Genomic DNA, 72,089 nt, shown 5'->3' with positions numbered 1-72,089 from the left:
CTAGAAAACTCAAATTTATTGTCCCAAACATCATTGTAACCTTAAATCGAACCTTTAGGAATTAGGAACTTTTTTTCTAGTAAAAACCCAAATAATTAAGGATTCCAGAACTCTATAACCACCGTCGAAGTCTACGGCGGTAGATGAAGAGGGTTGCACCAACTCTATAATGGTGATGGGCGACGGTATGAGGCAAATTATGCGAGCACCCAACCACTTAGACGCCGAACTAGGGCTCTGACAACAGGGATGACCGGCTATTCGTTGGTCTCATTGGTTGAGAATCAGGCATATCCCTGACATGCAGAAGGTTTTCGGCGACGGTGGTGGTGGTGGATGTTAGTGGTGGACAGGTGGGGGTGATAGTGGTGTTTGGCTGGTTAGGGCGAAAAGTGTTGAGCTTTCCGGAAAAAAACGTTATTTTTCCGGCGACAAGAGACTAACGGACTTAAACTTTAGTTTGTCGAGGCTCTTTGGGAACAACTATGTTAAAAAATGGGACCGTTAGCAGTCAACCCGTTAGTTAAGACTGTTATTTGCCAACGGTTCATAGTAGGGAATGTTTAAATCCAATTTTCCATAATAAAAAAAATTAAGACAAGAAACAAAATTAATAATGAACCGATGATTTGGCACAAGATGACACTGCCACGTGGCTTAATGGGAGATCTGTGTTGCCACCGATAGTGTTTTTTAACATATCGTAAGGTAACAAAACACGACGCGTTGCGAGGTCATAATTTCGCGAATTCGATCGGTATCATTTAAGTTCATAAGACAACGACACTAAATCCATAAAGATAAATATTTGCCGGCAAAACATTATTCACACATACAACTATGATCAAAAGCGACACAAATTTGATTGGTATTGATTAGCTTCGTTACGGTGCGGGCACTAACCTAAAAAATTAAATTAGTAAAAGCTCAGAATAACTGTATAGTTTATGATACAAAACATTAACACATTAAAATGACGTTTACTCAGTCAGTAAAACCCAGACATTATGATGACGAATCGACACAAATTCGGTCGGTTTCGGTTAGTTATTAAAGTTTTTGGTTTCAAAATCTATAAAAGTCTTTATTATTAAAAAAATTTAAAAAATAAAATAAAAGGAAAGAAAATTGGGCATGTTAGATGTGATCTCTAGATTTTTAAAGGCCTAGAGCCTTAAAATTTTATATACAAGCTTAATGGTTTCTTTATTTGTTTTTTCTAACATGTAGGCAAAAATTGTATTACACTACTATAGCATAAAATTAACAACATTTTCTTTTAACTTTGTCCCAACAATGCATTTTTATCCAATGTAAAACTTGGTTTCTTGGCTATAAGTCGTGCCCTACTACTTTCTTTCGTGCGCTCAAATGTGATATAATCTTTTTATTTACCGAATTATATTAACAAGGACATATGTCCAAACAAGGTTGAGTTCGTAAGCTTTGGTTCAACCATACGTCTCGAACCTTGTAAATGGAAATGACATTGCTGATTTGGTTTGGACAGTAAAGTTGCCAAATCCAGACCAGAATCCCGAGCGAATTTATGCTACGATGCAAATAAGATACAAGGGTGGATTTATGTCAAATGTTCCAGACAGCAGGGTCAATAGCGGTCACTAACAACATTTTGAATGTGTAAACACATTTATAACTAACATATTTTAAGCATATATAGCTTTTAAAGTCATATGGTCTTGGTCTTATTATAATGCAATATGTGGTCTTGGTCTTAATGCTATAATTATATTAGTTATAGTTAATGAATCATTTTCTTAGCAAGTAGAGATTTAGTTACTCTTCAAAAACACCAACAAAGTTGATTTCAATATCAGTAACCAAAATATGAGAACCAAACACACCTTGATTCCTCTGCAAACGATATGCCGATGGAGGTTTCGGTACATTGCAAGAAGAAATCTTACTCAAGATTCAGGTCCGGATTTGGCAGCTGTGCTAGAACAAAAGCTGAATGCTGAGGCTCCAACACAAACCATCAATGCTGCTTCCATCTTCAGAGTTCCAGACCATTTACGCTCAGTCGAACCCAAGGCGTACGAACCCAATATTGTGTCAATCGGTCCTTACCATCATGGAGCTGCTCATTTACAAGCCATGGAGAACACAAAATGGACCTTCTTTCATGGTCTCTTCAATCCGAACAAGCGTAATCGTCCTGACCTGAACGTAATACTTGGTGAACTGACACAGATGGAACCACAGGCTCGTGGTTGTTACTCTGAAGATTTGAAGATTAGCAGCAATCAGTTTATCAACATGGTGCTTATTGATAGCTCGTTCATCATACAGCTTCTACGAGAAACCAGTAAGAAGTCGGTGCACTTACAGAGATGGATGTTACCCGTTCTTCAACGTGATCTCATCATGCTTGAAAATCAGCTCCCGATGTTCGTTTTAAACAAAGTATACGACTTGAAAAGAACCCACGGAAAACTTAGGCTTGAAAGAGCTTGCGCGCCAATACTTTGAACCTATGATATACAAAGATTTAGATACACCCGAGAAAGGTGCTTCGGGTGTAGAAGGAAGCCACTTTCTAGAACTCTTTCGGGCCAGCATTTGCCCGACTGAAGTAGTGCATAATAAGTTCCTGGTTAAGGAGCCACACATGTTTCGTTCAGTAAAAGATTTGAAAGAGTCCGGTGTCAAAATTAAGAAAGCGGAGAAATGTCAACCGTTAGATGTAAGCTTTAAAAAGGGAGTTCTGAAGATTGCTCCGGTGAGCATGGATGACTACAGATTCACATTGTTTAGAAACATGATGGCCTTTGAGCAATGCTACACTGCCTGCGAACCACATGTAACCGCTTATGTGTTCTTTCTTGATAGGCTCATAAACTCTGCTGAGGATATAGAACTGCTTCACTATTCAGGTGTTATGCAACATGCTCTCGGTGGTAACAAACACACAGCAAGACTGGTGAACAAGCTCTGTAAAGAGGTGGCTGGGGCAGTCGATGAGTCATACTTACGTGACGTTCTGTGGAAGATTAATTGCTACTGCAATGAAGGACGGAATCAAAAGAGGGCGAAACTGAAGCATGAATACTTTTACAATGTTTGGGTATCGATCGCGACTGTGGCTGCAATTCTAGTCATTTACCTTACCGTACTTCAAGCAGTTTGGGGGCTCGGAGATGAAAATGCACGAAAGTACATGTCTGGCAATGGTTTCTGGCTTTCCGTTGCAGACGCTTTCGCAATACCATTTGTTGGTATTAAGCCATCTAAGAACACACCTGCAGATAAAGCTCGGATCTTTGAGCGTTCTTCAGTGACAAAGAACTTGACGACACGTTGTTCGACTTGAGTTGTTAGTGATTATATGTTTTGGACAATATGCAGGAAGACCATTTTCAAATTTGTTTTCAGTTTCTATTTCTTGTATGTTATTGCAACTTTGCAAGCAAAATAATAATAATCTCATATCTAGTACCAAAAAAGCAGTTACTAAACCAAAGATCAGTCTAAGCAGGGATCATTTAGAGTTCCAAACACAACAATTTATTAGGTTATAAGCAACAAATGTAAGTGTATAAGAATAAGACACAATAATCTGATGTTTTCGTTGTAATTGCACAAATGAATTGCTAACTAAACATGATGATAATCATTTTGTAAATCATCTTAGATGAGTAATATGCAGACTTTAATCCTCGCCCAATGCATAGTGTCCAGCGTTTCTATCCTGCAACCAAAAATATTTATACAAAATTACAACATTTTTATAATTAAAACAAAGCAAAGTAGGGAGATTATACACACAGCCTATACCTGAGACATCATTCGCTGCTTGTTCAGAAACTGCGTCCTTGCCTTGTTAAGGATCGAGTTAGGAGATCTATACATCCTCTGTAATAAAAATATATTTGGTTAACAAGTATTTTTAAATCTTTTATTATATAATACTCACTGAATGTACATCAATAACATGCGTTAAAAGGGTGAACAAACCTTGTCGGTCACTGTAACACGATCCGCACCAGTTAGAAGCTTTTTCTTCGGTGTGAAGCTAAACACTTCATGAAGAAATCCATTTTCCTGTTCAATTTAAAGAAAAATATTAATATCAAATGATAAAAATAAAAATAATAAAAAGTGACAAAAGGCTAGACAATCGAACCTGCATGTGCTTGACAAATCCTCCACTGAGAAACCGCTTTATAAAGTTCAACTGTCAAAAACATTCAACTTAGAAAACAATAAAAAATGTAAATAACACCAACCCAAAAAAAGCCACAAAACCAAACCTGAATTAGCTGGGACCAAGTTGTAGTGGTAAGCGATTCTCCACCGATCTTCACAGAGGTTTCAGGGGCGTAACCGTCCTAGATATCAAAAATTATAACAATAAGACATCATTAAACATGTATACTAATGATTATAAAGAGCCAATTAAAAGTACCTCAAGAAATTCCAAAATATCTCGGAAAGTGTTACGCTGATTATTAAGATCCTTTTTGGCAGAACCCTTCCCGCCTGCCTCAGCAGAAAGGTCCCGCACTTGATTCAACACTTTGGCTCTCATACCATGTATATAATTAACATCCCGGGAACTGTCACCATTAACGGAACCATCACTAACAACTTTAGAAGACCCACAAAACTTTTCCAAACTCCCCATCTCATATATCAGAGCAAGCGCTTCACCAGCTGCAATTCTCACCGATCTGTCATCCTTTTCTAAAAGAGTCGAAAAATACGAAACCGACCTGAATACATTAAAAAAAAGGTTAACAGTTTGTGTAACAAATAAAAGAACACAAACCAAAGGAGTAAAACTGGAATTCACTTACTCTTGCCAACTTTTAGGATCAAGCGACCACCCGTCCATTGTTGTAAGAAGAAACGACCAAGCGGATACAACAGCTGTTATTATTCCGGGTGATGGCTTAGTGGCAACCACCTAAATCATAACGATTTTTCGAAAGTTAGTTAAACAACGTTTACATTAATATAATTAAATAAAAAAAGGCATACATTTGGGCCGAGTTTCGGGTGGACCACTTGCCACATTATTTGCATACATCTTTCGGTTTCTTCAGGTTCTTTTCCACCAACAAAAGCTATCACAGCCAATCCCTCCGGTAACTACGATATCAATTTTACGAAAAAATAACTATTAAGTAATGATTAAATTAAAGCCTTATAACTTATAAGTTACACCGGTAAATGTATAAATGAATATAAACATATACCGATGCTGTCTTCGATGCTTCAGAACGGGATCTAAGAGATTCCGAAAAAGGAGAAACCGATTCTTCCAATATTTCTTGTGCTTTTTCACCCGGTCCAGCGGTTAGAGCTAGTAATCCTATACAGATTAAACACTTTTTAGAGACCGTATAACGAATTATGTATTTATGTTAATTTAAAAAAACGAAAAACAAATTTACATACCGATGGCACGAGACGCTAACGCTATCTCTTTTGCAGACCCCTTCTTTACGGAATTCAAGCATTGATGCAACAATGTTGCAAATCTATAATAATAAAACACAACAAACCTTCAATCCACTATAACAAAATAAACTTAAGAACTTATTTAAACACTTTAATCACAAATAATTCGTACTTTTTTTCAACAAACTCGTGCGGTAAGCTGCTACTAAACGCCTCGATAATATCCGCCAACGCCTTCTCCCTCGTGGACCCTCTTTATAAAAACATAACAACAACAATATATTCAATATCGATAATTAATAAACAATCAATTCAAGTAATCAATTAACTAACTACCTTTTCTCATACAAAGCATCTAAGCTTTGATCCAACACACTTTCTTCAAGCTGCACATCCTCCACAGCCGAAGTCAAAACATAATCGGACCGAATCGTAGACGATGAACTACTCATGCTATCGGTGTCATCGCTATCAAGCATTGCAGCATTCTTACGCTGTGAACTACCTGTTAAACCCCAATTCAACACCAATTACTTTAATAGTTTAATATCATACACCCAATTTCAAAACACTATCAAAACCCCCAAATTGAATACACATGCAATTAAACCAAACCCTAGAATCAATTAAACATAAAGAATTAAACCAAACAAAATTAAATTGAATATACACATGTAATTAAGAATAACGACTTACGTTGTTTACCCATTAGTGACAGCTCCGATTGAAATTGTTATTGTAAAGGCTAGAAGGAACTACAAGGTTGACTATGAAGACGACAAGTTATAGAAAACAAGTGAGGAAAGAAGTGAATAGTCGAATAATAAGAATTAGCGAGAGAGAAACAATAACAGGAGGAGTTGTTTTGTTTTTATTTATTTGAGGTTGTGTGGAGGAAGTTAATAATAATAATAATAATAATAATAATAATAATATTCGAGATGAATGGTCCGGAATATTCGCAAGGCGTGTGGGAAACAACAGGACCCGAAGGCTGTGGAGAGATCCTGGCCGTTGGATTTGGGAGATCACGTGTTTATTTGATTTGAGGTTGAGTATGGATTACCCTAAATTTAGCCGCAAACTTACGACCACCGGTTTTTTTTTATTTGTTGGGAGATTTGTTTGAATCTATTTTTTTTTTAATAATTGATTTATGTGAATCTGTAAAAGAAAATAAATATTGGAATATTTTTCTTTTTGTTTAATATGTTCTAAGTAAATAAATTGTTTGGTTGGTTGATAGAAGGAATGTTTTAATACATAAAGAGGATCTGGTGCACCTAGGGTTGTTTACGAGTCGAGCCGATCTGAACGAAGTCTTGCTCGTTGCTTGGCTCGTTTACAACCGAATCAAATCGAACGACTGAAATTTGAACTGAGCGGAAATCGAAACGAACCAAAATTGAATCGAGCATTTTTTGACCTAACATCGAACGATTTTCGAGCATTATTTGTTTCTTTTTAACACTAAAAAATTTTAATAAGAAAACAAGTTAGAATGGTTGTAAATAATATATTTTGTAAACAAATTAGTAGTTTTTAAATAAACGTGTAATAGGTTGTAAATTTTTATGAGAAATAAGTTTGAACTGAGATTGAACATGTTTGTTGCTATTTCTTTCTAATCTTTATATTTATTTAAATCTTGGAAAAGTTTATCTAAATACTATAAATTCACATATATCTTTTATTTTAGTTTTAGTAATCAAATATATCATTACAATGTATATTTAAAAATCTTATAAATTTGTTCGGGTGTTACTTTGTACGTTAAAAATTGTAAGGTTTGTTATGACTGAAAAATTGGTTGTGACGGGATATTTAGGTTGAAAAGTGTTAGAATGTTAGTGATTTTAGTGTAATTAAGGATTAACTAGTTGATCAAGTTAATTGTAATACGAATCTAAATAAATCGGGTGCGGAGTGCATACTTATTTGATCTTATTATAATTTATAATCCTATTGGTACTTAGGGGCGGGGTTCCAAGGGGGCAACGCCCCTTGGCGAGGGTCTGGAGGCAGCGCCCCTGGTAGCGGGGTGCGAGGGGCGGCAGCCCCTGACAGGGTCCAAGGGGCAGCGCCCCTGGCTAGGGTCGAGCTGCCAGGTCAACTTGGAAATTTTTTATTTCAGACATTTGTTGTTTCATTAAAAACGTATCAGAAATTTAATTATATTAAATTTCGTAACTAATATTATTATTAATTAATAAAACAACAGGAGCGTCATCTGATGTTTTTTGAATTTCAAACATGATTATGTTATAACTGCTAAGCAGTTATAACTGACCCAACCCTAATATATTATTGATCTTGATCATACGTAACTTCTCTGGTTCATCATAACATACATAAATCCATACTTGATTCTTGCTCATATTTCTGAGTTTCATCCGGTCAAAATATTTGGGAACCACAAATAATTTTGATCTGATAGTGTTTTCACGACTCTCAGATGTCCAAAGATAATCGTTTACAGAAATTCCCAAACATAGAACATCCATGAATAGCTATGGTTGTTTTTGTTCATTTCAACCGGTTGTTTTGCTATACAACTTGTTCTAGCATAAACTTATGTTTTTATATATTTTAATATATATATATATAAAAGTTGTTTAATATGAAAATACACATTGGTGGCTAGAAAACTTATTCATTGCGTAAGAACTAAGGTACACGACAATTTAGTTGAAAATGTGGATTTGTAAACATAGACGTATAGGTTTTGACTTGTAAATATTTTAAGGAGGTGTTTTGATGGTTGGTTAAGTTCCTTAAAATGGTAACTAAAGTTTGGTACATGTTGATATTGAAGTTGTACAAGAAAGGATAATAGAGTGCATGTGCTATATTAATCCTAACACTTTATGTTGTCTATTTGTTGTTGATTTCTCCTCTCCCTAATTTCGAGTATTGAATGAATTAAGATGATAACATTAATTTTCTTCTTTAGTGTGGCAACATATTTTAGAAAAATGAAATTATGTTGGAATAAATTGTATATCACAAAGGGTAATTAATTCCTACTTGTAAAGTGTTGCTGATAATAATGTCTGGTAATCTTCTCTATCAAGACCATTTGTCATCTTTTACGACGAGACTTTGGTCATATTTTCTAGAGAAATCATTTTCTCATATCTAACCCATGAAGTTCGTGCATGTGCTTCTAGTTTTTGTTTTTTTGTTTTTTTTCATATAAAGCTTTTAAAATAGCAATAAATAAATAAGATGACTACAAGTTGTAACCTCAATTAGGTATGTTAACTGATAATAAAACCAAGGTTTGTTACGTTAAGATGTCAAATTTATTCGATTTTCATGTAAAGAGGAGGAGGAAGGAGTAATCATGAGTGTTCTCATTCATAAAAAGAGTGGTCAAAATGTGAAACAATTATTGAGTCATTGACATACTCAATGCTTTAAAAGAACATGATATCTAAGATTGGTAGATACAAAGGAACGATGAATTATGAAAAACCATAGTTGTCCATTTGAGTTGTAGGTCAATGAAACTCGAAACCAAAAAAGATTAACTTTATCAGCTAGTATTCTTTATAATCGTGCCACATATTAATTTCTCACATGAATGGTCCATACTTTCAAGTTTAAAACTAGCCATCACATCACGGTTACACACTATAAGATAAGAACTAACCAACTGACTAGAGGCTGTAACGGTTAAGACAAGTGATTGATCTAAAAACACTATTTTTAATAAATTGTATATTGTATAAAAAAATGCAAGTTTTAGACTTCGTAAGAGTCTGAATCTCTCTCTAACTCGTGTTTGGCAAATTTTCAGCCTTCAAATATTTTGACGGTATTCTGAAAACTTCAATCGGATAATTTAAATAGAAATATTAAACGAATATGCAAGTTCTATGATGAAAACCTTGTACCAAAGTTGGGAAAAGTAATTTCGGAGAATCATTACACATGTTTGTTAAAATGTTGCAACTCTTCAGTAAAACTGCTCAGCAAAAACTCCATATTGTTTGTAGTTACAACTTGTTGGTCCAAGTTACCACTAAACACAATAACAATAAACTACTACGAGTCCCCCTTGCCACTGATTGACCAAATTGTTAATCTCAGTTCCCGTTGATGTTTATACGAGGATGTAGCTAACACCAAACTCGTATCAATATTTTTAAGATTCTTTTTCATTGGTCTTTTACAAATCCGGTTTGACCAAAATGACTTGCTAAAATCTCCAACATAGAGTTATCGATATAGAAAAGATAAACCAATTTTTGTAACACAAAACTATTAGCATGCTAAGAGCATTTGAATATATTCTAAACTTTTAACTCGGTTGACCCCATTCTAGGTCAAACAGTCATAAGCCATCAAAACTTTTAAAATGTAATTTCAACCATGTGAGATCAAAATATGTCAAACTAAGTACTAAATCTGCAATTGACAAAATAGTTTGATGGCAAAAGCTTACACAATATAATAAAAACCACGTTTAAATTGTGTCTATAGCCTCCTAATTTGACCTTCTATCTTGACCCAACAGGAATCATCTTGACAGCAGCAGCAATAGGCATCCCTAGAAACCCAATCATGACACTTGCAAACCACTGGGCCAGAGTCAGAGGACTTGTGTTTGCAAAAGTGCCCAAAAATTCAATTATTATAATCTGGAAGATGACTGTGCATGTCAATACAGCCAGAAACACATAGTTCTTTAGCATCCCTTTAAACACATCTATTTTCTCCATGTCCCTTGAGCTTACCTCATTGAACACCTTCATTTCATAACCAACATAAATATATAATACACGTAAACTTATTTATTTAACATTTTTGGAAAACAGATTAATATTTAACTAACCTGACAAAACACGAACGAGTTGAAGATGAGTGTGTTGAGAACCAAATCTGAATCTGAGCTGTCAAGGTGAAAGGCGGATTTTCCTTTGGTCTGTAGGTACCATATGACTACAAATTGATATAATGATTGTCCCATAATGTTTCTCCACATAACATTTGTTATAAAGTTTCCTTTTCTTCCGACTGGTTGTCGCTCCATTAATTCATCAGTAGGAGGTTCAGTAGCTAATGCAAGTGCTCCCAGCGTATCCATTATCATGTTTACCCATAGCAGCTGAACAGCAGTCAAAGGAGCACTTCCTGAACACATAAAGGTGAATTTAAAAAAAGTAACTTAAAAAAAATTAACTTGCGTGATTACCTGTCAGACAGGCAGACGAAAAGTTGACAATTAAGGCGACAACATTCACAGTCAGCTGAAACTGAACAAACTTCTGTATGTTCACATAAACTGAGCGACCCCACTTTGCCACGGTCACAATTGTAGAGAAATTATCGTCTATAATGATGACATCAGCACTCTCTTTCGCCACCTGGATAATTCAAATGGGTAATAAACTATTAGATTTGAATAATGTTTTCATCCGATATGAGTAGATTAACCAAATTGTTACCTCTGTCCCTGCAATTCCCATTGCAAGTCCAATATCTGCTTCATGAAGTGCTGGAGCATCATTTGTACCATCTCCGGTCACAGCAACTACCTCCTCAAATGTTGTTCTTAACTGTTTCACAAGTGTATGCTTATCCATTGGAGAAGATCGTGCCATCACCTTGATGAATTTTCAAAAATAAGTTAAATTAAATTCACTTAACTAGTTTTGAAAATAAAAGTGACATTAAGGAACACAGAAGCACCTGAATTTTAGGAATAATTTTAAACAATTCTTCCTCGGTCTTTTCACGAAAGTCTGGACCTTCGATGGCTATTCCATCGTCTGTTAATATCCCACATTCTCTAGCAATAGCTTTTGCAGTGTTTATATTATCACCTGTGACCATGCGCACGGTAATACCAGCAGATCTGCATATTGCAACAGATTCCTTCACACCTGGACGAACAGGATCTTTGATACCCACAATCCCAATCAAAGTATACCCCTCAAATGGAATCGGATCTTTGGAATTAAATTCATTTCCCAATTCCTTGTAGCAAAGGCAAAGGGTTCTAAGAGCTTCATTGGCTAATAGTTCAATCATATTCTTCAAATGGTTGTTTAATTCTTTGTCAAGAGTAACAATCTCACCATTTTCGTTCAAGACTTTATCACATGCAGCTAAAATAATTTCAGAAGCACCCTTGCAGTGGGCCCGGAAACTTCCGTCAGCGAGTTCAAGAACGACCGCCATACGTTTCTTTTCAGAGTTAAACGGTTCAACTTTGACCAGCTTTGACTTTTGAACCTCAGTTTGTTTTTCTTTAAGCTTAAGACCAAATTCCAAAAGAGCTGTTTCAGTTGGTGAACCGAGAATTTCGGTGGTGTTTTTATCAGTTTTAACCACTTCTCCACCTGTATTATTAAATATCGATTCAACTAACATTCCAACAACCGAATCAGGAATTGTGGAATAAAACGTTGAAGCTGATTTCACTTCCTTAATTTCTCCACAAATCCATGTTTTCACAAGTGTCATGTGATTTGTAGTTAAAGTTCCAGTTTTGTCACTGCAGATATTAGTAGCAGAACCCATAGTTTCACAAGCTGCCAGGTGGCGAACAAGAGCTCGATCGTTCATCATCTTTTTCATAGCAAATGCAAGACTTAATGTCACCGCTAACGGTAACCCCTCTGGCACTGCAACCACCACAATTGTAACTGCAATGGCAAAGTATTCAAGCATCTCAAGTGCATCATCCCCAGACCAAATCCAGTGGGACCCTTCTTGCATCTTGCGTACAAACAGTCCTTGCACCAAAACCGCAAAAGTTATAACTGCAAAAAACAGTCCAATTTTCCCAATAATCGTTGCAACCCCGTTTAACTTAACTTGTAATGGGGTCTCATCATCTCCACCTTCACTTAAAGTTGCCATTAACTTTCCCCATTGGGTTCTCATTCCAACTGTAGTAATTACCATCTTACACGAACCGTTTTGAACTTTTGTTCCAGATAATAAAAACGGGCTCTCAGCAGTTACAATTCTGGGCTCACTTTCTCCTGTTAAACTAGATTCGTTTATCAATAACGAGAAACCAGAAACGAACAGTCCGTCAGCAGGAACTTGATCACCAACAGCAAGATGGACGATATCACCGACAAGAAGCTCGTATATAGAAATCTTTTGTCTGCAACCGTTTCTAGTAACTTGAATGGTAATTTTCTTTTTCTCCTTATCCAAATCTTTAAACTGTAACGACTGTCGATAATCACTTGTGGCGGTAACGAATACAACGAGTAAAATACTTGCAACAATCCCGAGACCATCATGAGCACCCTTTGGCCAGCCTTCCATTGTAATGCCAACAACCAAAGACACGAATGCACATAAACCTAGTATCATTAATGTTGTGTCTTGAAGAGCTTCCCATACATAAACCAAGAAACCTTTTGATGGGCTTTCAGTGAATTGATTGATTCCATAAATGTTTTTTCTTTTGTTGAGTAAATCCTCTGAAGTAGAGATTCCAGTGGTGGTTGATGCGGCGATCTTTTTGACAATGCCTTCAACACCATCATGAGCTTTTAGCTTCTCTGAACTGCGGCCTTCAACTATTGACCCTAATTCATCAGGACCGATTTGAAATCCTGCAGCTTTGACTTCTTCAGGTACACTGTAGGTTATGCCTGGAAGAAGTAGGGTAGATGTTAACATAAAAACACTAATAAAAAGAGGATTTTGAATATTCAAGATGCATACCATTGAGAAATTGAATTGCTGCATGTGAAACCAGCATCAAGGTTCTTAGACTCTCCTACAAGTTTAAATGCATCATAAGCACAGATTACATCAATCGGAAGCTATAAAAGATGGTAGCCAGAGGATTGTGTTTCTCAGATCTCAAAACTTTATCAGTCTCTATGTTAAATAATATTGTCATAACAAATTAGTGTCAAGTGATCATATAGGAGATGGAGAAATCTTCAGAAAAAAAAAACTATTAAGAGTAGTTAGATGTTCAGCATCTCTGTTTTACCAGGATTATGTATTTATTATTATTTTTAGAAGGCATAACCACCATATCCAACAATATAAAGCTTATGTAGGATGTGGCACATCCATTGACATGTCCTTGGCGATTCATTACGAAGCACAGAAGAGTGGGATTCAAACTGAAGGTCTGTAGGTTACCTTATCAAATCTCAATCACTTGAGTCTCATACTACAATCATTTAAAAATCAAGACTTGTGAGCATGATTGATTTTATATATATGCACGTTTATAAATAGGAAACGTCACATAGTGACGTATACATCTTTGACCTGCCGAGTAAATATCAATTTAAAGCTAGATCCACACAAGCTTTGTGTTAATTAAAATACACAACAAGCTTGTATAGGAAAACCTCATCTCACCAATATCAAGTTCAGAATTCAGAACATGATTAAAAAATAAATGCAAGAAACATCTAATGTTCAACCAACCTAAGGTATCATGTTTAGTCTCTATGTGGCCACTCGTTACTTGCGAGTAATAAATTAGCGGGTCAAAACTGGTCAGAATGAACGTATGTGGGAGGGTGATATGTTAAAACAACTAAATCAAAGAAGAAATTATGAATGGTTTACTTTATAAAAGGCTCATATGTTAAACAGATAAAAGAAGATGCAACTCTAGTTATATATAAAGCTTATCTGGTTGTACAAAGAGCGACACCTCCAAAGCTCGCGCCACAGCTTTCGGGACCTGTACGCCTCCGATAGCCTCGTAAACGCTTTTTAAAACCAAGCTTCCAAATAGCATTTTATTGATTAAACTTCCTTGTATGAGGATTTTGTCAATTTAAGCCGTTTTATAGCTAGATCCATTCCCTAGATGTCCCTACTATAAAGTTGTTGAACTACAACAACACTTATTACTTCAAATGCTACACAGTTTGTAAACCTAGGCCGGAAAACCTACAGCTTATGTCTAAATCTACAAATCACGATCCCAACTTCCAAACGCTACCTTATGAATGATTTACTTGAAAAAAAAGATCCTACGTAACAGAGGCGAAAGAGATGCAACTTCTGGCTGTACACAAAGCTTATTCAATTGTACATATACAACAACGCGTACATGAAGACCGTGCCTCGGTTTTCAAAGCCTAAACGTCTAGAAACGGCTCGCATTTTTTAAAACCAAACTTCCAATTAGATTTTGTCAATTTAAGCCATGTTAAAGCTAGATCCATTCCCTCATCTAACTGATATCTCTACTATGAAGCTGTTGAGTTACAAAAACACTTATTCGTTCAATCGTGATAGTAATCAGAGCCTAAGGAAATCATATACAATGCTTCATAGTTTATAAACCTAGAATATAATTAGTTTAATTTAATCAACTCAATTGATCAATTACACAGCTACATCTCACCAGATTCAGTTTCAACTCATCACAAAAAGGCTAAATAATAATAAAACATATACCAGATTAGATCGCTGAATGGCACGGGCTTCGAACCGCTTCGAGAGATTAGCCGTGAACCGAAACCGCCGCTTCTTATTCTTCACGAGCCAGCACAGCTTCCTCCATCGCTGTAACGCTTCCTCCGATGAGTTCTTCGGCTTCACCTCAAAATTATCATTCAAATAGCTCTCCATACTGCTGCTGCTTCACTAGTTCAAAATCACATGAACATCTGAAAAGAAATACGGCAGCAAGTGAAGATCAGTTGCAGTTAGTGTGTAGTGTACGGATCGGAGTTCAATGAATATGACTTACTATTATTATTATTATTATTAATATTAATATTATTACAGTTAACTTGGAGGATGGTTTGAAAGTGAAGAGTCAAGAGTGGGAGACGCGGTTGACCTTTTGGAAGAAAACAGACACGCAGCTTTTAAGTTTTAACCTAATCCACTTCCTGGTTTACCGGCTGATGCTTAATTGGCTAATTGGATTGGAAATTATAAAGACAAGTTGTTTACATTTTCTTGTAATATGACTTACCTTTGTCTTGTAATTTAATTTGAGGAGTAATTTTATATAACAAAAAATAGTGAAGATCAAATATTTATCTGTCTATTAATAAATTTATATATAATAATAATAATAATAATAATAATAATAAAAGCGGGAGGATTGTGCTTCGAAATTTTATTCTTTACTTCTTTAGTTCTATATTCATTTACAGGGTGATCAACACATCTGAAACAAATAGTTTGTTGCCGCAGACGGATTTCACCTACACATTTTCTCACCTCCGCCTGACGAGACGCAAAAATAATGGTGTCTTCATCAGAGTAGATGGAAACTCAAAGGTAACTTCAATTTGCTCTGTTTTTCTTCCGAGTAACTTTATTGATGTTTGTTCAAAATAACATTTGGTTTATGTATATGGCATATGTATGTGCAACTCAAAATGCTATTTTACCTACACATGAATTTATACGTGTGTAAATAAATGGTTATAAACTTTAAAAGAAAAAAAAAAGAATAAACTAGTTTAATTGTTTTATATATTTATGTATAAATGCATTTGTAAGAGATACAAACTTAAAAGAAAATGAATTGTTGGTGAAAAGTTAAAAACGCCTTTTAAGGTTCAAAGACCTCCTTCTTTTTAACGAGTTTGAAACTCAATACCCAAATAAGCAATTATGAAACAGGATGTCAACCGTTCATACTGATTTTGACACTTCAGGTTTGACTCGTTCAGAATACCAGCAAGGAGGAGACCCCCACTTTGGAAAAAAACTTATTGAGTCAGGTTTCGACTCAAGCCATAACGATCACCTCCATACCATTGGACCAAAAGGTTTATTGTAGGTTTATACATCTTAATTAGAATATAGGTTGGATTGTTTTAATAATTCCAGTATTTTAGTAATATTTAATTTGATTTTACTATATTTTTGTTGTGAAACAAGCCTAATAGCCAAACATGTGAGAAAGAGATGTAGGGAGAAAGATGGAGATTTCATTAATATGGTGTGTATTACAAAGAGGTATAAAGAGATTATATATAGGATAGGAAAACTTGGAGAAGAAGCTAGTCTATATTAGGATTTGATAACCATAATATTAATATACTTATAACACTCCCCCTTGGTTATCAACTTAATACGCTTGGAGATGTTGCCTCATTAAAAACCTTGCTAGAAAAACCCAATGGGACAAAACCATAGCTAAGGGAAAAAGAGTGCAACGCGTATTGTCTCCCCCTGATTTATATATCTATTAAAATGGTAAATATCGATATTCTGTGAAAGTTGCTTAAAACTTTTGTAGTCAATAATTTGTGTCTTCGTCCCTTGACATTTGAATCCTTAAGTTGAATAATGTTGTATTATCTTCACGTGAAAACTTCTATTACTTCATATGGTAAGCACTATGATCCTGTTGCGTTTCTCTGCATCAACAAGACTAACCAAACTTGTTTTGATGGGTTAGTAAAATATAAACACATATCTTTCATACCTGAAATATATGTTTTAACCCATTCTGATATATCCTAGCAGGACACATGCTGATAAATATAAATAAAAAAATAATAATAATCATATACAGCTAACAGTACGACGTAATGCACATATGCATTTAATTATGGTATTTTTGAACCAATAATATTTCATATTCAGGTAGGAAATGATATAGAGACATTGTTAGACATCCCTTAATGTGCTAAAAGGATTAAATTTGTCCATGGTAAAATGTCTCGGTATTTTCTAGATGCACTTTGATGGATTTATAAACATATAATTACACATGTACTCAAACTATAAGTCGAGCAATAATCACACCGTGTCAAGATCTTTCGAAAAGAATTATCTCTTTAAAAGCTCATAAGTTTCTCTCGATTATGTGTTTATCAACATTGTAAATGTGATTACAATGAACTTTTAAGAATGGAATTTTGATAAAAATATGACTAATCATATCCAACTTATCTCCCTCTTTATCAAAATATATCTCTTGAGTTGTGTCAAGCTCAATCCAAATAATTTATTCCATACGTAATAAGCATAAATCCATGCATTTACCAATCCATCATGTACTTCTTTCAACTTCACAAATTATGCATACGCATTCACTTTTTAAGGATTTTTGTTGCATAAACTTGCTCATTAACACATCATTTTGTATCACATATCAAAAATCCATATTGTACCATATCTTTGTTTATTGAGTTATTGTACTCATAATGTACATTCCCTTTTATGTGTATGCTTATTGATACTCAAGAATTCCATCATAAAGATGTATCAATTAACTTTTCAAGTATTCAACTACCTTAGGAAACTCTTTAGGAGTTCCATTTATGTTCAACAAATTCAATAATTGTAACGTATTCAAATATGACTCTATACACAACAATCATTATGTTCTCGAGAACTTACTTTACATGATTTAATAATTCAAATCATTCATAGATTTTCTTGTAAACTCTCAGTATCAACTGAATACAAATATTTATTGAACGAATATCAATTCTCTCTTTATATTACCAGACTGTTTAGTTGTCGGAAAATCATTTCTTCAACCATTGGAGAATGTGTCTCCTCATAATTAATTATGGGTAGTTGCAAAATCTTTGTGCCACCAATTTTGCCTTATATCATTTAATTGAATTTTCATAACTTATATAAAAAACCCGTTTGTATCTAATACATTTTACAACTTTAGTTGTACGGACTGCTGGTCCATCAAATTTTACGTTATTTAGAGAATTCAATTCTGCCTTGTTTGCGTCTTTCCACTTTGGCCAATCATTTTTTTATAGGCAGATTTAGAATCTTGATCCTCATCATCATTTCAAGCGCTAATTATATATATAAATAAAATTATAATGACGTCGACTTTATTTCGATTCCATATATCTTTGTAGACATGATACAATATAATTTATTGAGGGCTTTTTGTTTTCAGGTACCTAAGGTTGTTCAAGAACCATCATGTCTAATCTCTTTCAAGAGACCTTTTACTGCACCTCGAATTGGCCATCTTTATTACTTGCTCCAATTTTCGAGGAAATTTTAACTTTGGAACCGATCAATCTACCACGCTACAAGCGAGCATTGAAATTATTATCAATTTGCGTTTGTCCTTCCGGGACATTTATTAATTGGAGCATTAGCGGTTCGTATAGGTGTCTTGGTTAGACACTCTCTTTTGGTCAGTGAATCGTCTGGTAATTCATTCGTTGATCTTTATTCATGAATTATCCTTTGAACTTTTAGTTCATATAATTTAGTTTGAGGATCAATGATAATTCATTATAACTAAATTTGTTTTCCAACTGCTTTAAATCTCCCCCTAATGTTGGGAATGTTGATTCACTAAAGTGAAAACTAAATACTAATGAGCCATAAGCAAATATCTCATTAATGGCTCTAAGTATTTAATCATATATAATATTTAATACCGACATATATTCTCAACTTCCTTTGTGTTCTCATCTTTGTGTCTTGTGGTGGATTAATTTCAGTATATAACACATACAAAATATTAGATGAGAAATATTTGGTTACTGACAAAAAACCAATTGCAATGGGGAGGAAGTACTATAACTTGTTGGCTTGATGTGAATTATTTTAAAGACAGTAAAATCATATGTATTCAAATACAAACATGAACCTTTGCTCTCGTGATGATTGCCTTTGCAACGAATTATAGACGTAGAATAATCGTCTTCAACAAAAACAATTCGTGTAACAACATAATCTATATGAAGTTCAACACTTTTCCAATGATCATTAAGTTTATTCTTATTACCAAAAAACAAATATCATAATATGGAATAATGTGATTGCTATCTCATTAGCTAAGCCATAAATCACGCAAACATGTAGTTGCGAACAAGATAACCATTTAGACGATGCATCGATTTTAAACACTAAATGGTATCATATTTAGGATATGCGTATCCTTTCTCATTCCATAACATTTAAGAATTCACACCCTCCTTTAGTTGGTAAATAAATAATTCCACTCGAGAGCAATATTACATGTATAATTATATGAAGAATCATTTGGTTCTTCAATAAATTTCATATCATTGACTCGGTGTGGTCTAACCGATCATGCCATTAGATAATCATGATTCAAACTTCACGTTTATGTCATATATGTACTATGCTTCTTTAATGCAAGACTATAAATATGGGAGAACATTGTATTATCGTTTCAAGCGATTATGTGATTTCACTTTTGTATTTTCACATTTTGTTCTCATATATAATCATTCCCTTTGCCACTTGTGGTGGTCAATCTCATTATTAGCATGACCATCATTATAATTCCGATGGTCGATCTCATTATTAATATAATCATCGTTACAACTTTTTCAATGTCCATGATCGCAATGATCAATACATGGTCGCATTCACTTTAGGGAATGATATAAAACCAAACCATTTTCATGGTTTATTCATAATTTTCTCGGATGTGAATAAAAAAATCACTTCAAACTTTTCATGTGTTTTAATGATTTGCTACTTCAGAAGCATATTTGAGGTTTGACAAATGAAAATTGTCTTACCTAGTCTCTCCTTATAAGTAATCTTGTCTTCATATAATATCAATAGAGAAGTAATTACATGATATTATTATCAACAGAGAAGTAATTACATGACACTTCGAGTGTAAGACTTTATGGTCTTGAATTTTGTGACCTTTAATAAATAATGAGATTAGGGAGTATGACACTTCGAGTGTCATACCAACGAATACTTATAAATAAATCTTAGCATATAGAATAAAATGCATACATCAAGTGATACTAAATTATACATGCTGTCAAAAAGTTATCAAGCTAGTTATATCAAAACTCTATGTATAAAAAAAACTAGGTCTGTAATAATTACTGTATCAATGAAGATTTGTATATTAAGGTCAAAAATCATCTCAAAATTAAACAATGAAAAGATATGAACAAACGGCATATATCAAGAGTCATCTCAAAATACAACATGGTTTGTGTATTTACCAAATACTAAAAGGGATCAGTGACTTTGATTTTATAATTTATTAAAATCTAACATCAATTAATAGATATTTACCATTACTTGCTAAACATCTTACAAACTCTTGTTAAAGCTAATGAATTTAGTTAAATAGCATTGAAACTTATAGAGTTAGAGATACTTTAACTGCAACAAATATGGCTATTTAGGAAGGAATTTAAATACACATGTTATTCACAAAACAATTCAAATTATTACAAAATTAATGTGTCACACAACATTCTTTATAGTATTAATATTAACAATATATGTGTAACACAATATTCTTTATTAATTTCTGTCGGAAAATTAGATTTGGTTAATATTCAGAAATACAGAATTATATTAAAGCATCAAAATCTCCTTTAACTTACTTAAAATAAAATGCACGTAATATATTACTTGGCTAAAGAATTATATGCTAAATATAAAAATTAGTAGACAAAAAATACAAGTGTTTCTTTTGAATACCATAATATCTAGAGATAAGCATAACAATAAAAGAATTTCATGTTGCAATTTTGAAATCATTCTCTCTTGAATTAAAATTATAATAAATAATATTTCTAAGATACATGAACTATAGCAAACCAAAATTTTTCTTAACGTGGATTGATAAAAGAAGCAAAGAAAAAGAAAAAAAACTAAATTGTAAACAAATTTGCGTAAGTAACAATGTTGGTCATATATATTTTCAAAAATTATAATTCTGGTAAATTAAATATCAGTTTATAACGTGATTCAACAAATCATTAGTCACCGACTAGTTTTAATCCATACAAAATATATATCATGATAAACTATACAATATTTATAATATATTATCATTACTATAAAGTGTTGGGTTTCTATGGATAATTTATACCTAGTTAACCATTTAACTAGTCACAATTAAGGCGGAAGCGTGATATTTACAAACTAAACATATCTATCCATATATATATATATATATATATATATTACAAGATTATATGATATGTGTTCATGAACAACCTAGTTTATTCATGTCATAAGATTACCAATAATCTATATATTAGAAACCCGAGGCAAGGATCAAGTAATACGGAAAAACTAAACTATCAAAGCTTGTAAAACTTACATTCTTAAACCTTTAAGAGATGTAGTTGATGGTTGAAGAAGATGATGATGTTGATGCTAGACTTTCAAAGGAAAATCCTCAAACGGAATATACCCCGAGCCTCCAACACATACCGAGCTATGTTAGGGAGCTTGAACACCAAAAACCGAGACCCGAGCCTCTTCCTTTGTCTTGGCCGAAAACAAGAAGAAAGGAAAAGAGTTGTTTGGTTTTTTTTGGTTACTTGAAAGTATTTGATGATCTTTATCTTTATATCATCATTCAATCACATCCAACATGGTGTTAGGTGTTTTGGTCAAGTAACCCATTACCAAACCATACCAAATCCATGACAAGATATTGACCAAAATCATGGGGTGTGTGGCCCACCCAAAACCGGCCCCAAATATATTTATATTTTTTTTTTTTTTTATTTTATACTTTATACTTTATAAAATATATAAACACCCCATCTTTTATAAACCATTTTATAAAAGAACACATAGTTAAATAATCATTCCAATAATAATTATTTGAATAAATAAATTAACCAATTAATTTATTTAACACTTTCAAGTAAGTATTCAGAAACCTGATTTTCTGAATGTATCGTGTTCTGTATTTGTCTCATAGATCTTATCTTAACAAATACATAATTGGTGTGTGTCTAACTCGTTATTGGGTATGACCCGACTTGGATCAAACACAACTAGCCACATTAACCTAATTATGTGTCTCGGGCATATGGTATTCCAACAATCTCCCACTTGCACGTGACTCATAAGAAGTTAATGCTAATGGTGAATACCGCCTAACAACAGGTCACCACCCCTAGTGTGTTTGACTAAGTGCCATTCAATAACATCATCCCCTTCAAGTCCATACTTGATATGATATAGGTAAGTCTTATCATTATATCCCTTTGTTACTAGATGTCCTGTTAAATCGAAGAGACACAGAGTGATCATTCTCTCAATGATTTAACTTAACAGGCCTTAGACATCTAAACTCTCAACACATAAGAGGAACAAATTCCATCTTGACCGCATACATCCTCGTTGACATCTCATATGATATCTGAGCTCTTTCTTACACGTCATCGTGTTACTGAAATAACAAAGAAGAGAGTCAAGATATCAGACTTGATGAAAAACCAGATCCGATATGCATCTCAGGTCAAAGGACACAATGATACTCGCCTTTACTCAAGGATTACTTATGATCAGTTGCACTAACTCCATGCAGTGATCCTTGAGAGCGGATCATGTCCAATATTTGTATCCCACAAATATCTATGAACCTTGGTGGCAAACCTATGCCCTATATTCATCACATGAATATCAACCAATCCGGGTTCATAATAGTCTTACCTTCATACTTGTTCCCACAAGTATGATCGACTACGGACGTTTAGAACAACATAAGTCATTCATGGATTAAACATGCAAATATAGAACATAACTCATTGAATAATTAAAACATAATTAATTTTCATGAGATACCCATTACATTCGTTCTTATACAAACACTAAATACAGATTAAATCCACTCACTAGAATACCGAAGTCCTAATGCACAAACATGACCCTCATGCTTTGGCCTATCGAGGAGCTTCGTGAGTGGGTCCGCAATATTTTGGTCGGTATGAACTTTATGAATACATATCTTTCTCTTTTCAACTTCATCCCTTATGTAGTTGAATCTGCGCTCAATGTGCCTCGTTTTCTGATGAGCACGAGGCTCCTTGATCTGTGCAATAGCACCTTCATTGTCACAGAATATTTCTAGGGGCTCCTGAATGGTAGAGATAATCCCTAGATCCATGATGAACTTTTTCATCCATGCAGCCTCTTGGGCTGCCATTGAAGCGGCGATGTACTCAGATTCTGTAGTGGATAACGCGACAACATCCTGCTTCGAACTCTTCCAAGAGACAGCGCCTCCATTCAAAATGAAGACATATCCCGACTGTGACCGAGAATCATCTCGGTCAGTTTGGAAACTCGCATCCACGTAACCCTTTACGACGAGTTCTTCCTCACCAGACCCATATATTAAAAACATATCCTTAGTCCTTCTAAGGTATTTTAATATATTCTTGACAGCCATCCAATGACTGTCACCTGGGTTGTGCTGGTATCTACTCGTTATGCTTAAAGCATACGAGACGTCCGGTCTAGTGCACATCATTGCATACATAATAGATCCTATTGCCGAAGCATAAGGAACATGCTTCATCCTATCCTGCTCTTCCTTAGAGCTAGGACTTTGGGATGAGCTTAACACGGTTCCTCTAGGAATAGGTACCAAACCTTTCTTAGAGTTTTCCATCCTGAACCTTTTCAGGATTTTATCAATGTATGCACTTTGATTGAGTCCGATCAATTTCCTTTGTCTATCCCTATAGACCTTTATTCCCAAGATATATGTCGCTTCTCCAAGATCCTTAATTGAGAAACGACTACTTAACCACGCTTTAACGTTTTCCATACTTGGTATATCATTTCCAAATAAAAGTATATCATCGACATACAAAATAAGGAACATGACTATACTCCCACTAGCCCATTTATACACACACGCCTCATCACCGTTTTGGACGAAACCAAACGCTTTGATTTCTTCATTAAAACGATGATTCCACATCCGTGATGCTTGTTTCAACCCGTAGATTGATTTCCTTAACTTACATACTTTGTCAGGATTAGATGGATCGACAAAACCTTCAGGCTGAACCATATGGACATTTTCCTCAAGATATCCATTAAGAAAAGCGGTCTTGACATCCATCTGCCATATCTCATAATCAAAATGAGCTGCAATGGCAAATAATATCCTGATCGACTTAAGCATCGCGACCGGCGAGAAGGTTTCATCATAATCAATCCCTTGAGTTTGTGTGAAACCTTTTGCTACAAGTCGTGCTTTGTAAGTATCTAGATTTCCATGCATATCGGTCTTCTTCTTGAAGACCCACTTACATCCAACCAGTTTGGAGTTAAGTGGACGATCAACCAATTCCCAAACTTGGTTATCGTGCATGGATTGCATCTCGGCGCTCATGGCTTCAAGCCACTTGTCACAATCAGGTTGTGACATAGCATCTTTGTAGGAGATCGGTTCATCCGAATCGACCAAGTAGCAATCATCCACGAGAAATCCATATTTCTTGGGAGGTCGACTAATCCTACTAGATCTGCGAGCAACGTGTGTATGATCAACCATTTGATCACCTTCAACATCCTCGTGTTGAAAACTAGTATCGACCAACTGTGTATCATCCAGTGATTCTTGAACCTCTTCAAGTTCCACTCTCTTTTCACTAGGTCCTTCCATAAGGAACTTAGTTTCTAAGAAGTATCCTTTGCGTGAAACAAACACCTTTTGTTCACTAGGATCATAGAATATATATCCTATATTATCCTTTGGGTATCCTATGAAGATACACCTGATGGATCGAGCCTCAAGCTTATTTGGGGTGTCACGTTTAACATAAACTATGCATCCCCATACCCTTAAATATGAAAAGGATGGAACCTTTCCATGCCACACTTCATAGGGTATTCGATCCACCTTTTTGGTCGGGGCCATATTCAAAATACGAGCCGCTGTAAGTAGCGCATATCCCCAAAATGATGGTGGTAGTGAGCTTCTTGCCATCATTGATCGAACCATGTCCAACAGTGTTCGATTCCTCCTCTCGGATACTCCGTTATGTTGAGGAGTACCAGGAGGAGTGAGCTGTGAAATAATTCCACAATCTCTAAGATGACTTTGAAAAGCATCACTTAGGTATTCGCCTCCTCTATCGGAGCGGAGTACCTTGATTGTTCGGTCGAGCTGATTTTGTACTTCATTTTGAAATTCCTTGAACATTTCAAAGGCTTCATGTTTGTGTTTCATTAGATACACATACCCATATCGACTAAAATCGTCGGTAAAGGTAATGAAGTACCTTTCACTATTCCTACTAGTGGGCTTGAGAGGTCCGCATACATCCGTATGTATGATACCTAACAAGTCCTTAGCCCTTTCATTTGTACCTTTAAAAGGTTCTTTGGTCATCTTGCCTTGAATACAAGATTCACACTCATCAAACGAACCTAACTCATTTGTTTTCAAAAGACCATTCTTTTGGAGAGTATTTACACGATTCTTGTTTATGTGTCCAAGACGACAATGCCAAATGTAGGAATCACTCAAATCCTTTTTGAGTCTTTTAGTGGAAGTTTGATATAATGAGCTATTTAAGGTATTGTCATGAACCAATTCATAAATACCGTTGTTTGGTACAGCTTTAAAATAAAAGATACCATTAGATGATACATGCATTTCTGATGTTACAAATTTAAAGTCAAAGTTACATTGTCTAAGAAGGTGCACAGAAATAATGTTCCTAGTCAAACTAGGAGCATACAAAACATTTCTCAAAACAACTTCCAAACCACTTGGAAGCGATAAAGTGAAGTCTCCTCTAGCGACCACGTGCACCCTTGCACCGTTGCCCATGAAAAGACTCACTTCGCCCTTCTTCAAGTCTTCATTCCTTTTGAACCCCTGCAACCAATTGCAAATATGAGTTCCACATCCGGTATCCAATACCCATGTGTTAGAAGAAATAAGATTTAGCTCAATATTAATCATAAAGACATTACCCGAGGCATGCCCCGCATTCCTCTTGTCTCTTAGCTCTTTTAGGTAGACCGGACAATTGCGTTTCCAGTGTCCGGTCTCCCCACAACCAAAACAAGGATCATCCTTATGACCCCTCGGTTCCACAACCTTTTGTTTCTTTGCCATAACCGGTGATTTGCCCTTACCCTTAAGATGCACAGGAGGACCCTTTCTTTTTGCTACCTTAGCCTTAGGATTGGGTTGAGATCGATTCTTGGATCTACCTTCATTGATCGCAAACACGGGTAAAACTCTTTTACCCATGCTCGCCTCGGCTGTTTTAAGCATTGAGTGAAGTTCTCCAATGTTTTTGTCCCACCCGTTCATGTTATAATTTAACACGAAAGTGTCGAACCTTTTCGACAAAGAGTTAAGGATCAAATCCGTTGCTAACTCTTTTGAGATGGGACAATTGAGCTTGGCGAGGCGATCAATGTAACTTTTCATCTTAAGTACATAAGTTGAAACTGGTTGATTATCATCCATTCTACATGCATGCAAGGCTCGAACCGTTTCGAACCTTTCAACTCTTGATTGCTTAAGGAACATTTCCTTAAGTTGAGTAATCATGTCGTACGCATTATGGTTTTCGAAATCCTTTTGGATTTCGGGAACCATAGTCGCCAACATGAGGCATGACACTTGAATGGAATCTTCCGTGTGTTGGACCCAATTCATATATTCGACCTCACTTCCCTCTTCCGGTTCATTGGGGATAGGTGTTTCCAAAACATGATATAATTTTTCTTGTTTTAGAACAATCCTTAAATTTCGGAACCAATCCGAAAAGTTATTGTGGTTAAGACGGTCTTTAGCGAGAATAGATCGGAGAGATACATTTTGGACGTTAGGGATTATGTTGTCGTCGACGTGTGCGGCCATCTGCAGAATTTTAATTAAGTTCATTTTAGTGTTTTACCTTTTTAATTATTAATACCCTTTTATATATACCAAATATAATTAATAATTAAAATCTAGAATCCAACGATAAACCCGACTCCGGTTAGGTGACCTTTTTCCCATTGTCGGTTTATCAAGGTAGTTATTCATAACAATTGCAAACCCTTTTGCAACTTCTAGAGTTTATGGGACCGGTTCGAAATCATATTTCGTGTCGGCATGTTTATCCCATCAACACCTATTAGACCCCATGCTTGGGTGACCCTCTTCACATGGTTCTAATTTAAGTCGTCCTACTTGTATCAACTTGTAATATTAACATACAAACGGTTAGGTGACCTTTTTCCCATTTATATGCCAATATTACCTCAACATATTAATTTACTCTACGCGGTTAGGTGACCTTTTTCCCACTAAGAGCTTACTAATATGTTAAGCGTTAATACAAAAGGATGGTGTTTAACTTGTTATCCTTAATTTTAAAAGGGATTTTTAGTTTTAATAATTCTAGTTATAAAACTTTAAATCATGTTCTAACATGCATTTAGTAACATGATTATTTTGAAACCATTTTCAAAATTCTAATTTATAATAAAACCATTTTATTATGGGCGTGAGACGGCTAGTTAATAAATCCATTTTATTAAACTACGTGTCACGTAATTACCGATAATTATTAGAACCCGTTTTATGCTTTGTTAATTAATTCTATGTGACGAAGTTGATATCCTAATATCTAGCAACCACATAATCAAACAATCAATTAACAAGCATACACAATTATACTAGACACGAGCCACTAAGTTAGACCACACTTGTTAGCCGAAACAAGTGTGTGTCTTAGGTCCGATCCTAAGGGACACATGACACATGGATGTTGTAGCTCCCACTCGATCCCGCATCCAAATGCGTCAAGCATCTTCTTCAACCCCGTTGTGATCCATAGGGCTTGAACTTGGGCCTTAGCTTCCATAAGCTTCCATTTGGGCTTAATTGGTGGGCTTAGGTCCTTTTGGGCTTGAATCCCCTTAATGGGCTTGTGAGACCCATTATCACCATACCCGGCCCAATAAGGCCCAAACTTCCAATTTTGCAATCTTCTTTAAATTTACATAACAAATGTCCTAATACATTTTTCTATAAAATAAAGATATTACAAATAAACTATTTATTACACACCCATATGAATAAATAATTACAAAATTGCCCTTAATTAATTATTACAAACCGAAACTTTGAATAATTAATAACAATCACAACAAACATCCATTTGGTCTACGGCTCGGTCTAGTTTTAACAAACATAACCCGTTATGTCTTAGGAACCCGTTCCAAAACCCCTTGACCTTATCGGGCCTAGCCCAACCCATTTGGGCTTGACCCAATAACTTGATTATGGGCTTCGGCCCACATGTGCAAAACACATGGGCTTCGGCCCAATAAAAGTCTAATGGGCTTCGGCCCATTTAACCAAAATGGGCTTCGGCCCATTTAACTTTCTTCCCTCCTTTATTTTTCTTCTCGGTTAACCCATTAACCTAATGAAGTGGGCTTCGGCCCAATCACATCCGAATTGGGCTTCGGCCCATGAACTCGGTTTTATATATATATATTTTTTTTTTGAACAAAGCCAAAAATAATAACAAGATTAAATACAAAAAAATCATGCATGTTTATTTTTGTATAAAATCTTTCAAAGGGAAAAATATAAAACCGAAAACCCGAAGCTTAGTTTCCCGTATCCCGGCTCTTGATGCCATTTGTTGGGTTTCTATGGATAATTTATACCTAGTTAACCATTTAACTAGTCACAATTAAGGCGGAAGCGTGATATTTACAAACTAAACATATCTATCCATATATATATATATATATATATATATTACAAGATTATATGATATGTGTTCATGAACAACCTAGTTTATTCATGTCATAAGATTACCAATAATCTATATATTAGAAACCCGAGGCAAGGATCAAGTAATACGGAAAAACTAAACTATCAAAGCTTGTAAAACTTACATTCTTAAACCTTTAAGAGATGTAGTTGATGGTTGAAGAAGATGATGATGTTGATGCTAGACTTTCAAAGGAAAATCCTCAAACGGAATATACCCCGAGCCTCCAACACACACCGAGCTATGTTAGGGAGCTTGAACACCAAAAACCGAGACCCGAGCCTCTTCCTTTGTCTTGGCCGAAAACAAGAAGAAAGGAAAAGAGTTGTTTGGTTTTTTTTGGTTACTTGAAAGTATTTGATGATCTTTATCTTTATATCATCATTCAATCACATCCAACATGGTGTTAGGTGTTTTGGTCAAGTAACCCATTACCAAACCATACCAAATCCATGACAAGATATTGACCAAAATCATGGGGTGTGGGGCCCACCCAAAACCGGCCCCAAATATATTTATATATATATTTTTTTTTTTATTTATTTTATACTTTATACTTTATAAAATATATAAACACCCCATCTTTTATAAACCATTTTATAAAAGAACACATAGTTAAATAATCATTCCAATAATAATTATTTGAATAAATAAATTAACCAATTAATTTATTTAACACTTTCAAGTAAGTATTTAGAAACCTGATTTTCTGAATGTATCGTGTTCTGTATTTGTCTCATAGATCTTATCTTAACAAATACATAATTGGTGTGTGTCTAACTCGTTATTGGGTATGACCCGACTTGGATCAAACACAACTAGCCACATTAACCTAATTATGTGTCTCGGGCATATGGTATTCCAACATAAAGATCATATTAATTATAGAAAAAAAACTTGTAATCGACTTTGACTTGAATAAAATATCAGAGACAAAAATAAATTGATTTCAAACAACCTATTGTATTTGATATATCTTTTCATTCCGGAAGTAATTTATTGTAAAAGATTTATGTTATTTGTTTTCTATGTGAATTTATTCTTAAAAAATGAAAATACATTAAACAGTCTAATTTTTAAAACAATACATGATTTTATCGTATTGAAAAAATAAATATATGTCTCGTTCAACCCAAGCCTGTATGAATTTCAAGAGGGATTTTTTTGAGAGATTATAGAAAAGAACAAAACAAATCTCTAATGCAACCTAGGATTGTAAAATTATAATATGGTTTATGTTTTAGAGAATAAACAACAATGATAATACAAGACTGACTTACCTGATGATGATACGATCCAACTCCAAAGCAAGTCGTGCTGATAACGTGTTGTGAAACAAGCCTAATAGCCAAACATGTGAGAAAGAGATGTAGGGAGAAAGATGGAGATTTCATTAATATGGTGTGTATTACAAAGAGGTATAAAGAGATTATATATAGGATAAGAAAACTTGGAAAAGAAGCTAATCTATATTAGAATTTGATAACCATAATATTAATATACTTATAACAATTTACTTTTATTTTGTGATTCAAGTAATAGAACAAGAGGCATAAATTGTAATTGTGTTGTATTTAAGTTTAAATGTATACAATCTCTTAGATCATTTTTTAAAGGAAATAATTTTTTTATCATATAATATTGTAGCTACAACAATTGTGTTTCACGTATTTAATATTAGCATGAACATGTAATTTAAAACAAAAGATTAAGGATCAAATCGTGATCATGTGCTCTTTTGTCTGTGATTTACATAATTACATAATATATATTGTACATTTGTACCTATACTATGATTGTGTTTCACATATTTAATATCAATGTTGTAAAAGTCGTTAGGCGATCCCTAGGCGGTCGACCCCTTTGGAGGGAGTACTCGGAGAGTACTCGGACATGATAAATATAAAGAAAATTAGATTTTGGGTAATATATATAGTTAAATATCATAAGCTTACTAATATTTATAACAAAATAAATGATTATTAATATAAATAAGAGAAATAAATTTTTAAACACTAAATTATTCTAAAAAATGTTAATCATTAATTAAAAATAATGATATTCGTTCTTTAATATTATAGAAATACGAATTATGTTGTATTTTTTAAGTCAAAATAGACCCAAGTTAACTTACTAGATGTGATTCAGACTAATGTTGACCACCTTTGGCCAATTTTTAGTAACTAGGCGGAGTTAAAGAAACTCCCCTCGACACCATACCTTGTAGCGAGTACTCGGCCTTGTAGACCTACTTTTACAACATTGTTTAATATTAGCATGAACATGTAATTTAAAACAAAAGATTAAGGATTAAATCGGGACCATGTGCTCTTTTGTATGTGTTTTACAAAATTACCAATCTTAAATTGATCATGAGTGTATATAAAACCTCTAAGATAGATTATTAAAAGGGTTTAATCGATCGATTTTGAGTAAGACTAATAGTAACAATGTTTCAACATATCACCTACCTTACCGTATTTTATTTAATTTGGTTATCTAGTTTACTTTTATGCAATTATTACTTTGTACAAACATACTTACAAAAAGTAAGCTTTTGAATTTTATTTTATTTAATTTGGTTATCTAGTTTAATTTTATGCAATTATTACTTTGTACAAATATACCTACAAAAGGTAAGCTTTTGAATAACTTTATATTAACTTAAAATAAAATAAAATGTAGAGTTTTATATTTATTTTTTCCTATATAAATTGGTATATTATTCTTGTTACGAACAAAGGTAGCTTCATTAGGTAACTTTACCATGTGCGATTCTTCAGAAAAAGAAATGGTTCCAATTGTAGTTCTTTTCTTACTCGTCTCATTTAGGTTCTCTATCTAATTAAAATAAAAAAATTTTTGTAAGTGATACATAAGTTGATAAAGTAATCAAGATATCAAATCATAGTTAAAATAATTGCTCCGTATAAATATTGATGGTTTGGTATGACTCTTTTCGTAACCAATTTTTATTTTTATTATTCTTTTGGTTAGGACTCAGGATTTATGATTTTACGTTTATAGCTAGAGATGAAATGAGTAGAGTACAGGTAGTGTCAATAGCGATCCCAAGTTTGAACAAAATTAACCAAATATTGAATGTATTTGTTAGGTGTGGGTATTTATATATGGCATCCGCTTTGGTTCTTTTTTCTAATCTATATTGATCGTATGAAATTCATTTGTAACCAAGGGTAAACTAGAAACCCAAAATCACATCAAATTCATTCGTAATCAAGAAACCATAATATTAAAACCAAAACATACAAAATGTTCTAAAGCCCTGTCAATTTTTTATAAAAAAAACAACTAATATGTATGCCGATATCTAATACATGGTACCATACCTAATGCCTAAGAAAAACTCTACATTTTTCAATTGATATGGGATATAACACCTTGTTTATCGGTTCAGTACCGATACATGTAAGATATCAGTATGATACCGGTATCGAGAAAACAAACCGCATCCATATTTATAGTTAATGAATTAAATGAACTGACGCTAAAACCACTTATATATATATTTTTATTTACAAAGAACTTCATATGTCGAAAACTTTTATTATGAATTTTTATGAATAAAAAGTTATCTATCCAGCATTCTTCTATAATAAAAATTAATATAGCTTTATATAAATATATTTTACCTAAATTATACTTGGATTTATTAAATGGAATCAGTTTGAATCCACCAATATAATCAATACCTCGCTCGTGAAATCTAAAAACCGAAATATTGGTTTTATACGTTTTAACCCATAATAAAACCGGTTCATAATCATTTAAATTGATGTTGGAGTTGATGCCAATAATACTAATCTGTTTCATTGTTTTTAATATATGTCGACATGTATATATTCTGTCTTACATTTGTCCTTTTAAGTTTAACAAATATAGTTTTTTCGAAATAGGAACAACTGAACAAGTGTATGTTTTTTACTAATATTTTCAAGATCTATACCCCAATAATGAAGTTGAGTACATGCATTATCTCATGGCACGACCTTCAAGAAAAACAACGTTAAAAGAAAAACAAGGGTAAGATACGGATCCTGGTTATAATTTAATGCATCATATGTTTGGGTGAGTTTTTTGTTATTACTTCGAAAACTTGAAGTTCATAGTTTCTTCATTCTAAGTACCTTCGTTATGGTTTAACTAACAAAAGCTAGTTTAAGTATCATGTTATTATCACATAGACAACGAGCTGTAACTAACCTAACTTATAGCAAAGCACGTGTTATGATTTAACTAGATATTTAAATAACAAAAGAAATGTAATTGGTTGTAATTAGATGAACCACAACTCAAAAGTTTCTCAAAGGTGGTAAGGAGGTGGCGCTTGCGCCCCTTGGTGCCCTTTTACTTTGCCGGCGTGGCGTGCTACTTAAAAACAAGAGTAAGTGACACTTTTAACGCCCACTTGTTAAACCATAACAAATGGTTTAATGATTAGTAAAAACGTCATATCAAATGTAAGATACATAAGAATAAATGGACTTTATTTATTATTTTCTTATAAAATTATGTCTCCCAAAACACTTACAACAGAGTTGAGTTTCTTCTTCCTCTCCTTTTTGATGATCACCACAAATCGCTCTCTCCTTGTTGCCATCGCCATGAATCTTTATCTCCGACTTGTTTTAGGGCACACCTCTAATGCAAACAAGTTGATCTTTGTAGTGAAGGTAATTAGTATTTTGAATATGATCGAGGTATATTGATTGTTAGGGATTTGTATAGGACCCGTTTTGCTTTCATATGTGATGGAAGTATTAAGGAAAAATAATATGAAGACTAAAAATGTGACTCAAAAGATATGGAGTCTAGACCCTACGATGTTGAGACCATAGCTAAGTTTTGAAGATATGCTAAACTTTAATCTTCTTAATACAAGTTTCGACATTTTTGCTTACACGTCGACACAATCTAGAGAAATATTCTCTGGCACATTAATATTGTTATCTTGAGTTTTTTGTAAATAAAATGTTTGTTGAGCGACACTTGGCTTTTAGGTACGACCCAATACCCGTTGTGTTACGAGTATTTGTCGGTAAAAGATTTCATTTTTACTCTATTCTTCTTGTAATTTAATATCTTTGTTTTTCTCTACAAGCTTTTGCTAGATTAGTTTTAATAAAAGTTGTTCAAAAGAATTACTCCCTCCGTCCCATTATAAGTGTGATAGTTTGATTTTTCAAGTCTTTCTTTGGCAACCTTGACCGTAAATATTTTTGTCCGTGTCGTATAATATTTGATGAAAATTATATCAATGTAAAATACATTTAAAACTCAATCCATTCATAATTTTACATCAAGTATTATATAACACACACAAAAATATTGTCGGTTAAAGTTAAACAAGAAAGACTTAAAAATCAAATTAGGACACTTATAATGGGACGGAGGAAGTACCTATCAATTAGCAGGAGACCATATACCCATTAGTTTGTTAAGAAACACTCGTGGGTCTTTTCAGATACAATTTTTTTTCCCACTCTAGTTTTTTTACAATTTTATGTTTAACAACTACAATAAAATTATATTATTAGAATTTACATACATGTCATCATCATAAAATGTTTAAAATTATATAAACTAGTTATTAGACCACGTCGCGTTGCGACGGGGTTGTTAAACCTGCCAAATGTCTTGTTAAAGAAGTAGTTGTTTTTAGTTTATTAATCGTCTAGTAGTTCTAGTAGAATTTAGTTCTAGCTTGGTAAGCTAGTTGTTAATGTTAATGCATATAATTTATGCTTTGTGTTTTGGCTTGAAGTTATTTTGACATGTTAAGAATGTCAACTGTTAATGTCATAATTGGGGTTTTGAATAAGACGACCTTTTTATTTTTCATTTTTTTTTCATATTGAAAAAGTATGAAGTTAAAAAAGTATGAAGAACGGGAGGTGTGAAGTTTTTTATCATCCTGGTGTCGAGCTATTTTTCCGCATGACCTCCCCTACAGTATCGTCACCGTAGTAGAGTTTAACCACCAAGTTCGGGATGGGTTGGTGTGGTTTCTCTACGCCTAGGACACCAGAATATCGAACCATGAATGAAGAAAGGTATGTTCGGTTTGAAGTTTTATAGCATGTTAAGCATGTTGTAAAAATAATGTACAATATAGATAAAGCTCAAGAAAGTGTATAATAAAATAAGCAAACTGTATAATATATAATGCTCAAGAAGTTGTCTTTTAATAAAATTATAAAACTTCGAAGTAAACTATATAGTATAGTAAAATTATAAAACTTGAATAAAAAGAAAAAAAAACAAAAGGTAAACAAAGTAAAACTTAAAAGAAAAAAAAAACAGGATTAAAAGGGTAAACAAAGAATAGAATAGAAAGAAAGAAAGGAGTTATGTGTTACTTTCGGGCATAGAAGAATCGAACCCAAGTTCATTTGTAACCAAAGCAATGTATTTACCATCATACTTCAACTGAAACTATGTTTACTTTTCTTCTTTCATGTATATAACTTACATGTTAAGGCTATTGTACAACAAAATATGCAAAGAGTACAATAGACAAAGCATAAGAAAGTTGTCTTTTAATATATATATATATAATTTCATAACGATAAAAATTTCAACAAATTACTTAGTGATTACTTTCCATCGTGCTTAATTATCTTAAAATTTTCTTCCGCTCAATTTTTCTGAACAACAAATTTCTTTAATTATTGTTATATTTCTTTAATTATTGTTATACGTATGACTTGAACCCAATACCTTCCCATTTCATACCAGACAGTTTAAATGCTTTGTTTGAATTTGTTTTTACACGTATGTAATACGTAAGTGTAAGTAACGTAAAAAAATTATAGTGTTTTTTTATAAACCGACTCGACTTATTACACATGTGTAACTAACATTTAAATGTGTAATCATCCAAAATATTTGATCTCTCTCCTGATTAATTTTTTAATCAAATTTATTCTCAGCCACATATTCCATACTCATTTAATTAAATGTGTTGTCTATATTAAGTTATTAAAGTTCTTACAACTTATCAATGTTCTCAAAATATCCCTCCACATTATAGATATTCATTTTTTGGGTCAACAATTCGAAACAAAGCAAATCGAATATTCTATGTTACAGGTCTATTCTTGATTGATTTTTTACTTTCGGAAACATTTAATTTATTCTTGCTTAAGTAACTCAGAATTTATTCCTGGTTTAAAACTAATGAAAATTCAACTTTAAGTGGCATAAAATCTCTGATTATTCGTTTTGGATTTCTTCTTACTTTCATTTGATCATTGTTCTTAGTGAAACTACTTTTTTTCTCTATAAATTATTCTAAACATTTTTTTAAATGGTAAACAATATGTTATGGAATGCTGATTTAAACTTCGGCTGAACCACAGAACCTGCTTAACCAAAGACAGTTTGCCATTGTAGGACTAGCTTATAAGGTAGAGATGCACGTCTTTTAGGTGGAAGATCTTATGTTCAATCCTAGACAAGAAATAGATAACGGTGTAATTTAAAAAGTTAGTAATATTCCCGTTTAAAAAAAACCAAAGAAAGATAGAAGTAAACCCATATGATATCTTTTTTAAAATGACATGCTTTGAACGTGTGACAACCATCCATCTTGCCATGCTTGTTGTTACGGACCAAATATTTAAAGATCGGATTGCTTGTTTGTGCCTGAACGTTTGGGTTTGCTTGCTAGGAATTAAGCCTAAAATTATATATTCACCAGCGAAAGCTAAATTTATGCATGAGGTTTGAAGCGAAACAAACTCGGGTTAATATATTCTATTACGTTAAATCGGTTAAGCCCGAGTATAGTCAAGCTTGGTCGGACTCTTTTACACCTCATTATATCACTTAGTTTTGTGGCTAAAGTTTCCGTGTGATCGGGTAAGAAGATAATTAGATATGTAAAAACAAAAGTAATAGAAAAGATAGTGGTTTGAATTGTCATATATCTTTTGAATAAAGATACAAGGCTAGAAAAGAAGATAGTAGATTAATTAGGACCATTAGCTTTTGTGCAACGAGATACACTAACTTTTGATAAATAAATATTTGTATTTTAGATAAATTATTTTATAAAAAAATATGTCCATTTACGTGATGTGGATGATATAACTTATAAGATGAGTAGCGATCCAAGCATTAAATATACACTTCGATCTGATATACTTTTTTTTTTTAATTGCAGTAATAATAATGCATCTTGTTTTCGACAATTGTTGCAAAATGCTAAAACGAATTTTAATTATCAATCTTAAATGTAATAATGTGGTCATAAAAAACTAGGTACGTATTTTAGGTTTTGCATATGACATTTTTAGGTTCTTTAGATGGTGATGTAAATTATGTACATGGTGTTCGTGTTTTTTACAATTTTTGTACATGGCCTTTTAGATGTGATGATGGTTTGTTACACTTTCAACGCAAAATTACGACATGGTGATTAGTTTGTCACCGTGTTTTACATATGGGGATATTTAGTATTGTCATGGTACTACGACTCCATGTTGAATCACATGCCCAAGTGTAAAACACCACAATCAAATTAAACACCATGTTGAAATTTGAAGCAAGGTGTAAAACACCATGACCAAGTTCATATGCTAAAACACACGTCAAAAGTCATTTTCCATGAACACGCTTAGGTGCATAGTGGTGTTTGGGGCGTCCACAAAATAGATTTTCTAGAGGGAAAAGGCCCTTAGTGATTTCTGAATAAACATCAATTTTGTAGTCGTGATGATAACTTCTAATCTTGATTTATTGAGGCCCTTAGCTTTTTCTTAAATACTTATAATTGCTCTGATTAGAAGGGAGTGCTCTCCTTTAACTTGCCATGAATGATCACATGATTTAGTTTGTACAACTACGGAAATTTATTAATAAAAATAGTCATGAACATAAACTAATTAATTCATTTAATAACACATGTCATACTTGATTTTTTGTATCGATCTCACATGTTCATTGTGTTGAATGACTTGTATTCCTTTATTATGGGTCAGGCTAAACGTACTCCCCTAGTTGCTTGTCATAACCCCCATCCCCTGGAAAAACCAACTTTAATATTACCCATTGAAATCATATAATTACCAAATTAGCACAAAAATAAGGATTTCATATTTTTTTTACAAGTTGCGTTTTTTTTATGATTTCGAGTTTAGAGTTTCGGGTTTAGGGTTTAGGGTTTAGGTTCGGGTTTAGGGTTTAAGTTTTCGGCATTCCGGTTTAGGTTTCGGGTTCAGGGTTCGGGTTTTCGGGTTTCCGGTTTAGGGTTTCGGGTTTAGGGTTTAGGGTTCGGGTTTAAGGTTTTAGGTTTTCGAGTTTCGGGTTTTTTTTGTAAAAGATAAAGAGGTAAAATGAGGATATTATAAATATATATATACATATAGTATTATAATTAAAATATATATTTAAGTATTTACAATATTAATACTAAAAAAATAAATTAATAGTAATACTTGATAGTTTTTAATTTGATATATGTAGTGAAGATTATTAAGTGAAAAATGTGTTGTAGGGACTAACATATATATAAATAATGTTAAGGGGTAATAGTAATTTATCTAATAAGTTAAGGGGGTGTATATTTAATAAAAGTAATATAAAAGAGAGTACGTTTAGCAACACCCTTTATTATATGTATATCAACACTATGTATTTTTCTCAAGTCTCATGCCTACTACTAAAACACTTTTAAGTGGAAGTGCTAAGTAATTAAATGCTCTAATATTCATATGCATAGCTTTAAATACACGTCTTGTCTATTTATGGTTATAAATCATTTATTTGACAAATGTGGAAATAGATGAAAATTTGTAAGAGCTTGAAAATTTTAGCTTTAGTAAACATGTAATTACCTATATACACTCTTGTGGTACATGTTTTTATTTATGTTAATTACATATATGTTAAAATCATCAAAATATTTGAATATATTTATATGTCAATGATCATCTATCGCCAAAAAAAGTTTTGTAGTATATAATAATCACCTATTTTTCAAATGTGTAGATTTAAAATGGTATTAGACTTTTAATACCGTTTAAAAAAATAAAATAGATACGTAAGATTTGTTCATGAGTTTTCCCTTAGATTGGAATTTCAACAACAAAGAGCACACTAGAAAATTTAACTATTTAAGTACAAAGATAAGCTAAAACACCTTTTTTTTCTAAAAATTACTGATCTATTTATTTAAAAAGATAATTATGTACTTAAAAGTCATTAGATACATCGACGAAACTTATACGAAAACAATACGTATAACAACCTTTGCATGCATGACAAACTAACATCCTTTTGTCAATATATGTATTAAGCTTTTATTATGCGTAGAGTTTTTATATTAGGTAAAAATAACTAAAGGGCAACTAATTCATATGACATGTCACATGAATAACATGTGTGATGTAGCATGCCAACGTCATGTGTAGCTAAGAATTATTAAAAAAACACCCTACTAACCATTAGGCTAAAATACAGAATTAATTAGTTAATTGCTTAATTAAAAGATGTAGTAATGGATGATCATAGACAATCAAACGTTAGTTTGTAAAGAAATAACACCCGTAAATCGATTGAGCAATTAACGCAGGTTTAAGAGGCATGTGATAATCAACACGATTTATAGAAGCTTGATTAAAAGATGCAAATATTTGATTGACGAAGATCTTTGTTATATATCAAGTTATCACTACAGATATAGTCTGCTCAAAACGAATATAGGATAGTACGCAGCGGTCGTAGCCATGATGAATACACAAGTAAATTGTTGGAAAACTTGTATTATAAATTCCAGAAAATTGAACGAAAATAAACAAAACAGTAAACCGGGCTTGTGTTTAACACAATTCCTTAAACAGATTCTCGGTCTGTTCCCAGGGTACTCCGATAGAGAAGTAGAAGAAGAAGTGTGTTTGATTTTGGTATCGTCTCACACGGGCTCGGGTTTTCGGAGTTGCATTCGTGTCTGCGGGACGCACGGGTTCGATGGATTTCTAGTCCAGAAACCCAAATTTGCACATATCCCATGCAAGTTTTAGTGGAAGGTAATGAATAACATAAATCTTAAAATGAGTATATATTTTTTTTGTGATCATCTTACATGTAGATGTAAAGAATTAAATTATACTTTATGTAATGATGAGTGTGTGATTTATTATTTAGTTAGATTGTGTATTGAATGTTCAAATATGTGATATCTTTCAATTAATTAGTTGATTTTTAACCAGACAACTCATTTTTTGTTCATGTAATTTATTTTTGTTTTATTTTAACAACCAAATCAAAGACCAATTTCAAATTGTGTTCATGATCAGTCAAGTGATGCAAAATATTAACCACTAACTCTTTGTAATTTGACACCCTATGTGTCATTATCTTTGATTGGTACTTCGATGCCAATCAAAATCCAATACAAATTACATCTCGTATAGATATATAAAATTTTGAAAACGTACATCTTGTATTTATAAACTTCAAAAATGGAACAATAAGAAACAAAACTTAAATTACATACGATTCGATTCAAGTGTTTTTACAAAGCATAGAAAAGAAACCTTGACCATATACAATTTGATTTCCCATATTTGTAGCAAGTATTCTTTATTTATTTGCTTATTTCTTTTCTTTTTTTAAGTTTGATGTGGTGGCCTTGTGGGTCAGTGGAACATGCATGCTAATCTGACATATACTCGCTGTGTCCGTTGTTGCCGGATCTTGGTCGCCGTAGCAGCTCAATCAGCATCTCCGTCTGTCATCCAAATCATTAACCATTAATACATCAACACCACTACTAATATCATTATTATTATTATTATTATTTTTTCGAACGGTGACTTTCATAGTTAAGCTATCTCACTGCGCGAACACATCGCGCCACGCCACCCCACTCAGGCCAACTATGTTGACATGATCGGGATCCACGCTGGCATCCGAGTTTGGCTTGGCGTTCCCGGTAAAACCCAGTTGGCTCACCCCGTCCGAAGGCACGACATAGTTTAATGCTCTTGTAAAATCCGGTCGGAATCAGGATTCGAACCCGGAACATCCGGGTCATCCATCATGTTCCTGGCTATTGGGACAAACCCACTGGTTTCATTATTATTATTATTAAACTCTTCCCTTTTAATCATTTTATTTAATTTATTAAATTTATTTTTGCCTAACACCACATGATAAATTATTATAAAACACTATTTAATATGACCAACTACTACAAAAACAAAAACAAAAACAAGTATTTCTATTGGTAACCATTATTTAAAGTAGGTTATATCAATTATATAAAATCATTTGTACAACAACAAGGTCAAATGGTAAAATATTATAATACTACCATGATTAAATTAAATAAAACAATAAAAAGTAACAAAAGGTTGAGTAAATTGTTAATTACAATTACCTTTTGTTTAGTACGATTCGTACCAGACTGCAACAACGTGACAAGGGGCGGGATGCCCCTTCCCGCGTCACCATAGTCCGGTACGACACACTCTCCTCACAAACCTGCAACAATATCACAACGGCAATCTTCTTCTGCCGTTGCGACCCCACCTCAATAATCTCCACCAAAACCGAAATCCCTCCTTCTTCAACCAACGCGGCCTTAGCCTCCACGGTCGACACTAATAAACTCATAACAAATGCCGCTTTATCGACCATATTCGACACCAAATCCGCCATTAGTTCCACCAACGGCTTCATAATTCCCGCCTGTACGGCCCGAACTTTATTTTCCTTCACTGAGCATAACGAATACAACGCGGTGGACGCGTCCTTTTTTCCGCGGATACTTCCGGTTTCTAGTAAGTTTACGAGCAACGGAATAGCTCCGGACCGTCCGATCACGGATTTGTTATCGTCTAATTGCGATAACCGTAAAAGCGCACACGCGGCGTTTTCCTTAGCCGTTGATGTACCGGTTTTCAACGCTTTGACTAACGGTCTAATCGCTCCGGATGAAACTAACTCCTCTTTGTTTTCATCGCATAACGATAAGTTCAAAACCGCTGTGACTCCGTGCTCTTGAAGCTGTTGATCTGATGACGTGATTAACGAAATCAACGGTTTAATTCCTCCGGCTTTAGCTATTTTTAATCTGTTCTCCGGTTTGTTCTTAGCGAGTAACCGGAGCTCCATGGCGGATTGTTTTTGATCGTCAATTGAAGTGGATTCGAGGCCGGTGATGAGTTGTTGGATTAGGTCGTCGGAGTTTTCGGTGGCGAGTGAGAGGATTAGCCGTTGGCTTTGGGAGGAGGATGTTGAGAAGGTGGAGAACTCGCCGGACCGGTCGCTGTTGCAGTCGATGAAGGCCGTGGAGTCGTCGTTGGTGGCGGTGAAGGTTCTTCCCATGTATGAGTAATTATTATTATTATTATTGGATTGGATTTCGGTTTCCGTCATCGGAATTGGAATTGAATGAATATGGAAGGTGAAGGTGAAGGTGAAGGTGAAGGTGAAGGTGAAGGTGAAGGTGAAGGTGAAGGTGAAGGGTAGTGATATTATTATTATTATTATTATTATTATTATTATTATTATACAAGAGGTAACAGGTACATCCGGTGGAGGGAATAAGGGGCCGGGCAGTGCGGACCGTATGAGTTGTTTTCTTTTGAAACGCGTTCATTGAATGAAATTCAAAGTTAGTTTGATAATGATATTAGGATTGATTTAGGACATATACTGTTTTCAAAAACCGTATAACTTTTTACTTCGTAGTTGGGTATTTACTATTTAGGCCAAGGGTATGTCTTAAGACCGGTCGGCGGTCGCTATGTGGCGCCCTTGGGGGGCCTTGGGCGCCGACTAACCAAGGGCGACGAAGGTGAGTCCGTTCCAACAGCTGGCGCGGTTGAAGCCCCCCCTCTCTCACACACACACACACACATATATATATATATATATGTATATATAAGGGCGCCTTTGGGGTATTAAACCATAGCGGGTCGCCTTTGGTTGGGGCTTCGATGCCCCCCGGTGCTTACGTGGCGCTGACATGTCACGGTGGAGGGGCTTTGAAGCCCCTCACCATAGAGGATGGTCTAACATCAAGAGCGTTAAAGTTGAGTTGGCTAGGATTAACGGATGAAATATTACAAAAATATTCTACACACAAATACACAATAATTTTAAAAATCAATTTTACATTATATAAAGAGAGTTAAAGGGTAGGTAGGGTGAGGTGGAGTGAAATAGGGTTAAGTAGATGTTGTGGTGCCTACGTAGAGTTAAAGAGCGTGAATGCATACCCGATGGCTTTCGAGTACCTAGTTCACACCCGTAGTGGAAACTTATATTGTGAATTATGTTAGATTAGATGACACAAACTAGTTTCATAAGAGAAACCATTTTGTTCAGCACATAAGAGACATGTATATATATTGTATGGATCGGTGTTTTCAAACAATCGCAACCTTTGGATACTAGTGATAAAGATTGTTTAGAGTGATTTCCTATTAACGCGTAGGTGAGACACGCCTAAGGTATCTAAAGTCGCGAACATCTGTTGGACTCATTGTCCTTAACAAGATTTTCTTGAGTAATTTCCTGTAAAGTGTTCTACTCTTGCAATCAAAAACAATATTGTGAGATAAAACATATAATTTGTATAAGTGGTAAGATGTTATAAATGGTATCATAGACACTCATTTGTGGAAAGGATGCTGAATTTGCCAATTAAACACATTAATAGTGAAATTGAGATTCCAATTTCAATAATTCCGAATATCCAACTACCATCACATTAAGACAAATTGCATTTCGATTGAGCTTTGTGAACCAAACACACCCTTATCGTGTTTCCTCATGATGCGATGATGGGATTTGACCAACAGTTATTGAGTACATAAGATAGATTGTGATTTGAGCATGCTCTAAAACAAGAACATTGTTGTCAGTTCAACGACTGGGGCGAGGACAAGGGGTTAGTGGGGCCTTTCAATTGATTTTTAACCTTGAAAATAGTAAAATGGGTTGATATCAACTTGCGCCCTTTCATTGTGTAATAGGGTTGAGGACGAAACGTCGTTGTAAACAGTATTTGTCACACATTAAGTGGTATCTCACACGCATGAGTATGACCTCAGGATATGTTGATGTCATGTTAACTCAATTCAATCCAACAACTTGTTTCTATAAAAAATAAAGTGTTAACTAAACTGCTATTCAACACACAAATACATCAACAGCAGACACCCTTAACATAAAGCACTACGTATATAGCATACAACTAATTAGTCAAACCATAAAAGTGGGATTGGAATATCTGCAAGGAAATCAGTCACTCCAGTTATCCTCATCAACTGCAGAAGGCTGCCCGGTTCTACCACATTCATCCTGCAACATGTCACAAACCGAACTAATTAACAACTTAACAATAACTAAACCTACAGTTACATTACTGCATGACATACCGCATCATCAGAAATCAACTTGAGAGGTGACCATGTAAGTATTTGTCTGTCATTGCCACCTGTGTACAGTTCCTGATCATTGGTGCTATAGCAACAACAATTTACATTCTCATAGTGTCCTTGAAGTGTCATCCTACTCCTCCCTGACCACACATCAAATCCCTGAACATCCAGAAATCATGTTTAAACTTCAAAAAAATATAAATATTCATTTAGAAACATATATCTAATGGTGACATACTTTAACAGATGTCATGCATGGAAGAAAGACGATGCCTGAATCCTGAGTCACAGCTAATTGTATTGCCTTGCTACTTTGCATACGCACCATCTCATAGTGCACAAGTGTGTTGCATCCAGATTGTATGTCCCACAACCTTAATCTTGAATCAGATCCTAAATTTAAAACATATACCCACAATAAGAAACAACTGAAAATGAGTATATTGTTTGGAAAGATTATTCATTGTGCGAACCGGGCTGAACCTGCACTTAGAAGATACATGCCGTCCTCAGTTGCTTTCAGCCCCAAAACCGCACCATAATGAGCAGTAGCCCGATCTTGACTGGTCAACAATCCAGGATGAATTCTTTGCTTACCAGATCCCTTTGCATGTTTGAGAATCTTGCTATTACCAGAGTGCTTTGAGCTACTTCCAGAACCTACTTTTCTCGGCGGTGCTCGAGCTTTAGATGTTGAAACCTAACAAGAAAATAGATCATATGATATTTTTCAACACGTAACAAGCATAGCTTTTTACTGTAAAGGTGTTGATGAAAAAGCCAACCTTGGTAGCGGAAGGGTCAACCAGAGGTGGACGCCGTCCAAGCTGAGAGTGCGATTGATCCAAAACAGAAAAACATCCCGCACGTCTAATGTCCCAAAACCGTATTGCTCCGTCACAACCACCCGTCATTAAAATCCACTCACTAGAAGTTGACCACTCCACTGACATTACACCATCTGTCACCAACAGAATAATGATAACATGAGCTTTCAGATCCATGTGTATAATACGCTTAAATTAATACCTTAACATATAACATCAGCATACCACGATGACCAGATAACGTGTGGGCAAACGCCCCTGAAGCCATATCACAAAGCCGAACCTGAACATCTTCAGTTGCAGCAGCAATAAGCATGTGAGACGTGGCTAACGATGACATTGCAGTTCTGTAAACCTTTCCTGGCATTTTAAAATCCATCACCACCTGTAAAGAACAAAACATTACAACAAAAGTTTAGTTTGAAAAACATCATATTTATTAAAAGCCCTCGCTTGTTGCGCCTATGCCCATTTTCCAGGCAAGGCCCAACATATACACTTCTAGTTCCTAGGCCCACGCTTCTTAAGTTGACGACACCTCAACTGGTATTGATGACATATCAAGAACAATGATCATTTGAACCATTACTATTTATTACTTTCGAACTGTTGGTACTTGAACATTTTGTTATTCAAGTTTTGGTATTAAGTTTGAATCTTCACTCTTTTAGAACTTTTGGTATTAATTAGATGATATTAAATGTTATATACTATCGTTTGTTTATTTTATATAAATAACAGTTTTTGCTCCTAACGCATTTAATAACTACGAAAAACACATAACTGTTAACAACAATAAGGTATAACTAATAAGAACTATACACGCACACCTCTGTGGTATTGGTATCCCAAACTTTGATGTGGTGATCATACGAACCGGTGACAAAAAGACCTGTATCAACCGGATACCATACAGCAGTCGATATAGCGTACTTATGCCCGTTTTCATGCTGCTTGTCAACTAGTACAGGCTTATGCTTAGCAATCAACCCACTGGCTTCGTACTCTGTTGCGCGTTGAATATCGAAAATAGCAAGTGATGCATCTGATGCTCCGGATAACAAATACCTCCCCTCTGTCAAATCAACCTAATTCTATGATCAAACAAACTGGCCTCCACAATAACAATAATAATAATATACCTGGAGAGAATTAATGGAGGCACGGTGAGGAGAGAGAAGCTCTTTGTGATTGGAGAGGTGAAGAGAGGATGAACGATTTGAACGGATACGGTTGGTGAAGGAATTAGGGCGAAGTTTACCCGATTCTCTAGCTCCGATCTGCTTCCACATTCTCCTCGCATCTTATTCTTACGGTTACCTTTATTAGTTGTTTGGCTTGATTCCGCTCACTGATCTGTTTGATTGGTCGGAGTTGTGACTGAGTCAAGAGAAAGAGAGACAAGAGTGACGTGACCTGGGGCTTTGTAGATGAAGACGGTTGTTAGTTTCTGGAAGATAACTCCACGTCAGGTACCAGCCCAATTGGTTCACCAAATTTTTCAAATTAAAGAGGAAACGTTGTAAAAATCGTTAGTCGTTAGTCGGATGGTAGGGTGGTTACTGGTGATTAATCGGGATTAATTAGATCAGTATTTAACGTAAAACATTATAATTTTATACGTATACAAATACATTTTGGCCGGAATCTCACCAGAAAACGTTGATATTGGTTGAAGTCGGCCAATTTAGGCTAAAACCACATCTGAAAAACCGTATCCTAATTTTGACGGATTTGACCATTGACCAATAGATTGTCCTTCTATTTATGTATTTTTTCTAAAATATATCAAATCTGTTGTCAGTCATATATTTGAAAAATAAAAATAACTTTATTCATAAAATATTATTATGAAACTTATTACTGAAATTATGAACCTTTTTCAATTGAGCAACTTGTAAACTTGTTTTGACTTTAATTTTTGCACTCAAAACAAATCTCTTACTCCAAGTTAAAGTCAGCCATAACTAACTTTAAATCGTAAGTAAATTGAATAAAAATCAAGTTACCATGAAACATGTTACATATGTGGGTTTTTCTTTTTTTTTTCGAAACTATAACTTTTATAAACACCACCACCACCACAGTAAAAACAACTACCAAACACCCCTTCCAAATAGAGAGAGGCCAAGCACACTAGAAAAAAGTACATCAAATTAGAGGAACACTAATTTAACCATGAGATCGTTCTAAACTTCGACCTAAACTTACCGGAGGAATCCTCACGATTTATTTCTCCAATAATGTTTTCAATCTTGATATCTTTACCGCGAAACCTATTCTCGTTCCTGGTTTTCCAAATACTCCAGCAGGTTATAACCACGATTCCTTGGAAAGCCTCTTTCTCGACTTTCTCCAAATCCACCTGATCATAAAGCATAAGCAAATCTCTAATTGAAGAAGCCACGATCATCGACACCTTACACCAGTTGCTAACCCACTCACAAACCTCCGAAGCCACCGAGCAATCGATGAAAATATGCTCCACCGATTAAGGTGCTGAGCCATAAAACCCGCACCTACTCAATTGACCTTGAACATTTCTCCTAATAAACATATCTTGAGTAGGTATTTTGTTCAATTCAGCCCTCCACACGTGGATTTGACACCTAGACGAACCCATTTACACCATTTCATAACAAAAAGATTGTTCACGTCCCAACTTGAGATCATTAACTTCTTAACCGATTTTATCAACTTGAGGTCAAGTGTTACATATGTTACAATAGGGGGAATTTAGTATGGTCACTTTAAATTTAATAAATATCAAATTTTATAAAGCATAAATTTTCAATAAGTAACGTATAATCATCTTATAAATTGACTTTAGTAAATATAAACTCAACCGATATAATTAGCGATAAAACTGTCGTTTTACCCTAACCTCAAACTTATAAATAGTAGGTGAAAACAATGTAATATAAGTCAAGTGTTGCAAGAAGATGAATTTAGAACTTTAGACGTCTTTAATAAAAAGTATACTTCAATAAAACTATTAGATACAAGTTCCATTTCAATCTTCTATTTGTTAGTCGTATAGATATCTAGCATAAAAGTTACCATACAAGAATACATGAATACATAAATTTAGAAAATTGAATATTTAATATATAAAAGTATAACATATTAATCTAGTCAGTGTTTTAATAATCACTAGTCGGTTAGTATAGGAGAGGCTAACGATTAATCCGAATTAATTAGAATTAATCAACAATTAATCGATGATCAACTAGCTTGTAGTCGTAATTTTTACAAGAAAGTCGCCGTTTAAGAAAAAATCAAGAACAATGTTGTTAAGATCGGACCTGACCGGCCAGTCGAATCGGTCGAATCGGGATTCTACCGACTGGTTCTATATAGCTCGTTCGGTTCCCCAGAAAATAAACCGGTTCGACCCGAAAACCGGACCAGTTCAACCGGTTTACTATATATATTTTTTTTGAAATAAAACTTTCTTTGGGTCCAAACATTTTTAGGAAAAATTGTTTGACAGGTCGATTGGTTGAACCGGTAAAACGGTTGCCCGTCCGATTCACTATTCGGTCTGGTTATGAAAACATTGATACAAAATGAAGGAATAATACCCGAAATATACTATTCCCATTTCCAATTCCCGGACTTGTTCATCTCAAATTCCCAGTTTCCTTATCCATATGAACTGATCAAATGAATTTGCTCTGCAAACCATTCGAAACCCTCTCTTTCAATCTCACCCTCAACCCCCAACACCATCAAACCCCTCTCCACCCATTCAAACTCACCACCACCAGTTTCCGTCCATGCCGCCGTCCAATTCTCGCATCCGACCACCCATCATCTCCCGCCTCCACGTCAGAAATCGACATGGTCCGAAACAAAGACGGCATCTTCACCGCCAAACCCAAGAAAGTCGTCATCTTATGGGACCTCGACAACAAACCCCCACGCGGACCCCCATACGACGCCGCTGTATCCCTCATTACCCTCGCCTCACGCTTCGGTGACGTCATTGACGCCTCCGCTTACGCCAACCGCCACGCCTTCATCCACCTCCCTCACTGGGTCCTCCAACAACGCCGCCATCAACGCCATCAAGACAATTTAGAGCGTAAAGGCGTTGTCGCCCCTCCCGAGCCGTATATATGCACCGTATGTGGTCGAAAGTGTAAAACTAATGTAGAACTTAAGAAACACTTCCAACAGTTACATGTTAGGGAAAGGGAAAAGAAGATGAATAGGATGAAGATGTTGAAAGGGAAGAAACGCCAGAGGTTTAAGGAACGGTTTATTTCCGGGGATTTGAAGTACGTGGAGGCGGCGAGGAGCTTGGTTACGCCGAAAGTTGGGTACGGGTTGGCCGGGGAGCTGAGACGGGCGGGGGTGTTTGTGAAGACGGTGGAGGATAAGCCGCAGGCGGCGGATTGGGCGTTGAAGAAGCAAATGCAGCATTCGATGAGCCGTGGGATTGATTGGTTGGTGTTGGTTTCAGATGATTCGGATTTTGTTGAGATGTTGAAACGGGCGAGGGCGTCGAGTTTGGGGACGGTGGTGGTTGGGGATTGGGATCGGGCGTTGGGACGGGAAGCGGATTTGTGGGTGTCGTGGAGTCGGGTTGAGAATGGGGAGGTTACGGAGGAGGAGTTGGTGATTAGGAGTAGGAGTGATGATGGTGATGAGGGTTTGTTTGTTTCGGATTTTGATGAACGGGGTTTGGATGAGTTAGTCGGGAAGAGAGGCGGGTTTAGTCAGTCCAGGATTTCGATGTTTTCCGAAGGGGAAGAAGATTATGAAGATGACGGAAGTGATTACTTATCTGATAGTAGTGATGATGATGAAGAAGATGATTGGTACATCCGATAGAAAACATACTCTGTCGTATTTTCAATTCCCGGCGTTATTTGATCTAAAGATTCTTGCTTGTGGTTAGCAATGGCATTTCCCCAAGTCAATTTTTACATGGAATTCTTCTTTTTGTTGTTTATAAATTTATTCTTTTTTGCATAATGTAGAAAGTTTTAGTCTTATAGATTTAAATATTTTATATTAGTTTGATGATCTCTAATTGTATTATTATTAATCCAAAGCTTTGATGATAAAATTAGATCATAGATGTAGGGAAATGCGTTAAAGCTATACACCGTTGTAGATTCTTTGTAATTCATGCAGTATGGTCTCAGCTGATCATGATAACTATTGCACCTACGATCGTCGATCGTGTCTGTAAAAGTATGTTCCTTTTTTTTCCTAAGGAGTGCAGCAAGAAAGTGTGAAGGAATATATTTATCTTTAAACATGCTTATTTGATGCTCCAGGTATTGCATCTGTGGTGCTCGGGAAGAGACTAGCATGGCACTTAGAATGTAACCTGTAAACCGTTGTTCGCATAGCAGTTGCCACCCATAGTCAGGTACACTTATTTCTGTCACTACGGTGTATATATAGCAAAACTTTTGGTAGGATCTGGGAAATGTGAGATGTAGTCATGTAGATAAACCATATCTCTATCCCAGAGGTGCGGGTGGGTGGGCGGGCGGGCGGGGACTTTCTATTAATTTTAAACTATCATTGGGGCTATAAGCCCTTTAATGAGTTGGGGTGCATGGTGTTTAATAGTGGCAAGTATCATTTTTCCTCTTACCATTAGCCAGGGTATTCTCACTCTGGATTATCGTTGTAGGCCGTAGGGGAGGCCAGTGGACTTGGGTTTGAGGTTATGATGCTTACACGATGGGCATGTAAGCTAGGTAATCGGTCTAGTATAATATGACCTGGAGTTATTTAGCCAATGCACACAATCAACACCCCTTCAACTAGGGCTGGAAGCCTGGACATTGCAGGCTACACGCCTTTTAAGTTTCAACCCACGGTTGGGGCCAACACCAATAACCTTTAGTGATGACAACTTAGTTTTTAAAATGATTTAAACGTAAATTTAAGGGCTTAGTCGAGTTGAGCTGACACAACTTCCAGTTCGTAAACGATCTGTTATAGAAATTTAAACCTGACTCGAGCTTAATTTAGCCTTTAATTCAACTATTGAGTTCAGTGCGACTTGATTAGATTACTGGAGTTACAATATATATTATAATCATCAAGGTTGCTATTAGATGACTCGTCCAGGCCTAAGTCCATATAAAAAGCCTGATGCCGGACCCCTGCCATCAGGTCATCAAGCATCAATAGTTTGAAATCGAGGTCTAATGACATATCGTATTACCCGACACATTTGTTAGCAGGGTATAAATTATTACCAAATGGACACGAATTAAGTTATTTAAAAGCCCATAAAGTTCTGAAATATAAAATTGGCTACTCCGGTCCTAAGCAACTCATAAATTAATAATCGAAAACCCATGTGAGTTACCCATCAACTACATGAGATTAATGGAGATTCTATAAAATTCAGTTAACCAACCAACTGAAATGCTTAATTATATAAAAACAAAAGTTGAAACTGTCAAATTCTTATATGAATATACTATAATATCAATTACCAATGTAATGGTTTTTTATTTTTTTTTTAAAAAAAACTGACATATCGGGTCGGACAAGGTGTTTGAACGAAACGTTATAAAGTCAAGGTCGTCATTCCAAATGAAGTACTGGATGATCATACAGTCAAGTATTGTGATTTTACGAAGAATAAAAGGCGTAAACGATCTTAAACTATAATCAACATGCAAAAATTAGGATGGAAATTAGGGAGGACTTTGACTTTCAACTCAACAAACAAACTGAAATAGACTTTTAGTTAAAGCCAAACAGGAGAAGAAAAATAGAATTAGTTGGCTATGACAACTAAACCCGTACCAAAAATCATAAGGTACAATGTGATTAATAAAAACATACAATCAAAATAATACACATGTAAAGAGGGTGCTAAATCTACTCATCTAAGCCGGTTAATCATGTTTTAGCCGGCTAGTCTCTAGTCATCTTAGCAAACAGCCTTTTACTCATGTATTGATTTTGATTGGCTCTTTTCATGGACCTCAATGTACTTCAAAATTTTTCACGCTAGGCTAAACCTAGTAATCTTTGCCGGTTAATCCTATTTATCATCTTCTAGGCTTAAGTCTGTTTTGGAAACGATTGAAGGTCGAAGTATATTATTTCTAGCTGTGTGGTAAAAAAAACCCTATTATTTTAGTAATTTTCCTCGATATTAAAGATTCTAAATATTATAAAAAGATGGAGAAGTAATTTTAAATTAAAAAAAAATAAGTTAGAATTTTAAGAACTCAATTTTAGACCATACATTTAATTAAATGAGTTAGAATATGTGGCTGAGATTAAATCTGGTTAAAAAATAAATCAGGAGAGAGAATAAATATTTTTGAAAATTACACAAGTTTAAACTTTAGTTACACGTGTGTAAAAAGTCGATTCGGTGTGTAAAAAATTACGGTAATTTTTTGTACATTACTTACACTTACGTATTATACGTGTAAAAAAAATTAAAAAAAAAATTGTCACGGTGAATTCTTTTGAGTTCTTAAGACTCAAAGCGGTTCTAAAAAAAAATCAATCCATGTTGAGTATGCGTTCAATAATGTGTGATGTGGTGATATAGTAAATGTAGTAACAAAAAGAGCACGTACGAAAACCAGACTGTCTTATTTTTACCCTTCCTTCCAAAGCAAAGCAAGTCTATATATACTCACGTGAACACTCCGTGCCTAACAATACAGACTGCAATTACCCTCTTTGTCTCTATTCCCCATCTCAAAATAATTCTACCAACATTTTCTGCTCTTTACTAATGATCTTTTACATATATTCAATATAATATATAGATAGTTTTGTATTTAGAAAGAGTTTGAATTGAATGAAAAGCGATCGGGGTATCGTTTATGGCAGCGTGATCAGACTATACTATGACGTTTCTCAATTGTATTAGCTTTAGATTGTAAGAGGCGTATATATTGACTCTAGGATAATTTGTTCTATTTATTTTGATGGATGCATCGGACATATTTAGGTAATTCGTTGTTTACTTTATATTCTTTTAACAACTTTTGGATCCATCCCAGTACCCAAATAAGCCTTTTTAAGATGGAATATCAACTGTTCATACCGATTTTGCTTGACTCACCCGAAAACATCATCAAAGAAGAATCAACTACTGTGGGAAAATCCTTTTGAATCAGGTTTCGAATATGAAACCATGAATACCCCCATCCTATTGTAAAGAAGGCCAATTGCTAAGTGTATACCCTATTGATATGTTTGTTTTGTGTTCACTGGTATTTTATGATATGCCAGGATACCTTAAGTTTGATATATATTGTATTCTATTACTCCGATATTTAAATATTTGATTTATGTTTTTGAAGTTTTGATTACGTGTTTGTTGGTTGAATACTCTTGTACTACACTTATAAAACCTACAAAACATTTTAAAAAGTGCTTATTTCTCGAAGCTTAGAGTACTTCCATGAAAGAAACATATTTAATTTACCAAAGCCTTCAAATTTTAGTTTCTCGTTATGTGATCATTACTTCTCGTATTTGGGTATTGTTTGTCGATTAATTAGATTCTCTCACATCTTTTAGTGTTATCACGTCTATCCACATACTCTCAGTTGAGCCCTACATAGTTTTTGAGCGGCAAACTCATACACTCCTAATCTACTCATAATTTTACACTATATTTTGCAAACGAGACTTGAACCTTCGTCATTTAAAACATACTTCAGCATGTCTAAACACATTGGTACAATTAAGCTAAAAGCCTCTTGATGAGTAATGAGTAAAGTAGATTGGAGCTTATTAGAATATATGCATATTTTAACTCGATGTATCAAAGGATGCCTCATCTAAGTATGTTAATTCTTTAATTACGTTTGTTAACGGCCTTTAAACCACCTCTAATATCCAAGTGAGCATTCATGAGACGGAATGTCGACCGTTCATACTGGTTTTGTTGTTTCAAGCCTGACTCACCCAGAAAAACCAATATGATAAAGCTCCATTAAATCAGGTTTCAAATATTGGGTGTTTTTTTTTGTTTTAGTGGATTTTTTTTTGTTTTTAATTTTTTTTATTGAGGTGCAACTGCACATTTCACACATTTCGAGTTAGATGTCATATGTTTATTTCTAGATAAACCAATTTTTTTATTCGACCATCAAAACTTAAATGTTAATTTAAGTAACCACGAGTTCATATTAATTTTAGGTTGTAAATATGTATACTTTTTGTTTTTATATAACAAGAAACTGGGAAATAATTTTAGCCTTATCTAGTTAACAGAAGAAGACAAGAAGCATTGGTCAACTTATTATCCTTTCTAAAAATGCTTACAAAAGTAATCCATCACATGCCTCGATCAATCAAATATTCCTTTCCATAACACTCTTCAATTACCTTATTCCCTCCTTGGTATTACCATTACTAAAATAATAATAAAAATACCTTTTTTAAGTTTCAAATAAACAAATCAATAGTGACAATATCTATAAAGTAGATCGGACTTTGTAACTTTAACGGATTTTAGTTGTGAAGGAGATTAACTAAAAATTGATGCTGAAGAGGTAGGTCCCAGCAGAGCCCAGTTGGTCCCGCAAGACTCACCTGGAACAGGGACGTCTGCGCAAAGGCCATCTGCTCCCGCAGGACCCACCATGCTCAGAGAACCTTACGCGCAGTACGCAAGCTGTACACGCAGGGAAAGCCTCCCAATGGTGAAGTACCCCGCCTGTTCCCGCAGTTGCGGATACAAGCCATCAGGGAAGGCTACCCGCAGACAGCAGGGCTACACGCACAAGACAATAGACACTTCAGTAGTCACATGAAGGAATGAGCAAGGCGGGAACAATCCCGCCAAAGTGAGCCAGTCCGTATGATTCTGAAAGATCTGTACTATACCTACCAAGGTATGGATAGGACAGACAATCTGACCAGAACAGCCCATGAGCCAATCACAGGGTGACAGCTCACCGACAACAGTACGAGGAGGAACACCCTCTAGTACTGTTTGTCACTATTAGCCGCTGCCTACTCACCAACCCTTACTGCGGGGCGTGCGCAGCCTACAGTTGGTGGAATAGTGTTACTGTTGGCCGTAACCTATTCACCAACCAGCATGGCCGGCGTATAATCCACAGTAGGTGGGACGTGCATGATCTACAGTTGGTGGAATAGTGCAGCCGACTTTGTTACTGTTGGCCGTAACCTATCCACCAACCAGTATGGCCTGTGCACAGTCCACTGTTGGTAGAACAGGAATACTATTCAGCCGGCTGTACCTTCTAGGAAACCTACCTTCGGCTATAAATACTCCAACATCTTGGAATGGTAAGATCATCTGCTATCCAGTTATCTAGCAATCTCTTAATATACACTTATATTCAGAGCAATCTAGTCTGATTCTTACGCCGGAGGGTGGTCACAAGGAGGAACCCCCCCTTCTCAGTGACGAGCTTACGGTGTTTGTTTTGCAGGTCTCCTGAAGAACAGCCTTCTCAGTTAGATCTCATCCGTGGGAAACATTACTTAGCCCCCAGATTATCTATAATCTGTCCAGGGTTCACTTAGTGTTTCTTCAGATGCCATGTCATTATCATAAAAAAGTCTTTTGGTCGTTATGATTTGAGATCTGATGTTGTGTTAACGTGACAGGTGAATGGCGCATTAGTCTTCTCGTTAAATGGTAAAGATCACCGGCATATAACACTTTTACTAGTAATGTGGAAATCACACATTCACTTCTCACAATGTAAGCAAGGGTAATTATTTGCAAGTAAAGGTTGCCTTCACTTCTCTCTAACTTGGTAGAGATTCTTATATACAAACATTTCTCTAACCTATTTGATATACGTCTTCTCCCTAATTTCATTCTGGTTCATTCATAAAATTGACAAATGGTGTTGTTTATCTCATTCTGTGATGTACTTCAAACACTTGATACAATCATAACCCTTTTTAGCAGATTTCTTTGTTTTACGGCAACGTTTTTAGTAAGTGATTCTTAATTAGTTCACGACATCGACTATAACCATTAGACCTGTTGGATACTTGTGACAATGGATTATATTTTACGAGTATGATAACATTTGCACGAAATACTGGTACCGAACCAAACATTTCGGTATCAGTATCTACATCACCCCAAGCTCATCCCTAAAACAAATTAACATGGTGAAAGACAAAAGTGCCCTTCATTCAACGTTAAAAACTAACGGGGTTAGTGAATTGGATGGAAATGGCAAGAAATGGACAACCTCAAGGTTTCGGATGCAATAAAAAACGTTTTCGAACGAAACTTGCATAAGTGACCAAACCTTAAGAACGAAAATGACACTTTACTCTTATACTTATTGAAACATAATGAACTTGACAAATTCAATTAATTTGCAAATTTACATTCAACTTGGAAATTTAAAGGTCATACGTAAAACCTCTTTATATTTATATATTATTAATTTATCGCTATAATAATATCCCGATAAATTAATAAAATTTGGTCCAAACATTATTAGTTTATAGAAGTTTTACTGTACACGAGTAAAATATCACTAAATTCTATTTATTTTTTTAAACGTACATAACCTCCTACTAAAATTGTATATAACCTCCAATGTGTCGTAGTAGTAGAAAGTCTAAGCTTTTCAATGGAGACTCATGTTCGATCCTCACTGACACAACTTGAGGAGGAAATGAGTAACTCAACGAAAGAAGACCAAAATCTTTGTGTTTTCTAGTTCGATCATGAGGACGTCCAAGTTTTATCTCCGGTGAACCTTTGAATATGTTGATTTTCCCGAGATAATTTGGAGTCTTTAAAGTTTTGTTTATTGGTGCAGTTTGAATTCAATTAAATAATAATAGTAGAATGATAATGAATATGTTTATTTAGAAACAAGAACCTGAAGAGTGAAATAGACCATTGAGAAGGCCCTGACCACTTTCTCACCCATAACAACCCACATGTTACGCTTCTTAACCATCAATCATCATCATCATCATCATCATCATCACTCTCACTCTTCCTTCATAATACCAGATCTCATTTCATTCATCTTCTCTTCTTCTTCATTCTCCAACTCATCCAGTTAAGTTGTTAACAACATTAGGCTTAGTAACCGCTCTCATCTTCGACACATCAATCAACCTTCTTTTCATTGCCTTTAACCATGCTTAATTAAAAGCTTCGTAAAGTACAAATCACGTTGTTAAAATGGTGGTGGTAAGTTCAAAGCTCTCTATCTCTTGTTTCTTTCACTCGTCCTGTCATTTCATCATTTGTTTGTTTGTTTTATACCCATTTTGTCATTTTCTGTATTACCAACTTCACTCTCTTCATCATCATATTCCTTCTGTTGCTCTGAGTTTTCATATCCTTTTAACCAATTTATAGTTTTATATAAATTAGTAAGTCATCAGATCTACATTGTTGTTTTGTTACCACCTAAACTCCAAATCTCATCGCTAATTATTAACATATGTTTAATTATTTTGCTGCTGTAATCTTGATTTTATCGATTGGTGTGTTTTAAATACTGTCCTGAAGGTGTTTGATGAAATGCCAAGGTGAATTGTGAGATGTAAATTGTTGTTTTATTACCTAAACTCGAAATCTCATCAGTAATTATTAACAAATGTTGGATTATTTTGCTGCTATAATCTTGATTTTATCGATTGGTGTGTTTTAAATACTGTCCTGAAGGTGTTTGATGAAATGCCAAGGTGAACTATGAGATGTAAATTATTGTTTTATTACATAAATTTAAAATGTTGGATTACATTCTGATATAATCTTAATTTTACCGATTGAAGCTCATACAGTACAGATTTGAAGTGCTTTAAATATTGTTTTTAAGGTGTTTTATGAAATGCCAATTGGATTATGCTGAGAGTACTTTGTGTTTATTTGGTTTATAGGTGGGATTAATGAGTGAATTGGCATATTAGAGTAATAAATATAGGTTTTGTATAAGAAGTAGAAGCCAAATTATTATAGATTTTTGATTAAACAAGGAAAGTTGAAAGATGTTGTGTGCGTGTTCGGGTGAGCAATTTAAGGTAGAAGAGCCGGTTTCCCGATCACCGGAGTCGTTAGCTACAAGAGAATTCTCAGCTAGTGGTCTTTCTTCTCGAACCGGGACCGGAGATTGGGACTCAAAGTTTGAAGATGCTCAAGTTGATGAAGCTGAGTCCACTCTAAAAGAAGCACTGTCTTTAAACTATGAGGTAGAGTTAACTTCTTAACTGTTTCATTACATGTTGGACATTCTTGATATAATTTTGTTTGCTTCTTTTTTTTGGCTACTTTTTGAATATTGTGTATATATGTATGACATGTTATATGCAATTGTAGGAAGCTAGGGCTTTGTTGGGTAGACTTGAGTACCAAAAGGGCAATTTTGATGCTGCTCTTCAAGTTTTTTATGGAATCGACATCAAAAGCTTGTCACCCCGGATGAAAAAAGCTATTAGTGACCGAACCATACAACATATTTCAAAATCTAAAAGGGAAAATGGTCTGTTAGGTTTGATGTCCCTGCATTCAGTGAGTCTGCTTCTTGAAGCGATCCTACTTAAAGCAAAATCACTTCAAGAAATGAGTAGGTTTAAAGGTATGCTACTTAATTACTTATCATTTGTTATCTAAGTTTTATAACTTGTGATCTTTAAACTTTTATATTGTTTTGTTGTACCAGAAGCTGCAAAGGAGTGCAAGATGATTTTGGACATCGTTGAATCTGCATTACCTAATGGAATGCCTGAATCCATGTTTGAAGACTGCAAATTACAAGAAATGTTTCACAAAGCGTTAGAATTGCTTCCAAAGTTGTGGATAGAAGCTGGGGTTTTAAACGAAGCTATTGTAGCATATAGAAGGGCTTTAGTTAAGCCATGGAATCTGGCCCCACAAAGGTTATCTGCCTTACAAAAGGACCTAGCTGCAATTTTACTTTACGGAGGTGTTGAAACAACCCTTACTCAAACCAAAACATGGGACCCACAGTATCCTAAAACCAACACAGAAGAAGCACTTCTGTTGTTATTTATACTCATGAAGAAGTTATCATGTGGAGAAATAAAATGGGATCCTGAAATTATTAGCCATTTGACTTTTGCATTGTCAACGTGTGGTCAATTCGAGTGTCTTGCTGCTCATATTGAGGAGCTTCTTCCACGAGCGTATAAACGAATCGAAAGATGGTATTCTTTAGCTCTCTGTTACAGTGCTGCTGGTCAAACTGAATCTGCAATAAACATTTTAAAGAAAATTTCAAGGTCATCTGAATCAGAACATGAACCTCACATTCCTTCTCTTCTTTTGGGAGCTAAGTTGTGTACTCAGAACTCTAATCATGCCCATGAAGGAATAATATTTGCTCGAAAAGTTATTGAATCAAGTAATCTAGAAAACGAGCATTTCAAAAGCATAGCCCACAAGTTTCTTGGGGTTAATTATGGAAACGCAGCTAGGGTTTCTTTATCAGATTCTGGTAGAGTGTTCTACCATGAAGAAGCTTTGTATTCTCTTAATAAAGCTGCTTCTTTTGGTGATGATGGTGTTAACAGTGATCCTGAAGTTATATTTTATCTTGGATTAGAAAATGCGTTACAAAGAAATTTGGATGTAGCATTTGGTAAAATGATGTTATATTCTGATGTGATTGCTGGAAGCTCATCAAAGGGTTTTACATTATTAGCCTTGATTGTATCAGCGGAGCAAAGATTTAAAGATGCTGAAACCATAGTTGATATTGCTTTGGATGAAACAGGAAGAGTTGACCAATTGCAACTTCTTAGGTTAAAAGCCGTGCTTCAAATTGCTCAAGAACACCCCAAACAAGCAATTGAAACTTACAAGATTTTATTAGCCCTAATTCAAGCACATAGTGAACTTCATAACAAGAACATGGATTCTGAGGTATATGCAAATTTATCTCTTCTTTTATTACATTTATATACAGTGTTTATAATTATTAGTAACTAGTTTGAGTTTCCCCGTGTGATGTGGTGGGAAATTGTGCATGCATGTATACAGCCCGGCCTATTAAAGCACGTGCGAAAGTTGTTTACGATACCAAAAAAATACTTTATTTTGAATAAAATTTCCGTTTTCAGTACAATTTATATTGGAATGTTGAGAAAAAGCATGAAACATAGCTGTGTACGTAGAAATTTTAAACAATTAACGAAGAAAAGTTATTAGAGAAAAATAAAATGAGATATTATAATATTAAATGGGTTAAATTTGTATATTATTTTTTAGTTTTAAGGGGTGTAACTGAAACTTAATCTTTTTTATAACTTGAGCGGCTTAAAAAGGTGGCAAATTGTGATTGGTCAAGTTACTATTCATGGTTTGCAAATTGCTATATATATATAATTTCCATTTATATGATTTTGACAGGAAATGGATAAAAAACTAGAAATTGAAGCTTGGCTAGATTTAGCCAATATTTACACCAAACTTGGATCATTATCTGATGCTGAAATCTGTGTGAACAAAGCCAAATCGAAGGATTTCTACTACCCTGGAGCTTGGCATTCAACAGGTTCGTGCATAAATTCATAAAACATTACATAAATATTTTTTAATAAAATTTTGATCCTTGTTGTAATCTTGAGGGATTCTTGCAGGTTTGTTATTTGAAGCTCAATCTTTACACAATGAAGCACTTATTGCCTTCTCAGTTTCCTTGTCTATAGAACCGGATTATGTCCCGAGTATTATTTCAACAGCAGAAACTTTAATGAAAATGGGTGGTACCGAAACACTTCCAATTGCAAGAAGCTTCTTAATGAACTCTTTGCGGTTAGAGCCTACTAACCATGATGCATGGTTTAACCTGGGTTTGATCTGCAAAAAGGAAGGTTTAGTGGTGCAAGCCGCGGATTTTTTCCAAGCTGCGCATGAGCTCAAGTCATCGGCTCCGGTTCAGAGATTTGTGTAGCAATGTCTTGCTAGTTGAATTTTGTGAATACTCAAAAATATGTACATTCGTTTGACTTATGAGGTGACAGATGTTAGAATTCGGTGCAAGATAATCAATGTTGGAGTCAGTTTTTGGTACCTGTTTGATTGATCATCCAAGTCTTAAATCTAGGTGATACGGCCCAAAACAACTCAAAAAAAGATTTATCTTTTACATTGTCATGTCTAATACACTTGATAGACAGGTGCTCGGGTTGTGCTGTTTAACCTGTTTAATTAAACAGGTAGAATTCAACAAACTCTTTGAAAATTAGAATGCAAAATAAAAGAAATATGTCCCACAAACCTGTTTCCGACTTGCTTAACCTATTTGAAACTTACCAACTTGTTTACAACTCAATTCAATCTGTCAATTCGGTTGACTCGTTTAGATAAATGAGTCACACAAGTTATGACACAAACAAATATGTGCCGTGGTGTTTATTTAACTTGCCAATCCACAACCCTTCAGCATTACATGATTATAAGCCCCAAGATTTTAACCCTCTTTTATGTTCCTTACTTTAAGCAATTTAACCCAATCATTAACTTAAAAATACAACTTATGAAGAGTTTAAAGCTCACTAATCCAACAAGCATTTAGTATAGTTAGAACTGGTTCCAATAGAGTAGATCAATTCAACATCTACATAAATATACACGGTATATATTACCAGTTCAACTGCACCATAAATGCAATGGAAAACACATGTATATATAGACGGTACTGAAGTTGAAGGCTAAAAGCTGTCATTTCCTCAAAACTTGGTGGTGCGAATGATTGTACATAATTAAATAGCTGGAGCCATAAACAAACTTTGTACAATATTTATTGCCATTTCTGCAAATAATTATTTTTCCTGTTCTTGATGACCATCATGATCTTACAAACACTGCATTCATCCACGTGGAAAGTGATGAATTTGCTGGCAGTTATACACAAGTGTAAATGCCAATGAATTTTATCAAATAACTAAGTGAGAACCTTTATATAAGAGTTAAACCAAAGCTAGATGTTATCCCATCTGCCACCGCACGCACAAAATACTTCGCGTTAAACAACACCATACAGACAAAAACGACAAGAAAATGATCAAAATCGTGCGTATAGGACAGCATTAAGAAAAAAGATTTGTAACCTTTAGAGTTGGTTCGCCTTTGTTAGTATGTGAAGCCTGTTTTGCAGCTGCTTGCATTTGAGCTCGTGCAGCTCTACCTGCAGCCGATTGTGCAAATTGTTCTTGCCTGTAAATTATTCAAACTTCAACACATTGCAAATATAATCAATACATATGCTCTGATATTTTTACAAATTTGAAATTAAAATGGGAAAGGTTTCAGCTTTCTAACAGAAAAGCATCAAATCACCATATTTGATGCAAGGCCGCCCAAGGGAGGGGGCGTGGTGGGCCCAGGCTCAGTCCCCCGAAGGCGCCGAAATTTTTTTTATAGATAAAAGACAGTAGACATTATTTAAAACCAAATTTGTTTTTAAGCCTAATACCCGATAAACATTTGAGTTACTTTAGGCCCATTAAAACTCAGTTAAATCCATTTACCCAAGTACTGAAGTGCTCAACTATACCCATTAGGCTATGTGTAGTGAAGGGGCTACAAAATGGGCGTTTTACTCCATGTGGCGCCCAGTCAGCAAAGGGTGGGTTTTTGTTTTTGGGGTGTAGTGGTGTTGTAGCCCCTATATATATGTATGTATATATTTGCAACTCACATATGAACCAAGGATTTATATTTAGTAGGATAGGTTTTGTCATTCAAAAGGGGATAGCGGCGCAGCTTGTTGCTCGCTTACTCATTATCCAGATGTAGCTCGCTTTGTGTTATAAATAATAGCAACAATTTAGATAATGAAATGTTAATAAGAATCATTAACGACACCTTACTATAAGATGATGCCAAATAGTCTAGGATTTATATGAAATCGTTAATAAGAATATATTAACGACACTTTTCTATAAGGGGATGCCAAATATACTCAGATTTATGAATCAACCAACTAAAAGCGGTAAACACATTAACATTTAAGCATGTAAGTATATAACACCAAATCGAGCATTTATTTAAGTAAAGTATACAATAAAGTTTGTGGTTTAAGACTCAAGTATAAAACATTGAGTTTGAATAAGTATACAATATCACCCCCAAAACGAAAGATGGAAAACGGGGAATGAAAGTACTCACGTTCAAGTAATAAACTTGAAAGATTGTGATTTGGAGATTAACCGAAACGACAAGTTTTAACGAACAAAGCCTAAAGGAAAAGAAGTCTTGTATTAGAAAAGTTGACTTGGAAGTCTTTAAATAAAAATAAATGATAATAAATACAAACAATTGAAGTTTAAGGTTTAAAAAATGTAAATATTTAAGGAATTATAATACTAGTCTTTTAAAAATATAAGTTTTCTCGAAACCTGGTTAAGGTATGTAGCCCTTAATATTTACTCAACATAATTTAAGTAATAAGGTGGGTAAAAATGTAAGATTGCAAGTCCCTTTATAATATAGATACCAAAACGGGTTTTAACGAGTGTTCGGGTTGTTGGTTCGGGTCTTGATAATTGGTCAAACCCAAAGTCAACTTTCCAAAATAATGAATGTTATGAGATAACTCAATAAAATTTAATAATACTTAACCAAGTATGTAGCTCTATTGTTTTAGAACTAACAACGTCCTTTAAGAGAGTGTTTGGTTTTGTCGGTCCAAACTTTGTTATAAGATCAAGTTGGACTCAACATCCCAAGTACTTTAAGAAAATAATTAAAATCAGTTTATAAAGTATTTTTAAATAAATATACAAGTCTTGATAGCTAGAAACACACTTGTGTGTCTTAAGCGAGTGAAAATCGGTTTGGTTCGGTTTCCATCTCGGAGTAAGATCAAGAATGGTTACTACATGCCCAAACATTAAAGAACTTGTATAATAATTTATAAATGATGATACTTAAGTTTTACAACCAAAAGTCAACAATAAAGTCTTTAAACGAAAGTTTGGTTTTCGGTTCAGATCTTGTTTTGGGTCAAGACCGAGGTTAGATTCTACAAACCCATAACCATAGAACTCATAAAAATGATTTTAGAAACTTAGATCTAACATAAAACATGTTTATACAATTATTTAACAAAACTAGTAAACAAAGTTCGGTTTACGGTTTAGAGCTATTTAAGGCTAAACCAAGGCTAGTCTCTACAAAACCATAACCATGGAACTTCATGAATATTATATTCAAACTAAAATGAGCAGAAGTTAAGCATGATTAACATGTATAAACAAGTTATATATAATTATATATATATATATATATATATATATATATATATATATATATATCAAGAACTACGTAAGTCCTCCATGTAGCCTTGCCTTTCGAGGCCCGACACTCCACCGACCGCGACCGGGGAAGTGACCACCAAAAGTAAAAAAGGTTGTATATTATATATGCTCACGGATTAAAGCCAGTTCTCTCCTCTCTTTGAGGATATCTAAGTTAATCCGCAGCTCTTTCTCGTTGTCATTATTCATCAATGTTCGTGCGGATGGAACTCCAATTTTAGCTAGGATCATGGCTTCAGTGCTGTAAGTTAGACTAAACGGTGTCTCAGAGTTTCTTGACTTCTTTTGGGTGCGAAAGGCCCAAAGTACATGGGGCAATTCGTCTACCAAATCCCGTCCGTTTAGTTCCTAACCTTGCCTTGATCCTGTCTTTGATTGTTCTGTTGGCTCTCTCAACTTGACCATTGGCCCGCGGGTGGGCTACAGAAGTAAAAACGTTCTTTAAGCCATGCCTACAACCCACTATCCGTAAATTGGATTCCATTATCACTGACTAACTCCTGCAAAAGGCCAAAACGGCAGATCATGAACTCCCGCAAGAATTTTGTGTTACTTGATGCAGTGATGGAAGCAACCGGGTTGACTTCTACCCACTTGTAAAATAATCTATAGACACAATTAAGAATTTGACACGTCCCGAGGCTTCTGGGAATGGACCCATGATATCGATTACCCACTTTTGGAACGACCAAGCAGATGTTACCGGCACTAACCCGTTTTTTGGATGCAAGGTATTGGAGGCGTGACGTTGGCATGAATCACACTTTCTGATTTCCTGCACTGCGTCCATGTGCATCCCGGCCAATAGTACCCTGCGTTTATGAGTTTGGCTACAACCATTCTCGGACCTGCGTGAAGACCACAAATACCCTCATGAACTTCCCTTATCAAATAATTTGCATCCTCAACGTCCACACATCTCAGGAGTGGACCGAGGAAGGATCTTCGGTATAGATACCATCGTGGTACTTGCTAATTCAAGGCTTTGTGTCTGATCTTCCGGGCCGCAACCTTTTCTTCCGGGAGTATTCCCGATGTAAGGTATCCTACGATCGGTGTCATCTATGATTCAACACCAGTTTGTATCACTAACACTTGATGCTACGGGACAGATGGTCGATCGATGACTTCCACACGAATGTCTTTTGCAAAGTGTTCAAAATTTGTTGAAGCTAATTTGCCAAGGGCATCCGCTAACTTGTTTTCATTTCGTTTGATGTGGATGACTTTGCAAGATGAAAAATGAAAATTGAAGGATCAAATCCTTTTCTTGTGATAAGTATGAAGCCATCACATCATTCTTTGCTCATAAGTCCCATTGGTCTGTCCCGCGATCAGCAAAGAATCCACCCGCGCTTCCAATTGTTTTACCCCAAGCTTTTTGGCTATCCACAGGCCTGCTAAGAAAGCTTCGTAATCTGCCTTGTTGTTGGTACTTTTGAAGTCTAACTTTTATGGCGTTAGTAAATTCATGACCCTTGGATTAACCAGCCTGAGGCCTGCGCCTGATCCTTCGTTGCTTGAAGTTCCGTCCGTGAACAGTGACCAAACTTGGTCTTGCTCAGGAGGTATCGAAGTTTGTTTTTCAACCAGACACTCTTCTTCTTTGCTCTGTGGGACCTCTGTGACGAAGTCTGCCAACACTTGGCCTTTTATCGCGGGTCTGGGTCTATACTCCATTGCATGTTCTCCCAATTCGATGGCCCATTTCGCCAATCGTCCAGACAATTCTGGCTTGCTCAGCACATTCTTCAGCTTGTACCCTGTTAGCACGTTGGATGGGGTGGCCCTGGAAATATCTGCGGATGGCGCCTTGCAGCATTGACCAGTGCCAGAACCAGCTTCTCAAGCATTGAATATCTGGTTTCTGGTCCTGTTAACGTTCTACTGGCGTAATAGATAGGTGTTTGGATGTTTTCATATCTGTCAGTAGCACGGCCCCAATGGCAATATCAGATGCTGACAAATACAATGTCAGAGGCTCTCCCGCATGCGGTGCTGTTAGGGTAGGTAGTTCAGTTTAACACTTTTTGACCTCTAGAAACGCTTTTTCTGCTTCCGCAGTCCACTTGAAGTGTGCTTTCTTAAGACAATTCCTCAGGTTGACACAAATGGGTGATATTTGGCCGCTTGATTGGCCAGAAATTTGTTCAGAGCAACAAGTCTCCCGTTGAGTGTTTGTACCTCTTTGAGGGAAGAAGGTGAAGGCTTGCGGGCCACTGGTTGAACCTTATTCGGGTTAGCTTTGAAGCCCGCACCCGTGACAGTTACTCAACCGGAGAAGAAGATTAAGGCGGGTGGTTCTTTCATCTCGAAGACCGAGGAACTTGGACTTGGATCCGACCCAGATCCATTCCATGTTTCTTTAAAAAATATAAAATTAAAGAATTTTTTTCTTTGATTGCCATGTACACTTATATAAAATAGAAGAAAGGCTATACTTGATTACCTTATAAAAAAACTAAACATCAAAAGTATTAAACGACAAAACAAGTCTTTTATTCCAACACACCCCTACAAATTGTAGCCACTTTACATTTACGAGTTGGGGCCCATACGAGTTTGTCAAAGCAAGAGACCGAACGAAAACTATACACAAAGAATTAAATTCTATGAAACAATCAAAATATACATACCAACAAAAATCCCTCAAACAAACCGAAAAATGAAGTTGTTTGGGTCGTTACCAAGATTACAGAATACGACCAACCGAAGCCGATTATTTCAATGCTCGATCAGAAGCTTCTGATTTGGCGTTCATTACTTGATTATCCGTCTTGACCTTTCTTTCTTCTCGATGTATTCGGATGCTTTGAATTGTCTATAACCTCGTTAACGATTGGAACCAAATACCAACTGAAGAGGTATATACCCGCCTCAACACCAATCAAGGCGGGTCAACCCACAAGATAAAGACATCAAGGCACAAAGCCAAAACCTAGGCGCACGGCGGCATGCTAAAACATGCTCAGGCATCATATGCTCGCGCATCACATATGCGCGCAGCGCATCAACGCGCGGCGCATATCACATGCTCTTGCACATCACATATGCTCGCGCGTCGCATATGCGCCCGGCGCACCATCGCGCGGCGCATATCACACGCTCGTCCATATCACACTTGCGCATGAAATATCTGCGCGTGAGAATAAAAAGAAGACTTCGCGCATCCTCAGGATGGGCGCATATCACACGTGCACATAATCAACCTCGTCCTTATCTAAATCAGGATTAGGGCAACCTTGATTGTGCACGTCAGACAATCTTCCAGAAGGCATCTTTTTTAAGGAGTAAGAATATGCTGATGTTGACATCTGCCAAATGAAAGGTCGACAACTCAGCATGACACATGTGCTACCACATGATTACAACCAACGAGGAAAGCGCCAGGTGTCCCAGAGGACACATGGCGCAGTGCGGTTGGAGGAGGCCAACGAGGCTGAGCCCAACCAGTGGAAACCCTAGCACTATAAATACAGCATCAACTCCACTTTGATGACACATTCATTCACACTCAATCATTTGACAGTTACAAGCAGTGATATCACATTCAATCATATTGAATTATATTCACTCACAGTCAGTTACAGAAAAAAACACACAGTCACACAAATCAAGAGTATTCAGCGATTCAGCAATACTCTTGAGATTCACTTACATACAACATTATTGTCTTCTCCAAAAGATACTGATTCTCACGCCGGAGGGTTACCCCAAAGAGGACCCCTCTGTCCCTTTCTGAGGGGTAAGTAACGGCGCTGTTCATTTTGTAGGTGGAAGAACTCGGATCCAGAAGAACCATCGGTGAAATAGTTTAATCACACCCGAGGAAAGTAGATCTGCTACCAGTGAGTAGATCCACGTTTCCTTCATTGGCGCCATCCCTGTTACAAACGGCAATCAGATCTCATCCAGATCTAAAAATTCAATCACCATGGTTTCTGGAGTTCGTAACGTTGATCAAGCTCTGGAGGATATTGAACGTGAGGGTGTTAACGACGGACAGCAGGTTCTGAGGGTTCCGCGTGATTCTACGCGTACCACCAGCAACCGTCCCTTCGTCACAACCCCTCACGGCCAGACTGAAAACTCTCCAGACGATCGCACGTTACAAAATATGGCCGGCTGCGAAGCTGAAGGGACCAATGGGTCCAGAAGATGAAGCAGACGATCCGAATGAATGGCTCATAAATGAGCAACGGCGTCTGATGGAAAAGTACACTGAAATGATCAAACAGAAGAAGCTAGCCGACCAAACACAAAGGCAAGCGATGGAGAAGCAGCCCACAAAAAGGCCGCGCGCGCCGGAAGAAGGGCATTCTGTTCACACTGCACACACAGAGTTCAGTGATGAAGAGGTGCATAGCATGAGAAAGACAAGGGATACTCATGCAGGAGGCTCGCAGCTCCGCGCGCCTGTGAACATGGCGCCAGGAGCCAGAGCAGATCCGGATCTGCACATGCCATACAGCCCACCGGTCAGAGGGCAAGTGGACGTAACCACACCCTACAGACCAGCCCATCCTGGTAAAACACTCAAAGTTTACTGCGCGCATCGCGCAGGCTCCATCCAGCATAAGACCAAGATGCCAAGTGGTCTGGGGAAATATGATGGCACGACAGATCCAGATGACTTTTTGCAAGGTTTCTATAACACGGGAAACCTAGAGAGCTGGACGATGCCAACATGGTGTCATATGTTTGCCCGCTGCCTCACGGGCGCAGCGCGAGGTATGGTTCGAGAGCTTGCCGACAGGGCAAATTGATGGGTTCGAGGAACTATTAGAAAAGTTCCAGGCCCACTTCGTACAGCAGCGCAGGCACACGCGCGATCCTGATGACATCATGCACTGCATCCGCAGGAATGATGAAACGATTGAAGATTACATCACTCGTTTCAATCAGGAGTCCCTGGCAATCGGGGGCATAACTGAGCAGCTCCTGCGCGTGGCCTTTATACAAGGCGCGCGCAGTGATCAGTTACGACGAGCTCTCGTAAGCAAAGATGGTATGCCCACCACGTGGGCCAAGTTAATGGAGGCATCGCGAGTTTTCGCGAGAAATGAGAAACAGATTGCCAAGATAGGGCAAGAGAAAGAGCGCATCAGGCTGAATCACCGCGCAGCAAAGAGAAGAGGGCCAAACAGAACTCTGTATGGTCCAGGTTGCAGCCAACAAGTTTTTCTTCCGCGGAAAAACAAGCGCAACCAAGCTCACCCCAGCCCCAAAAGGATGCTCGTAACACGGGGAGGGTGACAGAGGGAGGGCGGCAGAGATCCTAGCAGACTCTGCCAAGAATATGGACTCCTCTCACTAAAACACCTTCACAGGTGTTAAGTACTGAGAATGTCCAATTCAAGCCTCCCAAGCAACTACACTACAAGGGGCCGCAAAACAGTGGTAAATATTGTGAATTTCACAGGTCCCCGGGCCACAACACCGACGCATGCCATCATTTAAAGGATGCGATCGAGAAGGATGTAAAGTCTGGCAGGCTGGCTCACTTGGTGAAAAACCAAAGAATAGAAGATGAGCAACCGGAGGGAGCCTCTGCCAGCAAGAAGTACAAAAGAATCTGTGTGGCTGAGGGGGGACGACAAGGGCAGACGTCAAGAAAGAGAAGCGCGCAAATTCACGGAGATTGGCTGCGAGCAGCAAGTCATCTTCCCAAGAATCAGGGGAGGCCCTTCAATAAGCAGTCCTCTCGTTATTACCACACACATTGCTTCATTACGAAGTGTCAAAGGTCCTGGTGGACACTGGAAGCGAATCTGACATTATGTATGAGCAGTGTTTCAGAAAGTTAGACCCGGCAGACCAAGCTCGGCTCGAAATTGTGAACGCACCAATCTGTGGTGTCTCAAATGAAATCATACATCCCCTAGGCCAGATTCAATTTGAACTAACTATGGGGGATGATGAGCACAAGCGAGCCGAAGTTGTTAACTTCTTGGTCTTGCCCACCACGTCATGCCACAATATGATCCTGGGTAGGGGAACAATTGCCCAATTTAATGCTGTACCAACGCCAGCGCACGGCGCATTGGGGATCCCTACACCAACAGGCGTAGCATTTGTTTACCGCGATCATTTGTGCGCAGTGACAACCACGCCGCGGGAAGGGAGAATGAAACTTCCAACGGCGGGACAATGCGCCAGAGAAGTGGATTTTAAACCCAAAATTCCCCGACCAAACGGTCACAATTGGCGCTACCATTTCAGACGACACGAGATTGAGGAGTGAAAAGGTTGCTCACAAAATACATGTCGGTCTTCGCGTGGCAACACTCCGATATGACGGGGGGTCCCGCGAGACCTGGCGCAACACTCTCTTAACACGTTCAAGTCGGTGGAGCCAATTGCTCAGAAGAAGAGAATCATGGGGGATGAAAAGGCGAAGGCCATGAATGAGCAAGTTGAGACTTGTTGCGCGCAAACATTATCCGCCCGATCCGATACAGACGTGGGTAGCCAATCCTGTGATGGTAAAGAAAGCAACGGGTCATGGAGGATGTGTATTGACTTCAAGGACCTCTCACAAAGCATGTCCGAAGACTGTTACCCACTACCAAACATCGACGCAAAGGTGGACTCCGTGGCGCCTTTCAAGCTCAAATGTTTCCTGGATGCCTACAAAGGCTATCACCAGATTCAAATGGCACCACAGGATGAAGACAAGACGGCCTTCAGAACCGACAAGGGTGTTTTTTGTTACACAAAAATGCCCTTTGGTTTAAAGAATGCGGGCGCAACCTATCAGAGGACTTATGGATTCGGTTTTCAGTGAACAAATCGGAAGAAATCTAGAAGTCTACGTCGATGATTTGGTGATCAAGAGCAGGGAGGAGAGACAAATGCTCAACGACATCGAGGAAACTCTTCATCGCCGCTAACGGAAGTTAACATGAAGCTCAAACCCGAGCAAATGTACTTTTGGCGCGGAAGAGGGGAAATTTCTGGTGTAATGGTCACTAAGGAGGTTTCAAGGTTGAATCCTGAGAAGGTGGAAGCCATCCTTGACATGCCTTCACCATCCACCATGAAAGAGGTTCAGAAGCTGAATGGTAGATTGGTGTCAATCAACAGGTTCCTAGCGAACCACGCCAGCAAATCTACTCCATTCGTTAACACCTTGAGGAACTGTTTGAAGAAGAGCCAATTCAAGTGACGCCTGAGGCTGAGCAAGCTTTCAATGAGATAAAAGAATGTCTCATAAAGCTGCCCGCGCTCACAGCCCCACTTCCTGGCGAAACCCTTACATTGTACTTGTCAGCTGGAGATCGCGCCATTGGCGCAGTATTATTGGTGGATCGCAAGGGGATCCAAACGCCAATATACAATGTGAGTCCGAGTGCTCACAGACCCTGAGACGCGCTATTCCATCATTGGAAAAGTTAGTTTTGTCACTAACACACGCGTCGCGCAAGCTACATAGATATTTCAATGTCATCCTATTGAAGTACTGACTGGTTACAACATCCAGAAGTCTTTGCGACGTCCCGCGCTCTCCGAAGGCTGACAAAGTGGGCGCTGGAATTAGGTGAACACACGATCACTTATAAGCCCCGTCCAGCATTAAAGGGTCAAGTTTTGGCGGATTTCATCACGGAAATCCCAGAGGGAAAGATTGAAGAAGCTCAGCGCGGAGGTAGACCCTCCGCGACCAAATG

General features: G+C 36.0%; 5 protein-coding genes and 2 pseudogenes across 7 annotated transcripts; 3 read left to right on the top strand and 4 right to left on the bottom strand.

The window, feature by feature from the left end:
- The first annotated feature begins 1,804 nt into the window (after window positions 1-1,804).
- LOC143629829 (UPF0481 protein At3g47200-like) lies at window positions 1,805-3,334 on the top strand (annotated as a pseudogene).
- Window positions 3,335-3,505: 171 nt separating this feature from the next.
- Window positions 3,506-6,270, bottom strand: LOC143629831 (uncharacterized). Its single transcript, XM_077098996.1, has 13 exons — window positions 6,124-6,270; window positions 5,764-5,932; window positions 5,600-5,680; window positions 5,425-5,507; window positions 5,223-5,338; window positions 5,005-5,115; window positions 4,821-4,930; window positions 4,430-4,736; window positions 4,275-4,352; window positions 4,148-4,198; window positions 3,979-4,065; window positions 3,799-3,876; window positions 3,506-3,712 (listed from the first exon to the last, which is right to left on the bottom strand). The coding sequence occupies exons 1-13, from the start codon at window positions 6,134-6,136 to the stop codon at window positions 3,674-3,676; spliced, it is 1,323 nt and encodes a 440-aa protein (XP_076955111.1). The 5' UTR covers window positions 6,137-6,270; the 3' UTR covers window positions 3,506-3,673.
- A 3,508-nt stretch (window positions 6,271-9,778) lies between these two features.
- LOC143629828 (calcium-transporting ATPase 1-like) lies at window positions 9,779-15,064 on the bottom strand. Its single transcript, XM_077098995.1, has 7 exons — window positions 14,839-15,064; window positions 13,126-13,180; window positions 11,125-13,052; window positions 10,881-11,039; window positions 10,628-10,799; window positions 10,268-10,566; window positions 9,779-10,181 (listed from the first exon to the last, which is right to left on the bottom strand). The coding sequence occupies exons 1-7, from the start codon at window positions 15,010-15,012 to the stop codon at window positions 9,933-9,935; spliced, it is 3,036 nt and encodes a 1,011-aa protein (XP_076955110.1). The 5' UTR covers window positions 15,013-15,064; the 3' UTR covers window positions 9,779-9,932.
- Window positions 15,065-40,355: 25,291 nt separating this feature from the next.
- LOC143629827 (uncharacterized) lies at window positions 40,356-42,363 on the bottom strand (annotated as a pseudogene). Its single transcript, XR_013153033.1, has 2 exons — window positions 41,314-42,363; window positions 40,356-40,662 (listed from the first exon to the last, which is right to left on the bottom strand). The product of XR_013153033.1 is annotated as an uncharacterized LOC143629827 (transcript).
- Window positions 42,364-44,085: 1,722 nt separating this feature from the next.
- LOC143629835 (WD repeat-containing protein ATCSA-1-like) lies at window positions 44,086-46,453 on the bottom strand. Of its 2 annotated transcripts, none has more exons than XM_077098998.1 (8): window positions 46,296-46,453; window positions 45,984-46,241; window positions 45,379-45,538; window positions 45,112-45,287; window positions 44,810-45,026; window positions 44,565-44,719; window positions 44,307-44,485; window positions 44,086-44,232 (listed from the first exon to the last, which is right to left on the bottom strand). In XM_077098998.1, the coding sequence occupies exons 1-8, from the start codon at window positions 46,443-46,445 to the stop codon at window positions 44,187-44,189; spliced, it is 1,341 nt and encodes a 446-aa protein (XP_076955113.1). In that variant the 5' UTR covers window positions 46,446-46,453; the 3' UTR covers window positions 44,086-44,186. The 2 variants fall into 2 exon arrangements, with proteins under 2 accessions (XP_076955113.1, XP_076955114.1); XM_077098999.1 differs by having other exon boundaries at window positions 44,086-44,246; window positions 44,324-44,485.
- A 2,360-nt stretch (window positions 46,454-48,813) lies between these two features.
- On the top strand, window positions 48,814-49,992 carry LOC143629838 (uncharacterized). Its single transcript, XM_077099001.1, has one exon. The coding sequence runs from the start codon at window positions 48,820-48,822 to the stop codon at window positions 49,990-49,992; it is 1,173 nt and encodes a 390-aa protein (XP_076955116.1). The 5' UTR covers window positions 48,814-48,819.
- Window positions 49,993-58,035: 8,043 nt separating this feature from the next.
- On the top strand, window positions 58,036-61,235 carry LOC143629807 (protein NPGR1-like). Its single transcript, XM_077098979.1, has 5 exons — window positions 58,036-58,326; window positions 58,454-58,712; window positions 58,797-60,019; window positions 60,506-60,650; window positions 60,736-61,235. Exons 1-5 carry the CDS (start codon window positions 58,126-58,128, stop codon window positions 61,047-61,049), a joined length of 2,142 nt encoding a protein of 713 aa, XP_076955094.1. The 5' UTR covers window positions 58,036-58,125; the 3' UTR covers window positions 61,050-61,235.
- Window positions 61,236-72,089: the final 10,854 nt, after the last annotated feature.

Source organism: Bidens hawaiensis, unplaced genomic scaffold (assembly GCF_021521415.1).
Source record: "Bidens hawaiensis isolate Kalapana, Puna unplaced genomic scaffold, B.hawaiensis_p1.1 tig00005467_1, whole genome shotgun sequence".
In the NCBI taxonomy this organism is placed as follows: Eukaryota; Viridiplantae; Streptophyta; class Magnoliopsida; order Asterales; family Asteraceae; genus Bidens; species Bidens hawaiensis.
This window is presented reverse-complemented; position numbering and strand designations above follow the sequence as displayed.

Bases quoted from the DNA above. Each gene is read 5' to 3' on its own strand.
- LOC143629828 (XM_077098995.1), bottom strand. From the start codon at position 15,012: ATGGAGAGCTATTTGAATGATAATTTTGAGGTGAAGCCGAAGAACTCA. The intron at 13,181-14,838 runs GTATATGTTTTA...TTAAACTTGTAG, and splicing joins CCATTCAGCGATCTAATCTG to GAGAGTCTAAGAACCTTGAT. The intron at 13,053-13,125 runs GTATGCATCTTG...TACTTCTTCCAG, and splicing joins AGCAATTCAATTTCTCAATG to GCATAACCTACAGTGTACCT.
- LOC143629807 (XM_077098979.1), top strand. From the start codon at position 58,126: ATGTTGTGTGCGTGTTCGGGTGAGCAATTTAAGGTAGAAGAGCCGGTT. The intron at 60,020-60,505 runs GTATATGCAAAT...TGATTTTGACAG, and splicing joins ACAAGAACATGGATTCTGAG to GAAATGGATAAAAAACTAGA. The intron at 60,651-60,735 runs GTTCGTGCATAA...GGATTCTTGCAG, and splicing joins TGGAGCTTGGCATTCAACAG to GTTTGTTATTTGAAGCTCAA.
- LOC143629835 (XM_077098998.1), bottom strand. From the start codon at position 46,445: ATGTGGAAGCAGATCGGAGCTAGAGAATCGGGTAAACTTCGCCCTAAT. The intron at 45,539-45,983 runs GTGTGCGTGTAT...TGTTCTTTACAG, and splicing joins GGGATACCAATACCACAGAG to GTGGTGATGGATTTTAAAAT. The intron at 44,486-44,564 runs GTATGTCACCAT...CTGGATGTTCAG, and splicing joins CATGCATGACATCTGTTAAA to GGATTTGATGTGTGGTCAGG.
- LOC143629831 (XM_077098996.1), bottom strand. The intron at 5,508-5,599 runs GTACGAATTATT...TTATTATTATAG, and splicing joins CACGAGTTTGTTGAAAAAAA to ATTTGCAACATTGTTGCATC. The intron at 4,066-4,147 runs GTTCGATTGTCT...TAAATTGAACAG, and splicing joins GATTTGTCAAGCACATGCAG to GAAAATGGATTTCTTCATGA.
- LOC143629838 (XM_077099001.1), top strand. From the start codon at position 48,820: ATGAATTTGCTCTGCAAACCATTCGAAACCCTCTCTTTCAATCTCACC.